Source organism: Mycena indigotica (assembly GCF_014461135.1).
Source record: "Mycena indigotica strain 171206Taipei chromosome Unknown Mind.scaff0001, whole genome shotgun sequence".
Lineage (NCBI taxonomy): Eukaryota > Fungi > Basidiomycota > Agaricomycetes > Agaricales > Mycenaceae > Mycena > Mycena indigotica.
In genome coordinates this window covers 6,341,304-6,408,700 of record NW_023503000.1, presented here as the reverse complement: position 1 = coordinate 6,408,700, position 67,397 = coordinate 6,341,304, and the positions used below count along the sequence as shown (strand labels likewise).

At 52.7% G+C, this 67,397-nt stretch overlaps 10 protein-coding genes across 10 annotated transcripts; 7 read left to right on the top strand and 3 right to left on the bottom strand.

Moving 5' to 3' along the window:
- Positions 1-5,568: 5,568 nt before the first annotated feature.
- MIND_00177600 (Neuraminidase) lies at positions 5,569-6,841 on the bottom strand (the record flags this gene model as incomplete). The annotated part of the gene is made up of 6 exons (XM_037358691.1): positions 5,569-5,575; positions 5,626-5,739; positions 5,791-6,275; positions 6,320-6,642; positions 6,681-6,761; positions 6,814-6,841. The coding sequence occupies 6 exons, from the start codon at positions 6,839-6,841 to the stop codon at positions 5,569-5,571; spliced, it is 1,038 nt and encodes a 345-aa protein (XP_037226601.1).
- A 5,167-nt stretch (positions 6,842-12,008) lies between these two features.
- On the top strand, positions 12,009-13,120 carry MIND_00177400 (uncharacterized protein; the record flags this gene model as incomplete). The annotated part of the gene is made up of 3 exons (XM_037358690.1): positions 12,009-12,048; positions 12,101-12,280; positions 12,333-13,120. The coding sequence occupies 3 exons, from the start codon at positions 12,009-12,011 to the stop codon at positions 13,118-13,120; spliced, it is 1,008 nt and encodes a 335-aa protein (XP_037226600.1).
- A 169-nt stretch (positions 13,121-13,289) lies between these two features.
- Positions 13,290-15,103, bottom strand: MIND_00177300 (F-box domain-containing protein; the record flags this gene model as incomplete). Its single annotated transcript, XM_037358689.1, has 2 exons — positions 14,651-15,103; positions 13,290-14,603 (listed from the first exon to the last, which is right to left on the bottom strand). Exons 1-2 carry the CDS (start codon positions 15,089-15,091, stop codon positions 13,290-13,292), a joined length of 1,755 nt encoding a protein of 584 aa, XP_037226599.1. The 5' UTR covers positions 15,092-15,103.
- A 7,087-nt stretch (positions 15,104-22,190) lies between these two features.
- MIND_00177200 (uncharacterized protein) lies at positions 22,191-23,631 on the top strand (the record flags this gene model as incomplete). Its single annotated transcript, XM_037358688.1, has 4 exons — positions 22,191-22,447; positions 22,504-22,667; positions 22,709-23,137; positions 23,207-23,631. The coding sequence occupies 4 exons, from the start codon at positions 22,191-22,193 to the stop codon at positions 23,629-23,631; spliced, it is 1,275 nt and encodes a 424-aa protein (XP_037226598.1).
- An 11,717-nt stretch (positions 23,632-35,348) lies between these two features.
- On the top strand, positions 35,349-35,628 carry MIND_00177000 (Fe2OG dioxygenase domain-containing protein; the record flags this gene model as incomplete). The annotated part of the gene is made up of 2 exons (XM_037358687.1): positions 35,349-35,482; positions 35,523-35,628. The coding sequence occupies 2 exons, from the start codon at positions 35,349-35,351 to the stop codon at positions 35,626-35,628; spliced, it is 240 nt and encodes a 79-aa protein (XP_037226597.1).
- A 155-nt stretch (positions 35,629-35,783) lies between these two features.
- Positions 35,784-36,401, top strand: MIND_00176900 (Fe2OG dioxygenase domain-containing protein; the record flags this gene model as incomplete). The annotated part of the gene is made up of 1 exon (XM_037358686.1): positions 35,784-36,401. The coding sequence occupies one exon, from the start codon at positions 35,784-35,786 to the stop codon at positions 36,399-36,401; it is 618 nt and encodes a 205-aa protein (XP_037226596.1).
- An 8,965-nt stretch (positions 36,402-45,366) lies between these two features.
- On the bottom strand, positions 45,367-46,536 carry MIND_00176800 (uncharacterized protein; the record flags this gene model as incomplete). The annotated part of the gene is made up of 5 exons (XM_037358685.1): positions 45,367-45,473; positions 45,525-45,656; positions 45,716-46,145; positions 46,192-46,209; positions 46,255-46,536. 5 exons carry the CDS (start codon positions 46,534-46,536, stop codon positions 45,367-45,369), a joined length of 969 nt encoding a protein of 322 aa, XP_037226595.1.
- Positions 46,537-48,090: 1,554 nt separating this feature from the next.
- Positions 48,091-49,251, top strand: MIND_00176700 (uncharacterized protein; the record flags this gene model as incomplete). Its single annotated transcript, XM_037358684.1, has 5 exons — positions 48,091-48,342; positions 48,391-48,429; positions 48,476-48,905; positions 48,955-49,086; positions 49,148-49,251. 5 exons carry the CDS (start codon positions 48,091-48,093, stop codon positions 49,249-49,251), a joined length of 957 nt encoding a protein of 318 aa, XP_037226594.1.
- A 2,003-nt stretch (positions 49,252-51,254) lies between these two features.
- Positions 51,255-53,060, top strand: MIND_00176600 (uncharacterized protein; the record flags this gene model as incomplete). The annotated part of the gene is made up of 1 exon (XM_037358683.1): positions 51,255-53,060. The coding sequence occupies one exon, from the start codon at positions 51,255-51,257 to the stop codon at positions 53,058-53,060; it is 1,806 nt and encodes a 601-aa protein (XP_037226593.1).
- A 1,352-nt stretch (positions 53,061-54,412) lies between these two features.
- Positions 54,413-55,780, top strand: MIND_00176500 (Fe2OG dioxygenase domain-containing protein; the record flags this gene model as incomplete). Its single annotated transcript, XM_037358682.1, has 4 exons — positions 54,413-54,558; positions 54,602-54,855; positions 54,899-55,157; positions 55,192-55,780. Exons 1-4 carry the CDS (start codon positions 54,428-54,430, stop codon positions 55,778-55,780), a joined length of 1,233 nt encoding a protein of 410 aa, XP_037226592.1. The 5' UTR covers positions 54,413-54,427.
- Positions 55,781-67,397: the final 11,617 nt, after the last annotated feature.

Sequence of the window (67,397 nt, the reverse complement as noted above, 5' to 3'; positions counted from 1 at the left end):
CTTGTCCATTTTCGTCGATGGGGAGGACCGAGGAAGCCGACAGTTACCGCTCTATTTTGATACACGATTAATAAACCGTGCCTTCCATAATTTGACGGACATTCAACTCTCAACTGAGCAGGCTAAGATCCTAGCACTGAATCCTAAGTTCGTACCTCGGCCTAAGCCAACACGAACTGAGTCCGCGCTTACGAGTGTAGATGACTTCTGCCGCCGTCTGCGCCTCAGGATTGCAAAAGTGCAGGAGCAAAGCAACTCATTCTCATCGTACTTTGGTGTACAAGATGTAGAAAAGGGTCAGAGCAGCTATGTTCCGATCTTCCACATCCCAGTGCCCGACGCTGAAGGGCCGCCATTAATCGATAAAATCGAGAAGGCATTATCTCGTATGCGTAATCAGATTGAAATCGAAGTACTTTCACGCCAGTCTGTCTACATCCGCCCGAACATTCGGCAGGTAGATTTGGGTAACCTTCTAAAATTGCTATCTGACCGTAGCGTCCACGGCAGTTTCAGCTGATAAAAACCTGGGCCTCTGCCTGGTCACATCAGAATGGTACCACAAAGCAGGACTGAAACTATTGGAGAATGACTCATATGAGCATGCTGAACCGGACCACTATCTGCTCCACAAGGTGCTGAAGAGCATAGTCTCACGTGCGAGACTGTTTGTCACCGAACAACAGTGGATCTGGCTTCGAGCTCCGGTCGTGGAGGGTAGGACTAAAATACCTATCCTCAAGGTCATTCCCAAAATCCATAAGACCCCAATATCTGGTCGACCCATTGTCCCCATGTTTGATACACTTCTTGAAAATGCATCAGCCTGGGTTGATTACCAGATTAAGCCCCTCTTGGACTTGTTTCCGTGGATTCTCCCCGATTCGAAAACTTTCTGTCGGGACATCCTTGATGTCAAACTCCCAAGGGGCCGCGACATATGGCTCGTCTCTGGAGACGTCACAGCGATGTACCCAAACATCCCGACGGAGGACGGCATTCGCCAGATTGCTGCCTTACTTCAGACTGGTCCCATGGAATTCCATGATACCAAGGACGCTGCCAATGTACAGTTTAAATCTCGCAGAGAACTTATAGTTCTCCTGCTTCGAATGATTTTGCAGTACAATTACGTCGCATTTGCGGGAAAAACGTACCGGCAAATTGTCGGTACGGCAATGGGCACTGCTTGCGCACCTACATACACAAACCTGTTCCTTGCCCCGTATGAGTCGCGCGCGCTGGTTGAACTTGGTGATATAATCCTGTTCTACCGTCGTTTCATAGATGATTCATTTGCAATCATTCATGGAACTGAACACGATGTTCGTCGCTACCAGCACCGCTTTGGCAACCTCCACCCAAATATGAAAATGGAGTGGTCTGTGTCAAGATTCAAACTGCCATTTCTGGATATTACGGTACTGATGGAGCTGGACCGCTCAGTCCCAGCATTCAATCCACAATTCCGTATTGTCACAGATGTTTATCAGAAGGCTTTGAATGCGTACTTATACATACCCTGGAATTCATGCCACTCCCTAGACTCAAAGCGAGCCTGGGTGAAAGGTGAACTGATCCGATATGTTCGGATCTGTTCACGTGAACGCGACTTTATGAAAATTCGGACAATATTTCTACAACGTCTGCGTGAGCGTGGATACCCGGGACGTTGGCTCCTTTGTGTATTCGAGGAAATTGATTACAAATCTGAACGCAGTTCAGCTTTGAATGCTGTAAATGCTCTGCATGCCAGCACAGATGAATCAATGTTGCACGTCCTCAAACTCACCCATAACCCAAGTTGGGATGAAATCGACCTCAAACCAATCTGGCACGACTTGCTTGAGACATGGCGCATTTCCGGTACAGGCTACCCGGATTTCCGTTTCATGGCCTCCTTCCAAAAGCCAGTTGCACTGGGTGACCGACTGAACACTCACAATCGTCACACATTGGAGGCATTCCACGAGTCGATAGTGACTGCAGTTTAGATTTGTTTTTTTCACAATCCTCGGAACACACCGCGCGCGGCCCTGAGGGGCCGCGCCTTACTGCGGTGTGTCCCTTCGGATTGTGAAAATGTACACACACAAATTTAGACTGTTGTCCTCTGTTAATTGCAAGTGGTAGAGTGCTGCGCTGTCGAGCCCCACCAGGTTCCAGCAACCTCGGCCTTGAGTTCAACTAATATATTTTGAAAATCCGTCCGGGATTAAACACTAGTTGAATTCGGCTAAGGGCAGTAATCTACTGCTGCTCACAGTGACAACAGAGTGCAAGTAGTCAGATGCTAGGACTACTATCAACACACCCACTGTACTGTGAAAAACAGAGCGGCTGGGCCCTGTGTCGAGTCCGTTGCTATGCACAAGGGATTCCACATGGCCCACTGGCAGGATCTGCACTCCAATCAGGAGATCAGACACCGACCGTGAGATATATAGGGAATTTGCCACCTGACGAGTCTTTTGACGAAACGTTGCGCGCCCCCAACGTCGTGGCCCCCGTCTCCTCGAAAACACTCCCCTAGCACCACCCGGCTCGCTCGCAGTTAGACACGAAGGTATGATTATGTTGCTCGAAAGGTGGATATCGTAGCTAAACGATACGTTTCAGATATAGAGGAAGCTAGATTGAAAAGTGGATCGTACCTTGAAACGTGTTTGTCGACAGCACAAGCGAGGGCGTTGTAACTCTGTCGGCCATCGTGATTTCTTGGGACGAACGCAGGCTATGGAGACCTGTGGGCCCACTGGCCAGCGTGAGCGCGACGACGCTTAGCCAGACCGAGCGATTTCGCTGTCTAAGCCTTCTCCACAACTACCAACGCAGTTTCTTCGTGCTGTTGCGGAGTATCAGTGGATAGGATACCGATGGCGGGAAGGGCTTTTGTACTTGGTCAGCATTCGGCAGATGGGTGGTGAGTACCAAATACACACCTCTCCTCACAGCAAAACGTTAGGCGGAGCAGATCCGGTAAGAAAGACGGGTCCTGAGCCTCTTCTGACAGGAAGATGAGATTGTCGGGGTATCACGACCGAAAATGAAGTCAAAACGATCCTGCGAGAGAGATAATGTTAGTATCGACGACGATGAAAAAGAGTAATTTGTCGCGCGCCTATATCCAAACGCCTCCAGCGCCTGCTGCCTTCCTAGGTCTACGCTAGAAGCACCGAAGATTCCATCCTCGTGTGTGCCCTGCTGGCAGGCTGCTGAGCGTAAAGCTGCGGGTATGATTATTGCTACGCCAGAAGTCAGCTGCAAATACAAGGTCAAAGCACCTGAAAACGCACATTGCTCCATTGCCAACTAAGCTCGTCCCGCTCGTCCCCTCGTTTACTCTGCTCCCAGCGGCGCCTGCTATCTTGGCAGCTCTCTGAAAGTCTCCTTAGTTAACCCCTCAAGTTCGTCCGCTGGGCTGTCGCCACTTAGTCTTCGATTTGGAGCAAGGATGAGAGAAGGTTTTTGCGAGCTGTGGACAGAACGGCTTAGGGAGGTGGATGAACATTGCGGTGACGGTAAGAGAGAAGAAGAGATGTCACCGTGACCGCGATGCCCTCGACCATGGTTCCTCACCAGCAGCACTGATTCCGCCTCTATTTCACCGTGACGGTCTCTGTCTACTCTCAAGCAATCCAGGAACCCACTCGAGACACCGGTGTGTCCTCTATATTGTCTCTTGCGCACAGGCTAAATAAAAATGATTTCCTGAAGATACTGATACTTACTATAGTATCCTCCGCCGGGCGCTCACTGCCCAACGAGTTCCGCGTCGTCCTCTGTTGGTCTTCCGGGTTTCAGAATCGTCAAGAGCGGTGCCCCGTGAGTCGTGGCTGTTGCCCGGGGCCATAGCAAGTCGTCGTTTGAAGCTGAGTGTATTTTACTTTGATTGACGTCACGGTTATGCGACATGCCTTTAGTTCGTATCTTTCCTCGGATTTCAGAGCCCGCGTGTTCTCTTGATTTACCTCCAAAGGCATCCGACTCCGTTGTGGACTTCCTTGTCCTTATGTCTCTCCCTTGAAACAGGCTACTTACCAGTGGAAGTCCGAAACTGGAGTTTATCGACTTTTCTTGAAACACTTTCGTTTCCAGGGTGGGAAATGCAATCACGCGAGTGGCGCTGGTGATCGCCACACTACGCCCACGTCGAGTGTGCTGTTGACCTTTTTGCTGCGCTCTTCCATCCGCGATATCGATTGCAACATGGGTCGCTTTCCCCCGGAGCTTGAGCAGGCCATCCTCAAAATGTGCGCTGAGGATGACTGGAGTTTCATCCCCACACTTCTCCGCGTCGCTCAGCGCACACATATATGGTATGTATAACTGAAATTGCGTCTTGAGCATCGCTGACCTATCTAGGCTCGAACCTCTCCTGTACCAACATGTCTATATCAGTACCGACCTTGAACGAAAGCCCGCGCAAGACGCTTTCTTCCATGTCGCTGTTGCCCGCCCACAATCCTTTCTCGCAAAAAGTGTGCGTGTGGTGGTGCTCGAACTGGCCCATTCTGGAACACCAGCTCAAGACCTTCTGGAGCGCACCTACCATGCGCTGCGGTCCTGCACTCGGATCCAGGAATTTGCCGTGAATGGTACTGACAAAATGGACATTGGCCCAAGATTATTTCCAATCTTGGCCACCATGCCGCTTCGCCGCCTTGGGGCTTTTCTCGAAAATCTCATGCCGCACCCGATCTTCATGAAAGACCATGCACCAGCGTTCTCGGCGCTCACGCACCTCGATGTGTTCGACAGCGAAGGCCACAACAGCCACTCCCGCGACCTCATTCGCATTGTTCCGTTCTTAACGGCGCTGCCCAGCCTGACCCACCTTGCACTTCAGAGCCAGCCACCAGCCCATTCCGTCCAGCAAATCTTGGACGGTTGCGCCTTTCTTCAGGTCCTTGCCTTCATGGAGCCCTCACAGACCTTGAACCCCTACCTCGTCCCTGATCTCCTGGAATATCTCCACGGCTTACCGATCCGTGACCCAAGAATTGTCGTATCCGTCTATGACGAATGGGAAGAGGTCATTTCCAGCTACGAGCCCTCCTTCTGGACGGCAATCGACATTTTTCTTGATTACAGGAAGCAAGGCCGCATCGACAGTGAGTGGTTACTCTCAGACATGAAGCTTAACTTATTAAGCTGCTGACGCATTTTCCAGAGGACCGTATTTACACGGGCGATTTTCATGATGAGAATTCGACAGATCCCACAGCGCAGCTCATTAGACAGCAAATTCTCGATGCAGCCTAGCGGCCAGCGATTCACAAATTGTTGTATCTATACTCGTACCATAACAATCTTTCAGTTTGGAAATGACGAACAACTCACTGCCAGTGGCAACCTGAGTACTGGTGGAATTTATAGTAACTATGCTTTCTCCACAGGCAAGTGGAACGGTAAAAAGTACTCTTCATAAGCAGCATCCGGCGACTCGCTCGGCATCAGCAACAATTCTGGTCTATCTCAACCCGCTGGGAGCTGAAGAAAGGATTGTCACCTAGGTGTACGTGTCTAACAACGTACAAATCAAATCCGCGGGAGAAAAACTCTGTCTCAAGCACTACGATTGCGAGGAATGGGGTTTGCAATTGGCACGCAATCATCGCTAACCCTATACTGATTGACTCAAATGGTACAAGTTTCAGACCATTGCCTGGCGGTTCCGCTTCCATCCAGCGCGATGGACGGAACTCGTGGGCATCCTTACCCAAAATCGGATTCCTTCTGCATGCGGTTTCACGAACTTGAAAGGCAGGAGGAGGATAACATACTCACCGAGGGTACGATGCGAGAGCCAAATGGATATCCTGCCCTTTTTGAATCGACAACTTGAATTGGGTGATGCTGGCGCCAAACTTCGTGATGACCAGCTTCAACAGCAGGAGAACAGAGTCCTCGACAGCAATACGACCGGCGAGCGGAAGGAAGGGGTAGTAACGAAGAATGTCCTGCTTTACTGTCAGCGCCAAGACGGGGGCGAAACAAGAGCACATACGGAGAGAAACGTGCTGAGCGGGGGAAGTGGTCATAATCGATGTCTTCTCCACTCCCGTTTCACCAGCAGCCCTCTCTGCCACAAGGAACTTCAGGGTCTGATAATCCGTGATGCGGTGGTAATCTTCACGAAGACGAAGTCCTGGGAGCCGAAGGCGAAGGCCCTTGCGGCCAAACGCTTCCTCCCCGAATGCTCCTCGTCGGTCATGAACAATGCGACCAGAATTCCCGTAGGCGTGGGAACAATTTGGGGAGCGCCAGGCCAGCTGAAATCGTTGGGTGATATCCACAAAAGCCACTCAGAACACACCAGTATGGCCAGCTCAGGCTGTCGCATGGACCTGTGTTCTCCCCGAAACGTTGTTGCTGCTGACGACCGACTTGACAGCAAACAACGGTGTTGTCCCATTTGTTGTCTCGAATATGCATCAAACCCGCGCCGAGCCGCCTGAGGTGGTGAAATCCGTGCAGCCTCCATCCTGCCCAGTATAGTTCCCCCACCAGCAACCGTCGTCGCAGCAGACCAGGTCGCCCCGTTGTTTGTGGATGACCGCACAGAAATGTCCTGGTCGGAAGCGCTGTTTTCGGCAGCGTAGTAGACTTGGATTGCCCAGTTCTTCGAAACGTGGACTCCTACAAACTAGTTCAGAGTAGGTTTCTGGAGCGAATACCACGCACCCAGAGCCCGTTATTTGCTGCTGTTGGCGTCCTCTGGTCCATTAGCGGCAAGAATTTCCATGTCTTGCGGTTATCTCGGACAAAATGAGCCCAATATATGCTTGAGAAAAAACAAGCAAAACTCACCCGATGGGAAGTATAAGCCCCGCGGCATTCCTTTCGTGGTTTTCAAGTGTCGCGAGCACATCGCCATTGGGCAACTGCTTCATGTTGTCAAAGTCCCCGTCCCCGATCCCCGTCGCCACTGTGCCCACGCCACGAATGTCCTTACCCCGTCGGTAGAGTGGGTGACGGTCAAGATGTGTGTGGACCCGCGGAAGGCCGTGCCTAAAACACTGCCATCGGCCAGCTGTGCGAGCCGAGGATAAGTGCCGCCGCCGTTGGGGTTGATGGAGATACGAGTGGCGCCGGCAGTTAGAGCGAGGAGCGAGACGGTTTGCGTGTGACCTGAGTGCTGTTGCCAATGCGGCGACGATGGGAGGGAAGAGCTTCATAAGGTCAGAGAGCGGTATCGATAGCGAGGGTAGATTAACGGCAAACGCACCTTCAAGCCTAGCTAACTGCATAAAGACCATGGCTCGGTTCTCCGGTTGCGACGACGAGGTTTATCTGGAGGGTTTGCAACCAATGGGAGCGACGATATGGGGAGGGCAGAGCGCTTCTGAGAGCATTTCAAGTAGATGAGTGTTGGGAGGCAAAGATGTGTGATCACGAGTTGATTAGACGATGACCATTACACCACCGAGCGCTTGGACTCAAGCACCAATATATCCTCCCCGAGACATCTATAACTGCGTCATGTGTGTGTTTGCGGCGTGCGTTGAACGTGAACAAGCTCAAAATGAGGTATACCAAAGGTATTACAGCCGCGAAGTCGTACCGACTACATGGGTAAGGGAAAGATTCTGAGCCTGAAAATGCAGGAAAAATAGCTATGAAGAGCGTCTGAGAGTGGAGTAAGCGTGGAGAGAAGCGAATTATAGGTATCAAGGATGGGTGTAAGTATGCGCATATGTATGGAACGATTGAGGCAATGAGGACATGAAAATGTCCGAACGCATAGGTGTCAGTCCATATGCTTCTCCACCGCCAAAAACTTGCATACCCAGATTGAAGGGCCTTCAATTTGCTGAGCCTTCAAGATTCTTTGCGAGGAAACTTGCCCGTGGAGTCTCCAAATCATTTGCAGCGTCAACGTGCCGAAGACGACCGCAGAGGACGAACGCGGGGCCCAATGATGTGCGCTAACGTGCAAAAGCACAAGAGTATATGCACAGGAATGCGAATATACAGGGTTTCGCGTGGTCAAGGCTCGCAGTATGGATGTAAAGTCGATTCAGATGTAAATGTGGGCATTGTCGAAAACGGCGCCAACGAGAGCCTTCTCGTTCATCGCAGAGCCTGGGAAGAGTTCGACGATTTATTTTTCATGTAATGCACCATGACATATGGTCGGTAGAAGCGTAGGAAGTGCAGGGGCAGAGCTGCAAACTCGAATGTGGGCAGCGTGACGGTGACCGATGTGACCTTCGAAGGAGGCGACAAAAAATGTCGCAAGTACTCGTATGAGCAGGCACTGACTCTGAAAACGACCAGAGCAGCGGGGAGTGGTGCTTGCATGATGAGAGAACGTTGTGGAAGGTGTATATAGTATTTGGGAAAGTTGCGAGTGGTGATCGGCGGGAAGAGTCCTCTGTTCGAGGAACACGCCGCATGATAGGCACGAGGGTGTAGAGGAGGTAGAGAATGGTATAATGTGGTGTGCGGGCGGAGAGCAACTCCGTCTGAAGCGGCTTGGATTTGTGCGTCTGGTTATCGCAACCGGTAGCAGAGTCATTCTGCTTTCGCGCAGTCTGGAAGTCGCCAATGCCAGAGCCGCCCAGTGGCAGCAGCAACACAACGTAGGCGGTCCAGCAAGGTTATCGTCCCCGCCCGCAGGCTGGAGCGTGTTTTCGAGTCGTTGTCGTGGGACCTGCGAGCGCTTCCGAGCAGCACGAGGCTCGCAAGTTGATGTTGATACAAGTGGCCTGTTCCCGTCGTCGCGATTGAATGGGGGAGTTGGCAAGCATCTACGGAGAGAAAAGGTTTAAGAAAAGAGAGGAAGACAAAATTGTGCTTTTGCGCACCAAGGAGAGATTCGCCATGCGGCCAGGTCACCCTGAGTTCCTGCCCTTTCAAAGCTTACGTATGTTGGCGGTGGAGACGGTAGTACGTAGCATCATGCAGAAATAGAATCCATTCAGGCTGAGGTGAAGCCAAGTCAGAACTACTTCGTGTGGTGGGCCGTAACACACACCTGGCTGCTCGTGGGCTAGACGGATGACAAGTATAGGTGTAAGGGAGAAGGGAGAGACAGGTGCTTGGGGCGGGGAGGGCGAAGTGGACATCTGTGGTGGTGGAGGAGCGGAAGAAGATATCACGTGTCGATCCGTCTTGCCCACCACTCAAGTGCTAATCGCCGGCCTGCTTTTATTCACACCAATTCTCTACTTGAACGATGAGCTACTACACATTTGCCATATCAACTTACAGACAGTCAACAATAAGTAAACGTATTGATGGTATATTAGTGTCCATTCGGACATCTACGACTAGTATTAATATGAGGTGATAAAGCGCAGACTCGGACCAGGAACTCTACCCCACGAATTCCTTTTAAGCTGCACGATATTCCGGCAGCTCCTCATGTACTTCCTCCATCGTTTGCTGCTCGTCGCCGTCATCCAGTACATGTCATTTGCGAGGCAATGGCGGCAAGCCCGGGCCTGAGCTTGAGTGTGTTGTCTCAGAAATGAGGGTTGGTGGGGGTACTAACTAGGACTCCGAGGAACTGAGGGGATGCAATGGAGCTCTGCGAACAGGTGCACCGAGGTTGTCTGGTCGTTTAGGGTTGCGGGGCTCGGAAGCAGAGTGGGAAGACGCTGGTTGGCTGGCCAAGTGGCTGGAAGGATGATAGCTTGTAAACGCGTCTACCATACCGAGGGCAGGATGTGGGGAGATGAGAGCGGCTGTCTGGAACTGATCTTGTCGCCGTTTCCGCCTCCAGCAGAGAAGCAGAACGACCAATAATCCGAGTACAGCAACTCCAGCAATAATGCCGCCGACCAGACCACCAACGGACGTCTTGCCTACGGGAGATGGGCCAGGAGGAGCGGAGGTGGTGGCCGTTGGCGAAGACGACAAGAGGGAAAAGTTGCTCGCGCTCGGAGACGAGGATGGAACAGGTTCATCGAGCGTAATAGAGCTGAGTAAAGCTTGAATTGCATTGATCTGGGACGATATGTCGAATGTGACGCCGGCGGGCCCGTGCCAGTCTCCGCCGTAGATGTCCCCACCATTTTGCTTTGCGAGGTCGACAACGGCGTTGAACTACGCAGTCTGGTAAGCCCAACTGCTTCGAAAGCTATAGCAACATACCTGGACGGCAAGATACGAAGCAATCGACAGTCTCACGGAAGGATTGGTCGCATTACGCAGGTCCGCGGCTGTCAACCCGCGAGGAATCGACCCGTCGCCAGGCCGAATGATTCCAGTATTGTTTTGCCAGCTTGTCGTTGCAAACGAAGCTGATATGAGTTCATCGAGCCTAAATATATGAATGTAGCCACAGGAGCGACAACGATACTCACATATTGACATAAGACGCATTCTTCGAGACCGAGTATAGGACGGCCAGTCCCTCGATCATGAGACCAGAGTTGTAGGACATGAGACCAGCGTTTATGGCGCAGCTGTCATTGGCACGGGCTGATATGCCATATAAGACAAGTCCTTGGGCATTGGAGAGATGTGAGCGGATAAACGACATAGACTGGACGCCGGCCGCGGACAGGTACAGCGGGTCTGACGTGGCTTCGGCGAGCAAGGCGGAGAGGCTATAGGAAGTTGGTCGTAATAGTGGCGGGAGGAATGGGGACAGACATGAAGAAGCTACTGTCCTCGACGTAAGTACCAATATCGTAAGGGAATGATATAACTGTGAACCTGGAGAATCCCGATATCGTTGTTTTTACTACAGGGTGAGTGACTATCGGGATTCTCCAGGTCCTTGTTCTATGGCGGATTAGACCAAATAGGAAAACCTCCCAAGACAAAGAGCAACCCAGAATGCCCCGCCAGCCATAGTAGCTTGTATTTAATGTTAGCTATAGCTACAAAGTCAGCCAAATCAATCGCTCACCTCCTTGACACGAAGGGCTCAAGTCGAAGCTTTTCGACACCATTTCCCCTGAATTAAGTTCCGCCTGCGTGATGGTATACGGGACTGCTGCCCACCACGACTGGATCGCGTAGTCGAGAAACAGTGGGTCATTATATGTCTTGTAGGCAACGATGGCTCCATGTCCGATTCGGACATGGAGCCAGTCCGAAACTCCTGCAATGATAATGTCGGCCTCAGAAGAGCATAGGAAGGAGTGTGATATACAAGCCAAAGTTGAGCTATGATTGTGGGTTAGCGTCAGCTTCATATTAGCGCAGCTTCAGTCGACGACGCTGGACACAAAGATGTTGAGGTAGTACCGGTATTGTCGGCGTCCCGCTATGCCGGCGTTGACCGCCCAAGACGAGAAACGGATGTGTGACAGGAAAGTGACGGCACTGCTTTCACTTTTCCTCTCCACTTTGTGCTCCATCTACGACACCGCCCACCGTCTTCAATGGCACTCAGACGCAGTTGTCGGAAGCGCACGGGGAGGCGCTGCCCTCCATTGCCGTGCTCATGGTCAAAAGTCTAGACACTGGTCGAAGAAAAACACCATGTCAAATTATCAATATGAAGCTTGAAGACGAGTCAGCAAGTAGTTCGCGACAGGTGCGTGTCTCCGCCTACATTTGCTTCCAAAGTAGCTGAAAATGTTCATAAGTCTCACCCATCTTCTTGTGGTTCCGTCATATTCTCGCCCCCACTCCCCCCGCGAACATCTCTATTCCAAGACGCACTACTACTTATACCGCCCCAAACACTGCTGTCGACGCAGCTTTGCGAGCGAACGACAGAGTCTGTTGAGAACATCCCTCAGGAGTGTGTGTGAATCGATGGTGGGTCGTTCTCTGTCATTTTTCGGCGCTCTTGCTGACGAGCCTTCAGCTTTTCTTCTTCTCGCTTGTACCAGCCCCCACCGCTTTACGTCTAAGAGGCCCAACCGTCAATACCCGACCACACGCTGGCAGATGGTTCCCGCCAATTCTAATACCTCCCACAACTCATCGAAAATATGCTCTCAGAAGTAGTCGGAAACGCATAAGGAGGCTACTGCCTTCCGTCGCAGTGTTTGTGGTCATAAGTCTGGACGCTGGTCGAAGAAAATAACGATGTACTCATGGAGCTTGAAGACGGGTTAGCAAGTAGTTTCGCGATAGGTGCGTCTTTGCAACCACATTCGCTTCCAAAGTCGCTGAAGATGCTTATGAGCCCCACAAACCCTCTTGTGGCACTGTCTTATTCTTGCTCCCACTCCTACCGAAAGTAGCATCCCCATTCTGAGACACGCTATCTGTACCGCCACGAACAACGCCGTCAAAAACGCGCGCACCTTTCCAAACGAATGGCAGAGCCTGTTGGGGAGATGCCTCTGGTGTGTGCGAATCAATGGTTTGTCATTCTCTGTCCTTTTTTAGGGTTTGTTGCTAACGAGCGCATTTAGCTCTTCTTATTCTTCTCTTTAACACCAACTCCACCGCTTTACGTCTGAGGCCCAACCTGCGATACCGACCCACGCATCGACAGATAGTTGCCACCCACCTAATACCCCCCCACAATTCATCGAAAACACGCACCAGTTATCATATCGTCCACATCTATGGGTTTTCGACCTCTCTCATATCATACGCCACACTCGCATCCATTCCATCCAGCCCACCCTCTGTTCTGCTGGAGACGTCATCGTCATTGTTACGTGTCGAGGAGGAGATTTTGCAGCTTATTGTGCCTGTCGTTCGTGATTCTACGAGCCCCGCCTCGCTCTTCCTGGGTCAATGCTCATCTGGCATTGCGGCTTTGGGATGGACTACGACGAGAACCGAATCGTCGACGGCATCCCTGGAATTTTGCACAATTGGGGTCGAAATCGTTCGAGCTGTTGTGGATAGAAGGGAAGAGGGTGGAGTCAGACTTGGAGCCCTTCGGTGCGGTGGGTCTGGATGGGAAAGCACGATGAAGACCGCGACGGACAACGATGCCGATGCCTTGGTACTACGACTACTCGTGAGGTTTACTTCTCTTTTTCTCTTCCTATCTCTTCTATCGATCCACTTCATTAGCTCCCTGCTACGCATATCTTGTATCTTTCTTCTTGGCCCAGAATTGTCTCTGTATTGTTTACAGTCCATCGTTACTTCTACTTCACTTGTTACTTTACTGCACAATGTCCTTAACACCCCCTTACTATTCTTCGTTGTTCAATTTCCTCTAATTTCATCTGTCATCCTATGAGCTCACCAGCCTCCATAGTTGCCGACAACTGGTGTCGATGGGTGCGGACATCACCTACTTCCTAATCTACATTATTTGCACCTTCAATTCAGCTCCCATGTATTTTCTCTACGTATACTGATTCACTCGAATGGACAACTACAAGTTATGTCTTCTTACTACACATTCATTAGTAGTAATAGTTTGTTGCTCTGACAGTAAAGCGCAGTTGCTTCCGCTCTATCCATTCCGTGAATCGCAAAAAGAGCCTGGCATGGAACTGAGAGTTTTCGCGGGCGTCTTTCGGTGGGAACAGCTCCAGAGTGAATACAAGCGGCGGCTCCTGCGCATTCAAGTACTGGATCCTGCTCTCCACGAAGTCACTCAAAACCCGCTCTATTATCCAGAGATCGCCTCCGATGCTTAAGTGCGTGAGGCGGGGAATCAAGATCTGAGAATCGGCGTCCACGGAGCGGTCTGGCACAGTAAGCCTTTGCAGAACAGTCGTTGTAAAGAGTGCGGGAAAGTGAGTGTTTGACGTGTCCACAAGAAGATACTCCAGACTGTGGAGGTGGGCAAGGGCTTCACTGAGCTCTCTGTCACTCATGACAGCTGTTATTTTGAGAGTGGTAAGGCTGGTGGCCCAGCCGGAACGCTCCGCAAGGGCACAGAACGCTGCATGGTTCCAGTTTGCAGTTGGCGGGTTACGGTGGTCGTGGGGTGGGATGCGCACCGTCAAACTTGTCAATTGCGGAAGGGAGAGACAAGATAGTATGCTTCTGGTGGGGAGATGATCATCGATCGTGCCACGGGCCGATGCCCACATCCAAAGTGTAAAGCTGTGGACTCGAAGGATTGTTGTTGGGTTACTTGGGGGAATGTTCTGTGCTATCGGCAGTTCCCAGTTGCCGCGCAGAGGATCGTAGCAGAACTTGAACACCACGCTAGCGTTTTCTGGAAGTTGGTTCAGCGGCGAGGCGAGCAATTCTGTCGCGTAGTCTGCAAGGTCTGCACTATTCAGGTTCACTCGGCATGAAAGAAAAGTAAGTTGACGCCATTGGCTCGGAGGCAGAATAGGCAGATTTCCAATGTGACCGGAAAAGGAGAGCTTTTTCAGATGAAAGGCCGCAGAAAACGCACGAATTGGGGCAGATAACTTCTCCGAGGCATTAAGTGAGCCTATGTCCAGATCCAATACCTCCAACGCGTCCAGTCGATTCAGAGCGCGTTCCAGCAACGGAAGAGCTGTGTGCTCAGTGACATGCAACGCGACACGTCGCCAGCGGTGTGAATGCCGCATGAGGGCTCGAATAATGTGTCCCTGTGGTTCTATTTGACCACGGCAGGAAGCTTGAAAGTCCAGAGGCTGCCCACACCCTCGAGCTAATACACGCTCCAGCAAGGCAAGCGAGGCGTATTTCCAGGATAAGATGTCTGCGTGAACGACGAGCTGATTCCAAAGGCTGCTTGTGCTCCACGTCACGTCTCTCCATCGCAAACAGACCTATGCCCTTGTAAGTAGATCCAGTGTGGAATGGTTGGCAAACTCACCAACGACAAGGAGAAAAGGCTTGGCTTTGCCAGGCGCTCCATCGCAATCGTGAAAGAATTTATTCCTGACAGCATATCCTTCCCATGCTCCTGCGTCAGGACGCAGAGCTCGAAAATTTGACCCAAGATCTCAGCGGGCAATTGGCGGATCGGCGAGTCAACGACCCCGCGACAGAGCTCGATATGCGCGGAGAGCTTGTCTCGCTCTGCAGTTGCTTGTCGCACCAGGCCTTCCAGGTTTGCAATGTGTGTATCGTAGTTGGCAACCTCCTTCTGAGCGTCATCGATTTGAGCGAGGATTTCTAAATGAGTGGATTGGGGAACCGGTTGGCTTGAGCGAAGAAGGGCCACGATTCGCTCTCTTTCGGCGGCAGATGGGGCGGGAGGCGGCTTGAAGGTGCAGATACAAGTAGGATACTGGGTTGACGTTGCTGCATTCATTGTGGTCAAAGCGATGGACGGTCACGCGGTGACAGCACTCTCCTCTTACCTTCACTCAAAGATGCTCGGCGCGGCAGTCAGCACATTGGTCCTCCAGCCTTCAAGTGTAAAGGTGGCGGACATCTGTCTGTAGCACAATGGGACCAAGCCGTGATGCGATAGCGGAAGAGAACTCGAAAATGCGGGCTGCTCTGTCAATGGACCTATGGTCGCTGGTACGTTTCCTCCCGCTTGCTTCCTCGAGACGACTTCTTCATCTTGTCCAGAGCTACTACCCAACGACGTCTTGGCTCCTCCACTGTGGTTGCTGCTCTGCGGGAGCGTCAACTTGAAGTAGCCCACTTGCTAGCAGCGATGGTACCGGTGGATTCAGATGGTGTGTCGTCCCTGGAGAGAGTCTGTCTCTTGCTAACGTTTGAAAGTTTCGCGGGCTGACCGGTCAGCGACCGGTCAGGCCACGATCTTTCGCACACTCCAGTGTTTGGCCCAGGGCTGAAAAGGAGGAAGAACATCGATGGAGAGCACCATCACGGTTCTGGCTCGATGGCAACAAGGGACACAAAAAGGGTCGCAAGTGAATGGATGGAGGACAACTGGCAAATGGTGCGCTCGAGTTGCGGAGGTGTAGCTGGCCGCTGGCAAAGGACTACGAGTACGGGGAAGCACTTGGACAATCTATGGAAGTGTTCCGCTTTTCTCTCATTAAATTCCTCATCTCTTGCTACATATACATCCTGCAACGACTCCGCACTTCTGCAACCGCTCCCTGCTGCTCCCGTTCCTCTGCCTGGCCCTTCGATACATGCCGACGTTGCTGGTTTGGTCCTACCAATATGCCTTTGAATTCTTCGTGACAGTCTTTGGCTGGCCGTAAGGGAATGCTTGCGAAAGCGCTTACCAGTGCTTCAAGTATGACGGCGCTAAAGCCTCGACCACGGAATGTTTGCAAGCACAAATCCAGGCGCCAGTCCTTCATCGTCATCTTCGTCGTAAATAAGTCGCCTCGAGCACCTCATCAAGTCATCTCCGTGAAAGGACTTGTTGACGGACTCGTAAGGGAAAGGCTCAGATGAAGCATAATCAGTAGAGGCAGCCACTTGGAGGCAAAAGTTAAGTCGGTGATGTATGCAGAGTAAGAGTAACGACCGTCATAACGAGAGCAAGCACAATTGATATCGAGATTGAAAGCAAGAAGTACGTCAAGAGCGTATGGAAGATATAGTGGGGGGAATGAGTAAAGGGTGGAGAAATAGTGACAAGGGGCCAAAAACACCCGCAGAGGTCAAAGGCGGTGCCAAAGCGCGTCCAAAAACCTTGACGATCCTCAAGGCATATGCGAGGACACGTAAAGATGCACATTTCCAAGACGCTGTGGCTTGTCGTACGAGTGCAAAGTTGATTTAAGTGCAAATGTGGTTGTTGTCAAAAATGGCATCGACAAGGACCATTTTTGGCGCCTGGCAAGAATTGGGTGACTTGACGAATGTGTGATGCACCATGAGATACACTCGAGATAGGCGTGGGTAGCAAGAGGACAGCCGCAAAGTCGGATGTAGGCAGCGTGACGGTGACGGATGTGACTTGCAAAGGAGGCAGCGAAAAGATTGTCATAGAAGAGGGTGTCTACTCCGCAAGTGGCGGGAGTAGAAAGAGGTGGCGCTTGTGTAGAGGAGCGAGAGGCTGTCGTGGAAGGGGAATACATATTTGGCAGGGTGGGTGGTCATTGGCGAGAATAGGTCTCACTTCTGAGGAATGCAACGCTTCTGGCCCACCGTGTGTCGATGAGAAGAGACGCAAGCTTTTTGCCAGAGTAGGGGAGGGCATAAGATGATATGTGTGTTGGTGGACATGTTGATCTGGCTCCCTGCGTTGCGTCGATGATGCTACCGGGCGGCTATGGCCTTGGCCTTTCCAGCCTGCCTGGAAGCAAAGTAAGTATATGACTGGCTTTGAGAGAACAATACAATGCACATATTTGAACCGCTTCATTCTGAGTTTCTCTCCACCCTAACCGCTTGTGGCTTGTTTCCAGATCGTTCTCGGGGGACACGCAAGCGTTTCAGACAGCGCAAGGTCGTAAGGGGGTGCCTTTTCCCTTTTGTCTTCGTCAAGCAGGGATTCAGAGAGCATCTGTGGAGATAAAAAAATGTGAGCAAAAATGCGAGGGAGGCCGCGCTTTGCGCACCAAGAAGACCAGCAGTTCGCTCCCCAGTAACATCCCACTGAGCTCTTGCCCTCTAAGAGCTTGCGCATATCAGTTGTGGCAGCAGTTGTGCCACGGAGCATTGGGCAGAAACAGTGTCCGCTGATCATGAGGCGAAGCTTAGGGAAGTTAGTAGGTCCTCGCGCAGCGAACTGTAAAACAGACATGGCTGTTCGTGGGCCTAGAGTAGGTATGGGTTAGGGCTTGGTTTATATAGGGGTGTTTGTAAACCGGTTTATAAACGCCCCTGTTTTATATGTTTATAAACAGCCTGGCTGGAAACCCCCTGTTTTATGGTTTTATATTAGTCAGCACCCAAAAAGGAAAGAAGCTAGCAAACCAGACTTACTTTATATACTGCTAGTAGGTTTGATCATATCTTATAGGTCTAGTATAATATATTGTTTCTTATCAAGTAGGATCTCAACCCACTTTCGGCTAATATTGCCATATTGATCATGATTAATCCTAGTAAGTATTGGGAGCTTGGGTGTGTGACTATACTATACTAACCATACAGATTAATTATTATCAAGGTTATCATGATGTTTAAGTGTTCTAAAGGATTCATGACAGGGGTTCTAAAATCTGCTGATAAGTAAATTATACATGTTATATATAACTAATTCATGTTATGCAAACTCACAAGTGATTATTACTCTTATATTAACCAGATGTCGTGTGAATGTATGCACATGTTTGGCACTGGCCTCAGTAATTCATTTGCTCCACATTTCCTTTTTTGGCGTCACTGCTGTTAAAGCCCCAAATTGGGAACAAAAGCTGTAAAATGTGACCAATCCTAATTGGGATACAAAGCTGTACATGATATCTTGCACCCAGCACCATAAAAACCTCATATCTCGGGCTATTTACTATGCTGACACTTAAGTGTACCAACTACTCTCACAAATCAATAACTAAGTATATAATAAAGTTTATTGACTTGCGTTGCAATCTATGTAGATGATAGTAGACCAGGAGGGTTATTTTGCACCTGTGTGCTATTCTGTGATTAGTGGGTCTTTTTTAGATTAGAAATTCACTTGATTTAAGGAGCATTCAAAGCTGGGGCGTAGCCCCAGCCCTGTCTAGTAGTTGATATAACCTTGCTGTTTCAACCCCTAATGTCTATGAATCTCAAAGTTATGAAGCTAAAACACCAAAATTTGCTGCAAAAAATTTCCCAAAATGGTAATTTTGATTTCTCCGGTCATATCAGCTCAGGTGGTTTATAAAACCTAAAAAGCGGTTTATAAACAGGGTTTCAGAGGCTATTTTTATCAAACCGTTTGATAACCTCCAAAATCTTTACAAACCAAGCCCTAGTATGGGTATGGTTGAGAGCGACGGATTCTTGAAGAGCGAAATGGCCATGTGTGGTGGAAGTGTCGAAGAAGAATGGGTGGTGTCATGTGATCGGCACACTTTCGCCAATAACCATTACTTATGACAAACTGTTTCCTCTGTTCGTTCCGCCCGGAGGCTCTCAGCTTGCCTTCTGCCTCTCAAATCGAGCACCTCCACTACATTACTCGTTCAAACCTTCCTACTCCCATGGATATTTCCGCCAAACTCGATGCTGTTTCTGCGACTATTGCCACCTATGACGCTCACCTTGCCCGACTAGAGGAACTGGTCTGCACAGTCACTGAAGAACGAGCGCGGGCTCTCCTCTATGCATCTCAGTGCCGGAGTCTCCTCTCGTCGCATATCCGCCAGCTCCCGGCCGAGATTCTGGCATCCATCTTCGAATTGACTGTGCAGGCGTCGCGTGCCGATATGTACCGCACCGTGGAGGAAATCAGGGACTCTACCGCGGCATTACGGAACCTGGTCAATCCCAACCTCCATTCTCTCATGCAGGTGAGCTCAGGTTTACGACTCGGAGCAGCAGGTGTCGTTGTTGATCCCCTTGTCAAGGTTTGCTCCCACTGGCGGGAGGTGGCATTGTCGACGCAAAGCCTTTGGAGCCAGCTTATACTTGACGGACCATTCTTGACTCGCTCACTAGTATCCTCGCAAAAAGCCTTCCATTTGACCAACACAGTTTTGGCCAGAGGTGGTCAATGTCTGCTGGTACTGCAGTTCAGGGCCATGCTTGCCAGTTGGACAGAATACAGTGAAGATAGAAGTATTTCTCGCGCACTAGAACTCGTTGTGGAGCACTCGGGTCGATGGAAAAATGTCACGCTGGACTTTGACAACAAGACGGTTTCGCTGCTTGCTCCAGTTCACCACCATCTGGACCATTTAGAATCTCTGGAACTTCATATCATTCAGTCGCCGTCTCCTTCCCACACCATCGACTGTTTCGCAAATGCTTCACGCTTAGAGAGTCTGATGTTCTCTGGGACTGCGAAGGACTTGTCGATGTTCACGCTGCCGTGGCACCAATTGCAACGTTTTGCGTTCACCACTAACATCATGATACCGTTTACGCCGACCGACTTATGTTTTGTCCCCTTGTACAACCTTCCGTCTGGCAGCACATTGTTCCTCAACCTGTTCCTCGGACCAAATGAAAACCTGACAGCGGTGACGCCCCAACAGGTGTTGAGCCGGTCGCTTAAGCTTCAGTTCCGGGCAGCAGTCAGCAACGCACAAGCGGCCACTCATAGTTTGGGGCACATTTTGGCTTCGCTCGTGTTTCCCAAGGTCACGACATTGATCCTGGGAACGTCAACTGAAACGACCCATTTTTGCTGGAACCAAATAGAATTCTGCGCCTTCATTGACCGCTCAGATATGGGACAATGCCTGACTTGTCTCATTGTCAACATACCTTTCAGGACGACTGAGCTCTGCGATATTCTTGTTCGGCTGGAATCGTTAGAGGATCTGTGTCTCACAGACTTATACACCGGAGAGAGTCCGCCGCCCCTCGTGACGGACGAGCTGCTGCACCGGCTTACCGTCTCTGCACACTCGGATCCGGACCGGATGCTGGTCCCCAAGCTCGGCTTACTCGAGATCTCCGGCCGCTTCACATTCACGGACCACGCCTTGGAGGAATTCGCACACAGCAGGATGTTGCATGCGAAGGCACTGCCCCTGCCAAATGTCTTCACTCTTGGTCTATATCCCAACAAAGGAGTCGAATGCCCAGTAGGTAAACAGCTCGAGGTCCAATTTCGACAGTGGGAGGAAGAACGTCGGTTTCGCGTTACCATAGAAGAGTGTGGCTGACTCTATAAGTGTCGCTGGTGCAAGAGGCTTCAACGACCTTCACGTTCCAGGTTACCATCATAGGACTACCCGAACCTTGTCTTTAGCCGTCTCATGATCGCAACCTGTAATGGTACTAGTAAGCAGTGTTATTTGGCACATATCCGAACGAAGACTACTCGAAATTGAGACATTCGCTTGCAGAGGGCGAAAGAATTTGAATCGTGTCTGTTTCAATTCTTGGAATAGTGTGTACAACGGCAGCAAGGTATAGCAGGGGAGCTATGATTATAGTTGTGGATGACCAAAGCGGGAGTGGAGAAGTAAAATGTCATTGGAAACTGTGGCGAAATATCGGAGGAGAAAGTGCATGGTGGATATGAATGTGGTCAGAAATAGTGGGCAAGAAAAGGCGAAGCGGCATCCATATGTATCGGGCGGAAGGAAGAATAAGTGGAACGCACAATAAAGTTAAGTACGACCAAGTGCCGCAAACTATCCACCAGAGCTCCAAACGACATGAAGATCGGCTCCACCACCCGGCTTTCGCTCCGAGCCCCAAGATGTCGGCAGTGATTGGCTTTCCGCTAATAGGCCTTGCTGGACCGCAGACGAGGACGTGCACAAGAGGACGATGGCGCTTGGTGGAGCCGCGAACGACGTGCCGCATTTCCTCCTCGACACGCAGCCGTTCTAACCGCGGATGGGAAAAGGAGGAGCTGGGATGGATGGTGTTGCAGTAGACGGAATGGTAGAAGTTGATGGTGTCGATGGTGCCGGCTATATAACATTTTGCGAAGGTTTCGGGTCTTCAAAAGGCCACAGGCGGCGCGACAATGGGTTACGCAATGATTGGTTGTCGGTCAGGTTTTCGAGTAGATACATGTGGCGTCGTTGGTGTGGAAGCAAGACTCTTTCAGCGAAAAAGGCTGGTTAGCATTTCACAAGAGATTCATCGACAAAGCCACACACCCGCTGATGCAGATTCCAAATGCCAGCTCGTGCTCCTTCATCCTCTACACATACGCTACTCGGAGCAATTGCGTTGGTTTTCAGAGCCAAGCAGGTTCTGCGAAGAACGAATCGACGTTGTCTGCGCAGCCACACAGACCAGTGTCGTGGTAGAGGTAGTCTTTTGCCGTCTGCTATTCAGAATAGCTTAAGCTGTAGCCCTCTCAGTCGCATTGGAGGGAAAACATATAGGAAGAGACGCACCTATTGCGAGACTGCGAGTCTATACTTGACTCGACATTGATGGTTTTGTCGCTGACCACACAGACGGAAGGTAACGGCTCGCAAGTGCGGCGGATGACGATTGTAGAGCAATAGGTGCTGTTGAGACCGCCGACTGGAGGCGTGATGGAGATGGGAGTGGAGGACAAGAGAGAAAGAGGACATGTCACACGTTCGCTTGTTATTTTTGACCTCAATGATTCCGCCCACCTCAGAGCCTTCAATCTCTCTAATATCCCGGATGAGAGGCGCCAGTCTCCTTCTGCAAGCATCCTGCGTACTCATGCCGGTAGCGGAAGTCGAGAATAAGACTCCGACTCCCGCGCTGGGCCCAGTGGGCCGCGCGACACTTCGACATGCAAACAACATGATGTCGAATTCTCTCAGTTCTTCGGCTGTCCTCGCATTGTCTGCAAATCTTCCAATAAGCACTACATCCCTATCTTCCTCTCTGCCATCACATCTCTCTCTCTAATCAAACTGGTCAGTTTAAAAATGGCTCTCGTTCTGAAAGCAGAGGCTCTCGCCGTGGCATCAACAGTCTTCCGCACCACCTGGTGTTCTGATTCTGCACAGGATTTCCGATGCCTAACGCTGTGGAGCATGAATGTTTCCGCGATGCTCTTCCTCCTCTCCCTCAAGTCCCTCCGCTCAGGCAGCTACTTGGCGACTCTTGACACGGCCTGTACTGACATAAATTCATGTCGCACACTCTTTAACATCATCTGGGGCTGTTTCATCACTGTCTTTCTGTGTGTATGGGCGTCTGTTCACCCTAACGTCCCTCCCCAACGCCCGGCGCGGCCAGGACGCGGAGACAAGCTCTGGAACTGTGGATTCGCTGGTACCTCGTGGATGCAAACGGGCCGATATTGCAACGAATGAAGCTGATGGCAGTGGGCCTCCTCGCACCAGAGCTCATCATCGGTTTTGCAACCCGCCAATATACAATGGCGCGCCTTTTTGCCCAAAGTATGTAGGCCTGGCCCTGATTGGAGCATCTAACAATACAGAGTATGACATCTCTTTGACCCATGGATTCTTTATCGTCATGGGCGGCTTCATCGACATCGCTGGCCATCCAATTGCCACCGACAAGCAACTGTCCAAACCTGGGGTTGTCCACGCCATCCGAGCTGTTCCCGAAACGGCCCTTGAGGATAAGAGCAAGGGAGACATCTTTTCGAAGGGAATCGCACTCTGCCAAGGGCTGTGGTTCATATTGCAGTGCGTCGCCCGCCGGGCACAACATCTCCCGCTCACCGAGCTCGAAATTGCAACGCTCGCATTTGCGGCCCTCAACGCCGTCACATGGCTGCTCTGGCTCGCAAAGCCGCTCGACGTGCGCGAACCCCTGCAGATCGCACTACACACGACCGACCCTCCCGCACTTCCGGTCCATCAGGGGCAAACACTGGTGCCAGCGACACCTGGGCCGTCTGGTGTTCAACTTCTACGACTTTGAGCCCGGGAATGCGAGACACGTGCCGACCTTCTGGGGGGACACACAGAGACCGCCAACCATACCAGCTTCCGAAATGACCTCCTCCACACGACATCAGCGCAATATCTCTTCGGCGCGGTCTTTGGCGGCCTGCACTGTCTTGCCTGGGCCGCGTTCTTCCCGTCCGCTGCGGAGCAATGGCTGTGGCGCGTGTCTGCCGTGCTGGTCACCACCCTTCCTGTCACTTTGATCTGGTTCTTGTGGACGGTCCCGGTGCGGTATATATCCCAAGACATCGATGACTTCGAGTCGGACTCCAGCTCGCTGGCGCCGTATGTGACAACATTGCGGGCAGTGCTTGTGAGGCTGGATATAGCGGCATACTGCGTGGCCAGGATCATTCTGATTGTCTTACCCTTGTCGACGCTGCGCTCATTGCCCCCAGAGGCGTTCATCGATGTTAATTGGAGCGCATATATTCCACATCTGTAAAATAACTTCAAAAGGAGAGCTTGTCTTTCACGTAAGTATATGAGTTGCAACTGAGGCATCTTCGCGCTCTGTGTTTTGTGCGCCGGCGGCGAACTCTCAGTGCTCGCGTGAGCTCGGTAGTGCTCATTTCTATCCTCAACCTGCATGCTACTCCAGGTCACCAAATAGATCCAAGTCTGAAGTTGGAAAGACATCACTCACATTTCTACCTACAATACTCCACAGTCAATATCGATTCTATCGAAGCCTGCCTTTAGTAGTCGCTCCTATCAGCCCCTTCTCAAATGCCTTCGGTATATATTCACAGAGCTTCGCCTCCAGCTTGAGGAATGCAGCACGCTTCGGCGGATCGTAGGATGGGTTATGCCGTCGATAGTACTTAAGAATATCAAGATGCCACTCGACGATGCGGATGGCGGGGTGGCGGTCCAGTGCATTGTCAAGAAGCTGGAGTGTTGCAGCACTGGAAATGAAGGGATAGTCATCGTTGACGCCTGGGAGATGCTGGAAAGTGAGTTGGACATGAACTAGTGACGGCGCGCCACCTCGAGAGAGCAGCGCGACGAGGCCCGGAGGCGGATCGAATGAGTCGATGTTGAGGATTAGCACCCGCAGACGCGAGAGCTTGGCGGGGAAAATAAGCTGTTGTTCAAGAAGCGATGCTGGGTCTAAACAACAGAAATGTGTGAACTGGAAGAAATGGGAGAGGAAAGATGCTGACTGGAGGCAAGATTGAGATATATGTGCTCGAGCGTTGCGGCAGAGGAGAAACATGCGGAGAGCTCTACCTGGCTGTTAACCCAGTCGAGCTCCAGCACACGCAATTGCTGGATGTACTCCAGAAACTGCGAGTCCGTCAAAATGGTTGTGGAAAATTCAGGACTCTGTGCAATGCTCAGATTTGTGAGTGGCTTCTCACACTCTGGAGAAACAGCTGTTCCAGACGTGTCTGAATGGGCAACTTTGATATAAGCAAACGTGGATGATGTGGCAACCGAGAGAACGCGATGGAGCAGGCCGTGTGTGAGAAGAACATTGTGGAGGGCAAAGCACCGCAGCTGTCCATGGGCTTGTAGGATACTCAGCAGCGAGATGAGAAGGCTTGATTTCAAGCTTAACAATGGTGGTTCATAGCGCAGGCTGTAGATAGTAGCGTCGCGAACGCGGGTGAGCCGCCTGAAGACAGACTCAACAACGGGGTGGTTCTCCTCCAAGTCCGCCGCATTGTATCTAAGCATGATGTGGAGGCTGGTTACATAAGACGCGAAGCGTGGGTTTGCTTCGAAGAGGCCAGCTGCGTGGTCGTAGGAGCCGGTCTCGATGTGAAGAGCCGAGAAGAGTTGCTTTTGCGCGGGGTATCGGAATGAAGTCGAGACCAGGGAGCATGCGGAGAGTGTACGCCTGTCCTCGTTGGAGATGTTGGCAAGAATAGGCTCATAGAGCTCTGGCGGAAGTCGGGTGGGCATGTCGCAGGCAAGAGCGGAAGCAGTCGAAATCGAGGATACAATAAAAATGGGGGTCAACGGGATTCAGGCGTCGGGCAACTAGTTACTTGAGAGTAGAAAAGGATGTTGTAATGCACGATTATGTAGTCCTGGTGGCGAGGAACAACGAGCGAAATGGCGCTGTCACAGCGACGACGATGCATCAGACTTTCCTTCTCTCTTACCTTCACCGCTATGTCCATCCATCTCTTTCGGCCGTTGCAGTGCACATCCCGCGGCATACCCATCTCATTCCAACTCAAAATCGAAGCCGAAGGGACAACGGCTAACCGGGCGAAGACCGTGTTTGGCTGAGGAGGCAAAACTGGGGCAGTTGTGTGTATGTCCCGCCCTTCTCCCTTTCACTGACCTGAGTTACAGCGCAGTGCGACGATGACATGTGTGCCACTGCAACGACTGGACGAGAGGCAGGTCCCTGGTATGATACTGTAAGTGAAGTTGGGCGGCAAGGTGCGTTTTGCTCACCTTGGCTTGTATTCGGGGTTGACCTCTGGTGTAGCAATCAGCACCGAGAGCTCTGCACTCCGCCGACCTTGCAGCGAAGCCTTCCGACTGCAACGACAACGAAATCCAAGCAAGCACGAAGTCAGTCTGCAGTAACGATGCCGCGATGAAGTGTTGGGTATTTCGGGGAAGGGCAGCAGACTACAAACGGCTTTGGCGACAGGTGCGCGAAAACTGGCTCTTCTCACTCACCGTCGTCGCTAACAATCTTTCCCAGCAAGCTATTTTCGACCTTCAGGTCGCAATACCACGACATTCTCATTCTCTAGCAACAAGATTGGGTGCTTCTGGGAACGGTAGCGGACGACGAAAGTGTTTGACGATAGGTGCGCGAAAAACTCGCTCTTTTCCCTCAGTGTCATTGCTGACAGTCTCCCCCGCAAGCTCTTTATTTCAGGTCGCAATACCGCGATATTATCGTTCTCCAGCAACACTTTCTGTCAGAAAGCGTCGGGACTCGTCATCCTTCTCGTATTGCATGCATATTGCTTCTTGTCAAGTGCGTATTCGACCTCTGACCGCCTACTTTTATGTATTGATCAAGTACTTAAGTCCTCCCCGCCATTAATAGCATATCCACTCCTGATACTTGTTTTATCTCCGCGACGGCACGAAGAAGATGCGTTGGTGGTTGTGAAGCAGGCCCGACGGCCCTTCGACAGCGAAATTGCGCGGTTAGGTTAAGCGTAGCATCATCACGCTTGCGCTCGTCCAGCCGACACAGACGTCTCCTTGCCCTGCACCTGGTCAAGGGAATCGCAATGACCGACCGGAATACGACTACCCATCTCATCTTTGCGCGACAAGCACGCTGGAAGGTACGGTCTCCTTTTCACTTCACCTTCCATGTCTGAAGCGCCCGTTTAGCCACCTGAACAACAATATCCCCTCCCAAGCAACATATACATACTTCCCTGCTTCGTTCTCAGCTCTTCCGCTCTTCTGTCGACGTCTGCACCATCCGCCCAAGCCCATCGAAATTTTGTCCACATATGGAAAGTCACGTGCACGCCCGCTCGCCGAAAAACGTCCACATATCTTACCCAACGCGGCAGCTAGCGCTCTGCGGAGTGTATCTCGTTCTGCCCCATACCTGTCCCCTCCTACCTATCTCTTTATTCCCTACCATTCGACGGGGAATGCCGCCATTGAACGCGTTTTCTCCGACCGCCATATGGGAGGCATGGGCGACTTTTCTTTGTTGAAGGGCTACATACGCGTCGGCGGAGGTTATTTGGGGCGATATTCAAGGGATAGGGGAGCTTGAGAAAGCGTTTTAAGCGGGAGTTGTGAAGCATTTGACGAAGGACAGCATATGCGGACTGCTGAATTGCGCATCCGAGTCGGACGAGCTCCCAAGCAAGACAACAATATCTCCCGACACACGAAGGCTGGGCTTCTCCCCACCCGTCCTTCCTTTCCAATCGACTCTCCTCGACAGTTAGCCCTTGTTTGCGTGGATCTTGGGTCGTCATTGCACTTCTGAATGGACACATAAACTACGATATATATCTATGTACCTGCTGCAGAATTCGAATGTAGTTCTCTTTCGTGGTTTCCAGTAGTTTTCAAAGAATCTATTATGTTACAAGTGTGGAATGTACGCTCCAGTCGACGTCTGCAAACGTGGTTGGAGGTAGAGAACGTAACATGGCAAAGGGCAAGATAAGTAGGATAACTCGAGCCGCCGCCAAGTACAGTGTACTTAATTGTTGCTGTTATACCGAGCCTTGTTTGGGGAACGGAGACGACAGGCTGCAGAGATAGTGATGACCAACGCAGAGATGCGCCAGAGCAACTTGCATTTCGACGGGGGAAGGGAATGCCGCATGCGATAGATGGCGCAAAACAGAAGGCCACAGATTGACTGGCTAATGTCGGCGAGGGACCACGAGAACATGCTGGAGGACTGGAGAACGGGGTAGTCGGTGAAACGCGCGCACCAGAATGTGGTGATGGAGGCGTTGTCGAGGACCCGAACGGGTCATAGCGTCATACTCGCCACTGTGGTGAAGACTCCGGCCGCGGTTGTGCTAGCCGGGAGGAGTAGTGTACTAGGGTAGTAGTCGGGGAGGCGGATCTCGTCGTTTAACCATGCTTGATCATCATGGGAGCAGCTGAGCTTTCGTGACGATTGGGTGGCCTTCTTCAAGTTCGTCAATGAAGCCACCCATGACGACGAGAAATCAGTGGCTTAGCGACATGTTAGTATACTCATGAGCACTGTAACGTTAACGCGGAGAAGGCGGAACTGCAAACCTTCTGAGAGCGACCACGCCACCAAGAGCCGCTTACCTCGCCGCAGCGCCACTGGCAGTCCAATGATCAGCTCTGGCAACGAGGGCCACGGTCATCAGCTTTGCGCGAAGTAGCAGCGACAAGTTCCGTCATTTCGCCCAGACAGAAAGCCAGATGTAGAGGAAGATCGTGGCGAGGCGGCCCCCAGAGGATATCAAAGAGGCGGCTGCATTCAGGTTCATGCAAGGGAGAGCGATAGCGGAGCAAGGGAAGGGCAAGAAGAGCCAGCATTAGTACTAGTTCCTGACACACTGCAATGGCGTTCCTGGCCCTCGAGCATGGCGGGCTTCACTTGAATGTCAGAGAGAAAGTAGTCGTCTCAAATCAAGGATCAAAATCCTGTGACGCGTTTTCTTCCGCACCACGACCTTTAGGCCATCCACTTCGTCCACCACGCATTCTTCCGACAATGCAGGTCGTAGAGCAAAAAGTAAAGGAGAGCTATATGGGCGTGGGGGCGAACGAAAGGTGCGTTATCGGGCTCTACATCTACATTTGGCGCTGACATCTGGAAGAGGCGACGACAAAGTCACGGTCCCAGTGGCGTTGCGAGGATGGAACTTCAGTGGTCTTTGAGGAAAGATAAAGGACGACGAGCGGGTTCGGGTATAGGTGCGTGAAATGTCACTCTCTCCCAAGGTTGTCGGTGACAATTCTCCCTCGCAGGCTCTTTTCGACTCGATTTCTACTTGGAGGAGCGCCATTCTCAGCAAGATCTTCTTCCCACGAAGGCTCAGTAGCTGCTATGCTTGTCTCTGCCACGTATATTGCTGGCTGTTGAGAGAGCGGGCACTGTCAGTGCGTATTTTAACCGTCCACCTTGCAGCCATTAAGTACCTATATCCTCTCCGCCAGCAATCATAATGGTATGTTCCCTCACAAACATTTGTCGAGAATCGACGTCGGCGGGCTCCGCAGGACAGTTAATACTTGGCCATTTAGGTGCGTAAAAGTGTGTTCTCGTCTTCTACACGTTCCATAACCGTCTTTCACCGCAGACTCCTCCTCCAACGGGTATAACTGCGGAAAACCACCCGTCTCACCAACTCGAAACCTCAGAATCACCTGCCGCCGGCCTATGATGACGGTGCAACAACAACTGCAGAAACAAGCACCGCCAGCTCAGATTACAAATGGAGAGGAGTGAAAATTTGTCAGAGACGGGCTGCGTTGTAGGTCTTTTTTCTCGATCTAGACTAGCATCCGCTCATTTCTGTCTTTTACCCTATGAAGGGGCCCGTCAAATCCGCGGAGGTGATACTTGGGGGTGGATCAAGTGGGGAGGAGGAGCAAGGTCGCCGTGCCACATGCTGCACATTCTTGGTAACTTGCTGCAGAGTCGTATCTATGTCGACGTGTTGAATGCACGCTTCTTACACATGAAGCACTCGTTCTGTATTTGGACTGAAGCCAAAAACGTGAGGTTGCGCAATTGAGACCGCGGTAGTACCAAGTTGGCTTCTGTGGTAAGTCGCAATTGCTTGTTCGCATATTACTTACGACCTTTTCTTTTGGCAGATGCTTGGTACATCTGCTTCCTGCAGGCGCTAAAAAGCCTGGAAGAATCGAGGCCACGAGTTCACTGCCTCCATGTACTATGTCGATCATGAACCCGTTTTCTGGGAGATTTTCTCAAGATACTGGTCCAATTCAGGATGTCGCGTGCAAGCCTCACCCCACTAGGCGCCCCGGAGCGGGCATATATACATCCTACAGACACACGCCCGCTCACCCACTACCATGCTCCTCTTACTCGCACTTGGTGGTCCCTCTCTTCAGCTTGCCTCAAGTCAGTCCTCCGAGTCGATGACGCCTTGCTCATGCGAGAGCCCACATGACTCCAGGACTCTCTTCGACATCGCATGGGGCTGCTTTGCGACGTTGTTCGCATGCGTATGGGTGTCTGTACATCCCAATGTTCCTCCTCCCCCCGCCAGATAAGCCGGAGGGTGGTGCATGGAAAATTGTCAAATGGCATCTTCAATGCATTTCTGGGCCGTTGAATCGCCGTCTAACACTGATGGCGGTGGCAGTCATTGCTCCTGAGCTTATATTTGGCCTTGCTGTAAGACAGCTAGTTATGGCACGTCACTTTGCCAAGAGTGCGTGAACCATTTACCGCTCTGTTAAAACATTCTAATTAATTTTAACAGAGCACGAGATTTCAATCACCCATGGCTTTTTCATCGGTATGGGAGGCTTTGTGGATGCAAAGAAGCATCCAGTCGTTACCGACAAACAGATCGACTCAAATTCTGCGGTGCGGGTTGAAATTCAAAGCACTCCGCTGTTCAGCATTCAAGCAAAAAGCAAGGGCGACTTATTTTCCAAAGGAATCGCATTTTTTCAGACACTTTGGTTTATTCTGCAGTGCATCGGGCGACGTGCTCAGCATCTTCCCATTACCCAACTTGAAGTGTCAACGCTTGCTTTTGCCGTGCTCATGGCATTTATTTGGCTTATTTGGTTGAAGAAACCCCTTGATGTCCAAGAACCGATCCAGCTCAAAACTACAATCTTGACTCTCGAACAACCGTTCGCTGCGGGTCCAGACCTTCCAGAAGCCGGCACAGACTTTATCGAGAGTTTGGATCGTGTGCGCTCCCGCTTTCCAGGTACCATTGGCACTCAAGACTCGACTGGGGACGCTGAAGCGGCCGACCTGGAAGCATCTGCCGTACAAACTTCACTACCAGTGGTTGTTGAACAGGCTCCAGCCCTCCTGCCAGTGGAAGCTAGAAAAATCCCCAGTCGTGCGGCGGCATCTAGCTCATCCAAGCCGAGCCCCGGTGAAATGATCCTCCATCACCTGGGCAACATTCTTGTTGGGGGGCTCAGCTCTTCTGTAGCCAATCTAAACTCGGCAACTTCTGTTCCCGCGTTTTGGTGCGGAGTCAGCGAAGATTTTCCAGATCTTCTCGTTTTATTTTCCCTCGTTCTCGAGCTAGTCTGTGGATCTGTTTTCGGTGCCATACACTGTATCGTATGGTTTGCGGAATTTCCTAGCACCGTGGAGATGTGGATTTGGCGCAGCTCTGCAGCTTCAATCAGTGCAGTAGCGGCGATTTTCATTTTTCCCTTTCTCGTCTACTTCATGGTTCTAACACTCGTACAGCTCTCTTGGCTCGTCATCTCCCTTCTGTGGCAGCACCTTTCACGCAGTGACACTAGAAAAAAGTTACCAGAGGATTGGGATGACGTTGTGGGACCGGTGCTAGGGGTATTGTTCATATTCGTCTGGGTTCTCTATGGGGTCATTTATTGTCTGGCACGAGCGTTAATTCTGACGCTCATGCTGACAACCCTACGCTCCTCCCCGCAGACACATTCATCAATGTTAACTGGAATGTATATATTCCTCACTTGTAATGCTACTTACTACTACTGTAGTAATTAGACCATACGTTCATTAATTTTGAATTTTTTCATGCCTAAGAGGGCCGAAAAATTTTCTTTTGATTTTAGATGAATTTTAATGCTATGTTTTTTTGGCCCAATTACGCATTACTGTAATAATTTATTCAATTCGGCGGCGAAAAAACTGCGTGACATCGGCGCTGCCTGGTAATCTGTGTGACCGCCAAAAAAATTCGGCATATTCAGCGGCCCGGAGGGCCGCCGGAGAAATTTTGATCCTCTGATGGCCTGTCAGGGGAACCCCCCTTTCGGCCCCTCGGAGACACCTCCGATTCCGGTCCGACTCCGGTTAGCTCCCTAGCAGGCGGACCCTTAGAGTTTCTTCTCTTTGGATCCTCCCCTGCTAGGTCAGCTTCATTTGTATTTGCTTACCAATGTAACAATGTTCACGCTTTGGATCCTCCCCTGCTAGACCTTGATCTCAGGCCTCCAGGGTTGCCCTTACATGGCCCTCTGACATTCGGCATCTGAATAATAAGTTGTGACACGCCGAAATATTTCGGCGCCGGAGGTCCGGTGTGACGCGTGACCGCCGAATTGAATAAATTGATATAGTATGTGAACTTATGGTCTAATTACTACAGTAAGTAGTACATCCTTAGTTAAACTAGGATTACTATATTACCTACTCATCATTAAGTATAGGCAGGATGGCGCAGGAGGGCGTGCATATGAAGCATCCAAGTATGGGCGAGCATTAGGGCTGTTAGGGATGTCCGCCGGAGCGTGCTGCGTCGTAATCCGCTGTCAGTCAATGAACTTCAGAGGAATCATGCATCGCCCTAAGTTATCACAACCGCCGCTACCACATGTGCTTGGGACACCGCCACTGGCAAGCGTGTGCAATGCATATTGGTATCTCCTGAGAACATTTCAATCCCAATTTCTGAACGAAACTTGGGGGAATTCAAGTTGACGTACCTGTCTTTCTACTAGTGTACTGTCAGATTTTATTCAATTCGAATGGCCCGGGGGGCTGTGACACATTGATGTCCGAAAACATTCGTATGATGTTCCCCATTTGGCAATTTGGCGCGCCGAAGGCGCTGGAATTGTGAGAAATTACCATTTTGGGAAGCCAAAATCCACTTTTTGCTGTGACATACGAAAAAATTTCGTATAACATCGGTCGTGTGACATGTGACATACGAATTGAATAAAATCTTACAGTATCGCTCTGAGTCGTCTCGCTGTGAGACAAGGGTTTGAAGCAAAATGGAAGAGAGGAATGATCTCTGGGTTGCCGTGCTTGAAACGATATTGACGCGACACTGGGGCGGCGTCAGACCCTTGTTCGGCCCTTGTTAATCCTACCCATCAAGTCAGTCTCCTGTATTTTCTCAGCACCAATACGGCATACGCACCACCGCAAGACATAAATCCTCCACCGGCTGACTTTGAGTGGGACACTTGAAGACATTGCGCCGTTGTGGTGGGTGACGGTGACGCCGTTTCCGTGTAGTAGATACTGTAGAAAAAGACCAATAAACGCCAAAGAGATGAACTTGAAGCAGAGATACTGGGGAGATAATTAGCGTTACAAATGGAGACAACGCAGCACGATGAGTGCCTCCTCAAGCTATGAATGCGAGCTCTATCTGCCATGTTTTGGTGCCCACAGAATCCAGAGTCGGTGAGCCAAGCAGAGTATTAGTGACGCGCGCATGTGAGGAGGTAGAAGCCACGGTATTAGTCCATCATGGGCCCCTGGCCCACTTGAGCAATATTGGCTGACGAAAGGTGGGAGGGGAAGGAAGCAGTCGCAGGCGTCACCCGTAGCTGTAAGATCTAGGCAGCCCTTCTAGTAGCTGCTAGAACCCCCATTGCCTAGAAGGCTAGATCCTGCTAGTCTAGCTACTGCTAGCAGAACTAGGCTAGATAGTGCTTACAAAGTCATCAAAAATCAGTATTGATACATCAAATTAATTGATATGACTAAGATATTACTATATATGGAAGTTTAACTCCTTTTCTTCAGGCCGATGACCCGGTATATAGTGAGGAAGGCCTGTATCAATTACTATCCTAATTGGGACAAAAATGATGTGGTATCATAGAGCCATCAAAATCAGTGATGGCTATCAAAATTGGTTCCACAATCAAAATAATACTCAGATAGCATCACTCCCATCACTAATATAATGCTAGATAAGGAATAATAATATTAATAAATAATAGTCACACATGTCACAATAAGTCACGGTGGGCTCTAGTAAGATTTTACCACTACGGCTCCAGGCGTTGCGGAAGACAGAGATCGGCCCGAGCACGTGATCTCACCCATCTTCTTCTCCACTTCCACACGACAACCATGGCCGACTCCTTCGCCTGCAATGACTGTAGCTGCGCCTGGGGGTCTGCCCGCGATAGGCAGCGCCTAACATAGTGTGCTATTGGGGGAGGCAGGAGGATGGGAGATCGGGAGCGCTGGTGGGAGGCACTGGGAGCAGAAGGTGTGTCTCCATTTCCTCGTAAACGAGGTCTCGAAGCTCACAAGTAGCTAGTACCTCCGCCCTAGCTTTTGGGAGCATATGCGACTGCGCCTGGCTGCCCGCTTTCCTATTTCGACCTCACGCCATGATTGTCGATCCCTCTCCCTGGCCACTGTGCGGAGCTACACCAGGTGTGGAGACGACGGTGTTTCGAGCCCGCTGCTGCCAGAGCGGACGATTTTGGACGAGTTACGCGCTCGCGGTCATATGGGAACTCGTGTGAGTTGTCTTTCTATATATTCCTGTTGACAACCCGGTTTTGACCTGCTCCTCCAAAGTCCTGCTTCCCACCGCCCCATTTTCTTGCTCCTTCATCATCTTCGTCGTCGCCGCAGGCTTATTGCGCACTTCTAACGGACCCGCCATATCCTCCCAGCCTGGCTCGCCCAACAATTCGGCATGATACAATGGACACTACAACGACTTCCGCGTTGTCGTATCTGCATGCAGCAGAACCTTCTCGGCATGCAAGTAATGCTCGCCATCAAGGTTGGCGACCTTCCCAACTTGTCTCCTTGTTTGCGGAGTCCGGACGATTCCTGTTTGCTATTGCCTACTACACAAGACCAGCCCGCCCTTGAATTCGGTCGTGATTTCCTTCTGCTTGCCACTCGTCACCCTTCGAAGACCACATATCTCGCTCCACCCAGCGTATCCAGCGTGGTACATCTCCACACTCCTATGTACACCACCATCTCCTTCTGTCGATTCGAGGAGCAAAGCCGCCGCTTTCATTGTCGGGAGCAAATAGCATGTCTTACTGCACAAATCTTCATCCATCGCTGCGACATCATATCCGCTGACTGCGCCTGTAGTCTTGGGGCTGAATACTCGTATCCGACCGATGTCGACTGACTTTGACAGTGGGCAATTTGGGTCCAGCTTGTGGACCATTGTAGCTTCTTCTTCAAGTGTGCCTATACACCCTGACTATGACTCCCTGCTCCCCTCCGATCCCTCCCCCGTCCTCCCCGCTCACGCCTGCACCCTGGACAAGCAATCAGCGTCGACTTCCCAAAATGGCAAGTCACGTGCTTCTCCGCCGACCAAAAGACGGCGACATATCTCGCACGATGCGGCACTGGCAGCTGGCGCTCTATCGAGTGTATCTCGTTGTGCGCCATACTCTTCCGCTCCTACCTAATTCTTTCCCCACCATTCAAGGGGCAAGGTCGCTGTCGAGCGCCTTTTGTCTTGCAGCCATGTGGGAGTGGTGCGTTTTCTCCTCCTCCTCGTTCTCTCGGCATCCGTGCTGACACACTTGTTATTTCCAGTGTCGATCTGGCGACTTTCGAAGGCTGCGGGGGCGGGAGAGGTCGTTCGGGACACATAGGCGCAGGTCGGCAAGCGCTGGACATAGTAGTTGGCAGTCTAGCATCTGTAGACAAATTTCGGCGTCTTGGGGAAGGCGGGAAATGGGTTGGTAAGCGACACGTGTTACGGGCACGTGTCAATGACTCGACACGAAAAGGGGCAGTCCCTATTTTCCTCAACGACGACAATGGCGGAAGCGCACCTCTCGGCGCTGCGCGACGTGATGAAGCAGTCTACGCCATGGATATGCGGTGTGCTTGATGTCCGGCGCGAGGACTTGATGCTGTTCTACAAGCACGCTGGCGATGAACGGTGGGCTTTGTGCGTTGCTGCTGCTCCAACAATGACCATTTTTTTGAAGACTCGCGATGCTCAACTTTGGAGAGGCAACGGAGGCACAGCTGCAGGACCTCGCTGCTGCGTGTCGGCTTGTGACATTTGGGCGGGGGACGGAAGACGGTGCTTGACGAGGGCTACCGCAAGGCAGGGAAACTCGACTGCAGCGACTTTGCGGCCTCACTCGATATCGGGACACTTAATATCCTTGATGAAATCACGCCGGATTTGCTCGAGGGACACGGGGACGCAGTTATCACGGCGGAGCTGTATAAGCTGAACGTGTATGGTGAGTTCAATGCTTGAAAAGTTCTGCCTTTTTATTGAATGTCCTCTGGGCCCTGGCTCTTTCTTCAAGTCTCACAAGGACACGCCCCGTGGAAGAAGCATGGTCGGCTCGCTCGTCATTGTTCTTCCCACAGAGCACCGAGGCGGACAACTTAACTTATCACACGGCAAAAACTCGTTCACCTTTGACTCTGCGGTGCGAGTGGCCGGTGGAAGCGGGTCAATCGCATACGTCGCCTTCTTCAGCGACGTCACTCATGCTGTTGAGCCCGTTGTCTCCGGCCATCACGTCACACTCACCTACAATCTGCTCATCTCGCCAAAATCGTCCTCGCTGCATCTGAACACAAGACAGCCGCTGTTTGAGGTCGAGGTCGCCTGCCAGAGTGCATTGGCTGCGCTGCTTGCCGACCCCGCTTTCCTGCCCGATGGCGGTCTTCTCAGCTTTGGGCTCGAGCACGAGTACCCTGTCCCGCGCACGATTTCCGACCCAACCACCCTCGGCCATGTGCTCTATATGCTCAAGGGGGCGGATGCAGCGTGCGGCAGCCCGGGCCGGGCTCAAGACGACGCTCAAGCTCGTGTATATCACGCCGGGCGACATGGACTACGATAGTGGTGAGGGCGTGCGCATGGCGCTCGACAGCGTGCTCGATTTGGCGGAGGGTCTGGTTGGCGGAGGACAGCGAGGTCGATGACGAGCTGAGACGTGCGGGGCAGCCGATTGTGCGCACAACCGCGGCGGGGCGCCAGGCGTGGACTAAGCTGTACGATGACGAGCAGCTGGTGTCGGTGTGTTAGGTGACGGAACCGCAAGAAGAGAGGAATAGGGCCGAGTCGTCGTATATTGCAATGGGGAACGAGCCAGTGATGGACTATGTGTATGGGCGGGCGGTACTTTTGGTGGAGATACCGCATGCAGAGCATCCGCAGCGGGCATAGACTCGGTCGGACCAGATATTAGTTGCTATGTTAGCGCAATTGCGTTTATAATGATCCATTTTGTACGGTGTTAGTGAATCAGATTAGGATGCAGGATTAAAATACCTAGACATTTACATCCTGTTTTTAATACCTGGGGCATTTAAAAACCAATTTCAAAACAGGGATGTATTAAATTGCCTAAAAAGGCAATTTTGGGCTCTCAAACTACATCACCAATTACTGATATTGTATAACCCTCATTGGTACCTCTGAATATTTAAATTTGTATGTTATCCTTTCATAGATAATATATTTTCCCCTTTTGAAAATCTGTCAGGGGAAGCCCCCTTTCGGCCCCTCGGAGATCCGTCTGATTCCAGTCTGACTCTGGTGACGAGATGTTAGCGGAGTTGATCGCCCGCTACATGGACACAGCTGCCCTGTCGGAGACAGCAGCGGAGTCAATGGCCAGAGAGGATTTTGTCCTCCGCGACGAGTGACTGGTGTGCCCTCGTTCGCGTCCATAAATCGTTTTGCCTCCTTGTATGATGAATGCAGTTCTGTGCCCTACAATGAGCCCGAAACAAAAAAAACACACCCTCTCCTGCCCCCGCCTCGACTCCGTCTCTGACTCCGCCCGTGACTCCGGTCATCGTCCTTTGCCGCCCCCGTCACTCACCTTGGCAAACAAGACCTCATCTTGAGTTACTCCTCGCTGTGGGCTGCTCCACTTGCCGCGAGGAAGAACACGCTGAATGGACCAAGCTGCGGCGACTCCGGTTACTTCAGAAGCGACTCCGCTCCGCCCCGTTCCCCTCGATCTACGCCATGGACCTGTCGGGCCCGACGACAGAGACAATTCCGATTCTGGACTTGACTCCGGCCTGCCAGATTTGACACCGTACTCGTACTCGGACTCGGACGACGATGACGACCAACTTGAAGATGGTGACCGCATCTTCTACACCTCGTTCCATCCCTCAGAGGAGATATGTGCTGGCAGTACCGTCTCGCAACGCCTGGGCGAAGCCTTTGCTAGGAACTCTACCCCTCTGCCCTCTGACATCCCGGACTGGGCTAAGCCGTTCCAGGACGTCTTCAACAAGGAGCCCTTCAACACGCTACCGGGGCGGAGAGCTTGGGACCACGCCATTGAACTCGTCCCCGACCCTAAGCCCACCAACTGCAAGGTATACCCCCATCTCGCCCCTCGAGCAACGTGAGCTTGACGTGTTCATCCAGGAAAGGCTGTCAATGGGCCGGATTTGTCCCTCCAATTCTCCGATGGCATCTCCGGTCTTCTTTGTCAAACAGAAGGATGGCGGACTCCGCTTTGTCCAGGACTACCAGGCTCTCAACACAATGACCATCAAAACCGGTATCCCCTCCCGTTGATCAATGACCTCATCAACCGGCTCAAAGGCACTCATTACTTCACCCAACTCAACATTTATTGGAGTTTCAACAACGTCCGAATCAAAGAAGGTGATGAGTGGAAAGCAGCTTTCTGGACTAACCGAGGCCTGTTTGAGCCCTTGGTGATGTATTTCGGCCTGACAAACTCTCCCGTGATGTTTCAAACAATGATGAAGGACATTTTCCAGGACCTCATCCTCTCCGGAGACGTCATGATCTACCTTGACGACATCCTGATCACCCATTCCGACCTCCGGAAACACCGGCAGATTGTTCAGAAGGTCTTACGGCGACTCCGAGAGCACAAGTTGTACCTTCGAGCGGACAAGTGCAACTTTGAAAAATCGTCAATCGAGTACCTCGGAGTTATCATCTCCCACAACCACATTGAAATGGACCCCGTCAAGGTCGCATGCGTCTCCACTTGGCCGACTCTGGAAAACAAGAAGGACATTCAGCAGTTCCTTGGGTTCGCTAGTTTCTACCGCAGGTTCATTCAGGACTTTTCCGCCCTCGCGCGTCCTCTCTTCGCGCTCACCAAGAAGGACCAGTGTTAAGTGCCGTGCAAGAACCGAAAGGAAGTAACGGAAAGTCCGAAGCAGAACCGAGTGGCTATCACAACACTATATCGGAGTGAGCGACTACACGTCTTGCAGGCCGAAAGCAAGTCTGAACAAATACGTGAACTCCTGCGGATACGTTCGGAGAAGCCGAAGGCGATAAGGCTTAGCACGCGGGGAGGAGTCAGACGAGAGCGGAGAGCGAGGCAAGAAACGTTAATAACGAAACTGAAGTACAGGACTGTAGAGTACGAGTATTTATACTAAGTGGTAAGCATAAGGCATATGACCTCGCAGGGAGATCCGATGTGGTCCGCAGGATCTCCCTGTGGGTTAAGTACAAAGGCATAGTAAGTAAGGGGAACGAGAAGACATACACGAGGCAAAGGAAAGAAGGCGAACACCTAAAGGATATAAGTAAACAAACGCAAGTCCAAATGGGTAAAGATCCGAGTTGATGGTCGGAGGGTCCAAACAGGTCCGAGGGAGTCTGCGCGCAGATTAACTGTTTGAAGGGAAACACTCGGATACCTTCATTGCGTAAAAACCCTGTTGTGCTCCTAGGATAACCTCGGAGCGTCCGAAGATGCACGGGATATAACAACCAGCAATGGACTTGGGGCGATGTGGAGGCCTCCGCGTTCCAAGCAATCAAGGACGCAGTCACCTCGGAACCGGTTCTGGCGATTCCGGATGACAGCTTAAATGATGTCCAGCACAACTACGAAATCCACGACAAGGAGATCCTTGCGATCATCCGCGCACTCAAGGAGTATAGACATTTCCTCGAGGGCGCCACCCTGTCGAGATTTGGACTGACCATAAGAATTTGGAGTACTTCAGGAAGACGCAGCACCTCAACGGGAGACAGGCCCGGTGGTCCCTGTACCTCTCCCGGTTTGACTTCACGCTGCACCACAAGCCTGGCTGCGACATGGGTCGACCTGACGCCCTCTCCCGGAGACCCGACCACGGAGTCGATTCCGACAACTCCGATGTCGTCCTTCTGCGGCCTGAACTCTTCCACTTCCGTTTCCGGTCCCGGCTCTGAACTCCTCCGCAACATCCGTGATGCCCTCTCCGGTGAGCCTGACTTGGAGGAGCCCGTCGCACTAACGGCCCGGCAACTTCTTAAGGTTCAAGGTCAAGCTCGAGGCCCCCGCTCATCATGTTCCGATGAGTCGGACTTCTCCGGTGGTCTTCTCCATTTCCACTGGAAGATTGTGGTACCCAAGGACAAGGACCTTTGGAGACCCATCATCGAGCTCTGCCATGACACTCGAGTCGCCGGACATACCAGTCGCTTTAAGACCTTGGAGTTGGTCTCCCGGAACTACTGGTGGCCCCAGATGTCTCGCCATATTGGCCGGTATGTTGCGACCTGTGACCTGTGCTGTCGCACCAAGGCACTACGGAGATTGCCCTACGGAGAGCTCCACCCATAGGTTGAAAGCTGCACCCGATGGAAACGCCCCTGGAACGCTGGCATACTGTTTCCGTCAACTTCATCGTCGAACTCCCCGAGGCCCATGGGTATGACGCAATCATGGTCGTCATCAACACCCTCGGAAAGCACGCCCACTTCTTGGAGTGTCATACGACCATTGACACGGTAGGAGCAGCCCGTTTCTACTATCAGAATGTCTGGCGACACTACGGGACCCCGGAGAAGTACGTTTCTGACCGTGGGTCGCAGTTTATCGCGCACTTCATCCAAGAGCTCTGGCGTCTAATCAGCATCAAGGCTGCCACGTCCACCGCGTACCATCCCCAGATGGACGGTGTCAGACTGCGGGTCGGGCCGTGCAAGGACCTCTCCTAAGAACGCGTGCCCGGAACAGAACAGACGGATAGTCGGGCCCGCAGGTACAGCGGGCGGGGTAGATCGAAACCGAAAGGGCCCGTGAACTCGGTCCCTTGCCGTGGTCGGTGGTCGAAGGTTCGAATCGGGTCGTGTCGGGCCCGATAAGTCGATAACGTCTCCTTGCACGGAGTAAGGTAGTTCTTCAGACGATCTAAGCGATAGGGTACAGGGTACACTATCGCTCCGTATATACGCGGGCCTGCAAAGGGGGGTGATCGGACACCCTGGCCTCTCCTTCTCCTCCTCGCTCGCGTTCCTGGCCGCAGAGGGGACGATCGTACATCCCTTGTGGGCCAGGCGCTACTCCTAACCTCCTAGCACTCCTCCCCAGTCCCCTTGTGTCGAGTTGGGCTCGGCAACGGCTCGACGCGTCGTTCTCGGTCACGTGCTTCCCACGTGTGCATTCCTCCTACTGGGGCGCATGTTCCCCGTCGTCACGTGCTGCGTGCTACGGGCCCGCGATGGCCCGACACCAGCGCCGGAGCGGACGGGCCAGGTCTTATCCGTGACAGACGGTCAGACAGAGCGCGTCAGTCAGGAGTTGGAGCAGTACCTGCGGATCTCACCAACTATCAGCAGGACGACCACCCGGAATCCGGATGACTGGGACGAGCTGATTCCGGCCGCGGAGTTCGCCTACAATAACGTTCACTCCTCCATGCAGCAAGTCCCCTTTATGATGGACACAGGACGACTACCACGCATGGGCTTCCAACCTGGAGTCTGCTCCGCTATGGAGTCTGTGAACGAGTTCCGCGACCGGATTGCCGCCGGTTGTCAGGGGAACCCCCCTTTCAGCCCCTTGGAGACACGTTTGACTCTGGTCCGATTCCGGTTCCGACTCCGGTCCAGCCCTCCATCTCGCCCGCACAATCACCGATCCGTCAACGCCCTCCCGATGGTCACCCTGGGACCTCACCTGCGACGCCGCCCAAGCCTTCTGTGCCTGACAGCGGCAGCTACGGACAAGCAGTATATAGTCAGCTACCTAGCAGGTGGACCCTCAGAGTTTCTTCTCTTTGGATCCTCCCCTGCTAGGTCAGCTTCATTTGTATTCGCTTACCAATGTTCACGCTTTGAATCCTCCCCTGCTAGGACCTTGATCTCAGGCCTCCGGGGTTGCCCTTACACTGGTGTTGCCGAGGCCAAGGCCGCGCTCACTAAGGCCAAAGAGGAGTACAAGCGCTACTACGACCGGAGATGCACTCCGTCTCCGGAGTTCAAGGTTGGCGACCATCTTTGGCTGGATGCCTCTGACATCAGGATGACTCGCCCCTCGGAAAAGTTCTCCCACCACCGCCTTGGACCTTTCAAGATAGTCGCAGAGATCAGCAAAGGGGCCTACAAGCTCAATCTCCCTCCGCGCTACTCGAAGCTCTACCCGGGAGCTTGATCTCAGGTCTCCAGGGTTGCCCTTACAAATACTATGAGGACAAGAATAGAAGTAATACTAGTTAGTATACAAGCTGGTTTTGTGTGAGCTGGAAACAAACAGAAACCCTTTGTTTCTGTGTAACCGGAGCGCCGGAGTCGCCGCAACTCGGTCCGTTTGACACGCTCCTCCTTGCGGCAGGTCGAGCAATTGCGGGGACACCGTGTCATCTTGACCTCCTTGGTTTCCCAATTGATCTCTGGGTTGTGTTTCCGCAACCAGGAGTACCCCAGGATGAGGTCTTGCTTGCCAAGATGGGTGACGGCCAGTTGAACTCGTTCGGCATGGCCTCTGTAGCGCAAGTCCGTGATCTGTCTCATGGAGCCGGCATCATTAGGGGTGCTGTCGACATTGAAGACCGGGATCGGCTGATCAAGAGTGCGGACCAGAATGCCATTCCGAGCGACATAGTTTGTGTCAATGAAGTCGGAGGTGGCACCACAGTCGACAAGCCCAGAGAGCGAGAGCTTCAACGCACTGGTGGTGGACTCTAGCTCCAACGGGAGGTGGAGGGAGTTTGCCCCAGGGGCAGCGGCATCTCCGGCAGGGCAGCTGTGTCCATGTAGCGGGCGATCAACTCCGCTAACATCTCGTCACCGAGTTGTTGGATCACCTCGTCGAGGATGTCCATCGAGCGGACATCGGCGGGGAGGGGGCAATCCCGGGCGAGATGGTTTGGGTCGCCGCACCTGAAGCAGGCGCGACGAGGGGCACCCCGAGCCCTGGTGCGATTCAACTCCATAGGGACGGGAGCTGGAGGCGCCGGAGCGGGGGCGCAGGCCGCAGGTGGCACGACCGGAGCCACCGGGCGGAAGGGGGCCGGAGCCGGGATGCGGTTGACCAGAAACGGAGTCCGAATCAAACCGCCAGGCGTCTTGGGGGCGGCTGACTTGATCAGCTTGGCCCGGACCAGGGCCTCGTATTGACGGAAGGCCCGGGTGCGCCAGCTAAGGTAGTTCCGGAGGTCCGGGGGGGTCGTTCGAGGACGTGATTCCGTTGTTGATCAAGGGATCAAGTCCATGGCGGAACTTGGTAACCTTGACCAACGCGTCTTCGAATCCGGCGAGGTCCATCAGTCGAAGTCGTCAGTGTACTGGTAGACATCCTTTGTGCCCATGTGATAGGCGGAAGTCTCCAGCTTGGAGAGAGCGTGATCTTGCTCGTTCTCCTCGACGAACCGGAGTCGAAACTCGGAAACGAACGAGCCCCAGGACGGAAACGGAAACGGGGCTTTGCTTCCGTGGCGCTCCGCCCATTGCTGAGCGGGTCCTTCTGCCATAAACGACATGGCATAGCGGACGGCCTTTTCCTAGCTCGCCTCTCCGTTGACCACAAAGGCCTCAGGGGCAAGGCGGGCGTAGGTGCGGACCGCGTAGAGGAACGCGCGGCCGCGTTTCCGGTCGCCGTTGAAGGTGAACGGGGGGTTTGGTCGCAAGACCAATTTTGAGGCGAGGTTGATGTCACCAGAAAGGGCTTCGGAGTCGCCCTGGACCAGAGTCGGAGTCGGAATCGACGTCTCCGGCGATGGTGTTTGGGGTCCGCCAGCATTATTAGCGGCGGCAGCGGCAGCGGAAGCCTGGTTGGTGAGTAAAGCAAGGGCCTCGGTTAGGCTATGGATTTTCGCCTCAAGTGAGTCCAGCCGGGCGTCTGCGGTAGGAGTGACTCCGGACGGCATGACGGGTGCGGGGACCACAGGAGTAGAGGAGGAGGGAACAAGTGGCAGGGGCGGTGACGAGGGCGGAACGGACTTGTACTCCGAGCCTGAGTCAGCGCCGAACCTGGCAATCTTGTCCGGTTGATCCCGTAGAGAGTTTCTTCTGCTGTAAGGGCAACCCCGGAGGCCTGAGATCAAGGTCCTAGCAGGGGAGGATTCAAAGCGTGAACATTGGTAAGCGAATACAAATGAAGCTGACCTAGCAGGGGAGGATCCAAAGAGAAGAAACTCTGAGGGTCCACCTGCTAGGTAGCTGACTATATACTGCTTGTCCGTAGCTGCCGCTGTCAGGCACAGAAGGCTTGGGCGGCGTCGCAGGCAAGGTCCCAGGGCGACCGTCGGGAGGGCGTTGACGGATCGGTGATTGTGCGGGCGAGATGGAGGGCCGGATCAGAGTCGGAACCGGAATCGGACCGGAATCGGGCGCGTCTCCGGGCCGAAAGGGAGGTTCCCCTGACAATGATAATAGATAATATAATAATAACCAGCACTACTTACTACTAGGAATGGTATATGGTGGTTACTTTGAGCAAAAAATAAATCTGGCCACTCTGCTCCACCCCTTCCAGCCACTCCAATCTCTGGGCCTTCAGGGTTGCCTTTATATTTATTAGAGGTGATCAAGGCACTTAAAGGAGCTTACCACTCCATGCATGTGTAGCCAAATAAAATCCCTTCAATCATCTAATTTCCATACTCTTGGACTGGTTATCTAACTTATTAAGCACTAGGCAATGGCACGGGTAAGGTATACCCGCACGGGTACACGGGTTTTACCCGCGCGGGTACGGGTATAGATCGGAAAATCCTTACCCGCCGACCCATGGGTGCATAACCCATGGGTAGATCAGATGAAATCAGAGGATGTCTTGAATATGGTTGAGGATGAGGATGTACCAGAGGGTGAGGATGAGCCTGAGTTAGCGGATGGATGGGATAAAATTGAGTTGAACTAGGAAATATATCAGTCTTTTGGGGTTCAGAATGGACAATACCCATGAGTAAAACCCATACCCATACTCATGACTACTCATACCCATACCCATGGGTATGGGTATGGTGGCTGTGCAGGTACGAGTATGAGTAAGGCTCTGGATACCCAGGGGTTTACTCATGCCATTGCCTATTAAGCACTAGGACTTGCTTTATCATCCAGGTCATCTTGAGCAGAGTGGACAGTCAGCTCCAAAGTAGACCTAGACCTGACTATTGTTTTGTTTGTGCAACTACACTTCTCCAAAAAAAGGCAATCCCTACTGGTAATAAATGCGACACACATCTGATGATGCATTTTTTTTTGAATGTAAATATTTTATACAGGTAGTGCATATAATTATGTACTATTCTTGTCAGTTACAGCCAAATCCGTCGAGAAATGCTTACGCAACGCCCTATGGTACTGTTCAAACAGTTAATCAAGTTGTCTGCAATATAGAAGGCTTGTGCTCGATTAAAACAGGCTTGCAAAATTGAATGTCAAAGGCAAGAGTCGCCAGAACGACCCAACTCTCCACATCAACGGCGGTTGATCCTGGCAAATTTCAAGATTTGGTCCAAAATGTTTGCGAGACAGTAAATGTCTTGCGATTTATTTTTTTGCTTCAAGTAACCGCCATAGGAATAGTGCCTGCTCTCTCTAACCTAAAATTCTAGAATCTAGACTCTAAAGGATTATGCATCAAAGACATCATCCCAGACTTGCACCTGTACATAATCTCTCCATGTCCTTACCCTACGCCCTAGACAATTTCCAAGCTGAACGGCGTCTTCAGTGTAGTCTAAAAAGACGCATCAGCATATTCGGCGTTTGCACAAGAAGAAAAGCCTACACCCAAACTCTCCAATGGCAGCGAATAGCTCGTCGAAGGCCACGGCCAGATGAACTGGCATACCAGCGGCGGTCATCCCAGCTACAAAGGCCGCGGATGTGATTTGATTGAAGACAACCTTCTTGCCTGTCGCTGAGAAACACAAAAGGTGAGGAAACCAAACGGAAAGGAAGCTAGTTATCTCCACTCACCCTCAGAAAGCTGTCGGACCTGGTCCTCGCTGCTCAGCATCTCTGCAAACACCGCCCACGTCTGCCTATCAGGGAAGACGGTCGCTTCGATTGCCCTGCGCACAAAGAGCCCATAGTCATGGTGGACATCGATGAGTGGTATTGGCGCCGACGGTGCGATGGGGAGGCTCACTGCCCAGACATCTGGCGCGACCTTCCGCGGGCGCATTATCGTACGCATATTGCTCGCATAGCCTCCTGCTTGGAGGACAACGAAGGGGACGCCCGATGCCCGGCCGTATTCCGACACGCGAACCTTGCTTTCGAAATGGCAAACTTGTGTGTACTTGCCGTGCGACAGAGAGGCCATGCTGGGAAGACCTGACCAGACGATGCCCTTGACTCCGGCAGCCTTCGCTGCGTCGATCATGAGTTCGCCTTCCGCCGTTTCCTGTGAAAGTGTCAACAGTTGTCTGCCGCAAAAGATTACAACTCACCCGACCCGGATCGAAGTGCTCCGCCCAATTGGTGAGCAACTAGCAAGACATATGTAAGTACACTTTGCCAGAGGAAAAAGTAGCTGTTAGTACAAAGACATAGGCAGCGCCTTCAAAGGCCGCAAAGACCGCCTCCTTGTTGTTAGCTGTCAAAGACAGGCCGACGACTTGGACGCCACGCTCGGAGAGCACGATAGCGGAGGGTTTGGCGGTGTTGCGAGTGAATGTGCGAATGCGGTATGACTTGTCGGATTCCGAAAGGGCAAGCACAACACTGCCGCCTTGAGTCCCGGTCCCACCCACGACCACAACAAGTGGAGAGTTGGTGTCTTTCACGATGGTCATTGGCGGAAAGGTAAGCTGAGCGATAACACATACCCGTCTTCTTATATTTCGGCGTTCATCGCCCCGTAACAGCGCAATGGAGCTTCCACATGAGGAGCGCGAGCCCAAACTGATAGTTGTCGAAGACGATTGTCGTGGGGTTTATATCGGATATGGTGATGGAATCCTCTCCGGCGCCGCAGGTTGTTCCCTCGTTCGGAGGGCACGAGCCAAAAAGGGTGGGGGTATCCCGTTATAGAGCGGATGCCAATTGAATACCGGCGCAAAGTCACAGAGCCGGTATACAGAAGGAATGTCGAGTTTGCGCGGTACATAAGTCGTATTGTGCAATTGAGGTGGGTCTATTCATTCGGAGCTCATTCCCGAAGTCGTCCTCGCAGCAACCGGACCCGAGTTGTGCCGTGGTTCGTTGGGAAAGACAGGCAGAGAAGAGAAAGTATGACCACGATATTGACGCCAAGTTGGCATAGCGATGATCTAGCGGTTCGAGATGGAGAAGGGCACACCAAAAATAGACCAGTGAAGCACATACCGAGAGTCGTATGCCACTGGCATAAAAATAGCCCAGCAAAATCACCGAGGGATTCCATTCAGTGAGAATGCGCCATCTGGTTCTTCGTTTTTGCCATGAGGATTGTGCGTGAAACGATGCGACCGATATGAGCGTCGCTGCAGACCACACGGGAGAACCACATCGTTGGTTTCATGCAAGAGGAAGAGCCCAAGACGACGGACTCGGATTTGGAACAAGGAATTTGACTTAGATAAAATCGACTGGGAAGATGGGCGTGGAACACGTTGATAAGAAATAGAGATGAGCTGACGGTAGAGCGTTGGGGGCGAGTGTTATCGGTTGTGCAAGCCTAAGACCAGGTCATTCAGCTTGCATGTCGGAGAAGACAGAAAACAGGCACGCACCTGCGGTAGACCAGCGCTCCAGGTTCTTTCTCTTCTCCCTCGGTTGGGCGTTGCTAACTCAGAGGCGATTGAGAGTGTGGGAGGGAAAGCCTCGGATAACTTGGTGGGAGAAGGCAAATGATTCTCCGACCATTGCGTGAGGAGGTTACTCAGAGTCTTGATTCGAAGAACTAACCAAAATGCAAGTATTCCACTCTGAAGCAAGGCAGACGGGGCTCGCTATCCGTTGTGCGAGCTGTAAGCATCGTTGGTGGTCAGAAAAAGAAATGATGCGCCGTGCCAATTCCCGATCACACCGTCCTTTGCTACCACGACGAGTCGACAACTCAGCCCACTTATCGCTACCTGCGGACATCTCTCAACCATGTTCCGGTTACCCGTCTCTCATCCAGTCTCATCGGGCATTACACAGCGGGCGGAGAGTGACGCGTCATCATCATCGGCTTTGGCCTCGATTTGAAAACGAATCCTACGTATACCCTCCGGCACGACGACTCATTGCACACTACGAGGAGGGTGGAAGGCGCGGGCGCCACCAGCGGCGCCGTCAACGCGTGTACTCGTGGTTAGTAGTCTGACGTTTTGCTTATAAAAAGCCAGCTTACTGAGCCTTACAGAGCCACCGATATCCTGACTATGACCATCACCAAGGACCCTACTGCTCCTCTTGTCGCTGTTGTAGGCGCTACTGGGACCCAAGGCGGCAGCGTCGTCCTCGCCCTCACTGAATCCGAGCGACCATATCGAATTCGCGCATTCACCCGCGATGTCTCGAAACCCGCAGCGAAAGCATTGGCGGAGAAGGGCCTCGAGGTGGTCGCGGTGACGTTGTCGGTGGAGAATAGAGGAGCCGTATTCAAGGCGTTTGAAGGGGCGGACTATGCTTTCGTGTGTGCTACTTTCTCTCAGTCAGATTCGTCCTTATGCGTCCCGTAGCTTGTCACCAACTGGGCGGAACACGGAGACCCACCACGGGTGAGTCATTACGGTCCTTGATTCATTGCCTCAACTCTCTCTCAAGGAAACCATCGAAGGCAAGCTTATGATCGACGCTGCAAAAGCCGCAGGTCTCAAGGGCATCGTCTGGTCCGGGCTGCCTAGCATCGACGCTCTGTCCGGCGGCAAATACAAGAACGTGGGCCACTTCGAAAGCAAAGCACGCGTCTCCGACTACGGCCGCGCTTCTGGGGTCCCTTTTGTCGACATCCAGGCGGGCGGGTACGCGAGCAACATGCGCACCTTCATGCGGCCAGTCAAAGTCTCCGAGGACACTTGGGCCGTCAACCTTCCCCTGCCCCCGACGACGCGGATGCCTATTATTGACGCTGAGCAAGACTACGGCTTGTTTGTCCGCAAGGCACTCGAGCTGCCGGTCTTCCCCGACAAGCAGACGTGGGCGACGTTTGGCGAGCTTATTGGCTTTGCAGACCAGACAAAGCAGCTTTCAGAGGGTGATCTTTTCGCAAGGTGGCTCTGTCTCGCTGGCTGATCGTTCCCAAGCGACTGGAAAGAAAGTCGTCTTCAACCAGATATCGTCCGCGGTCTTCGGCGAGGGAGTCAAGAGCGCTGGTACTCCGCCACATATTGCGCTGGCCATTGAAGAGGTCTTCACATCTGTCGGCGAGTTTGGATGTACGATCTTCCTCTTCCTTCTCTTTTCCGCATTGATGAATACTAACTTCTTGCTCGATAGACTTTTCGGAAGGGACTGTGCTCTCGCAGGAGGGGCTCGCTCGCCAACCGCGCACGTGGAAGCAGTACGTGCGGGCGCAAGATTGGAGCGATGTGCTCGTTTGAGTGTGATGTACAAGTCCTTCTTAGCTACCGTCGGCTTTCCAGCTACACACGATAGATATATGTGGCTTGTCCAATACTACGAGTGGAAATGGAAGCAAAACTGTTCACTTTAATTCAAGGTCAACAGTGCCATTGCCAGCGAGTCATTCGCGAAGCTGGAAAAGCGACCAGAGACCCTCCCACAACTGAACGGCACAGAAAACTGAATATATATTTGCGGCTTGCCTCTATTCGGCCAACCTTGAAGAAAGCAAGGTGTTTACAGTGAGCCACGATCTTCTATCATTTCCGACGACATCGCCGTCCACATTCTGACCGCACGGTCAGTCTTGTTAATAAGCTTGGCAACGAGGCACTTACCTTGTCGAGCAACGAGCACAAGTTGGCATCTCGGCTTCTCCCTCGAGGCTTGAGCACCCTGAAGATCAAAGTCAGCGAAAGGACTGGAGCGAAGGGGAGAGTGCAGACTTGGACAGGAAACTCAAATAAACTGCTGAGTTTACTTGCTATAAATGGTAAGCATGCGTGAAGCAGAACAAAAGACACGTACTTGTAGCTTGACGAACTCGGCGCTGGCACGAGCTGCTAATACACCAGATAAGCGCGGTTTCTTAACCTGGAGCGGTACCTGTTTACTGTTTATTCGCTTGACAACATCACCGGCTTGAAGACTGCTTCGGAATTGTCTTGGACGACAGCTCCTGCAGCTGCACTACTTTGAAGGTGAGTCAGCGTGGTCAACCAACATGACGCGACGAACTACCTTGACAGCCTCAATATACCAACAACAGCGCGTTCTTTGCGCGCAGCACACCTGCGGCCATCCAGCAAGGCCAACGCCGACACGAATCACGACCAAACAGCACCTAGCGCCCGACAAGCCGAACGGAGGCGGGACAACAGCGAGATCTCGTCGTCGTCAAGCGCTGTGTTGACTGAGGTGAGTGCGGGTAGCTCCGGATTAGTGCTCTTCAAGTTCACCGTCGACAACAGGGAGCTAATGAGGGAGAAGGTGCACGTGAGTGCGAGATACTACTAGTACTATATGATAGCACTCACCTAACACGATACAGCCATGGGGTGTCGACTGGCGGCAACGCCTCTGAGCCTGTAAACAACTGTGAGTAAGACCAGTGAAAATGGCGACCCGTCAGCACGCACGGACGCTTTCGCTTCGCTGATGCGCCAACAGCAGCAGCGCCTATCCGGGCATCACCGCCGACCCGGAGCTTCAGCGCAAGACAGGTCTGAGTGGCTGCGACAGCGAGCGCGCAAGGACCAGCGGGCACGTGTCACTTATCAACTCTCTCCGCTTTCCCGCTCGACGCTCGTTTCCCCCACTCGGACCCACCCGCTGGCCCGGAGCACACGAGCGCGGCCGGCTCAAGACGCGCCGAATGCGCGGCTGCGAATGATACTGCCACAGGCATCGCTTGCTTGCGGGGCCATCGCTCAACGGCAAGGCGCTGAAATCTGTCTATAGGGTGCTGGAATGCTGACTACTCTGTCTAGCGGCTTGCCGGCCTGCACCTATGTGTCCCGACCGACCCCTCTTGCCCCCGCAGCCTCCAAAGTCGCCAAATCGACACTGTGAATACCGAGTGTGTGCGCGGATCCCGAGAACGAGGAGAACAATGCGTGTGGAGGGGAGGAGAGTGTACGTTTGTCGTCCGCCCATAGCGCCTCTCGGACTGACTCTTTCTAGCGCTGGTAGTATTGGATATCATCGAGATGGAATGCAATTCCGCTTGTTTGTTCACGCCGTTCGACGCGTTTTCCTTCCCTGAGTGACAAGTCCCGTGAGTGCCAGTGTGACTCCACTTTTCCTCTCACCGCCAACCATACACAAGCAAGCTTGCTGACTCGCCCTCGGGCTGGCCTACAACATTCCTCGAACTTTTTTAATCGTGCGGCCGTATAGCCACGATACGTAAGCCTGGCGCTTGCTGCCTCAAGGCCGCTCAGAGTGGCCCCACAAGACCTCCACAGCCTTGTCATGACTAATGGCTTCTACAGACTTGCTTCCTCCCGTCATGCCAGTCCGACCAGTATTGGACATCCTTCCCCGCGAGCTCTGGGAGACGCTATTCGACCTCCTCTCAGAAGACCTGCTCTTGAAACTGGCCCGCGTGTGTCGGTTCTTCAATGCACGTTGCCTCGATAGATTTCTTTACGGGTCGCTCAGCTATATAGGCACAGCAACGCGGGTCTCTATCGACTCGTGCGGCCTTCTTGCCCTCCCGCTCTGCGTTCTCTGGCAAGAGTTCCCCATCGAAGTCCTCATCTGCGAAGAGCTCGACGCCTCCGACTTGCCCAGGCTGCTGTCATGTTTAGACAGCGTCATCCTCCGCTCGCCCAAACTGCACACCCTCTATCTTAACTTCAACACCAACCTACTCGCGGACTCTTCTCCTTATAACCCCCACAAGCTCATCCTGCCTTATGAAACCCGCGCACTCGTCCTTCCCCGGCTCTGTCAAACGCTTTCGCTCTTCGCCCATCGTAACGACAGCAACCATAGGCAGGATGCAGTCTTTGCGTTCACCGAGACAGCGATGTTCTCTTGCTCTGCGGGTGATTTGGCGGACTGGGAGCTCCACAAGTGGCGGTTTAATCATCACGATGATGCTCATCAGGCTCATCGTGGTTCGCGTCGTCGTGGGCCAAAAAAGGGCCAGCCCGAGGTCGAAGAGGGCAAAGAACCGCCCTGGAACGCGGTCACGAGCACGCGTTTGTTTGACGGTCGGACGGAGAATCTCCCTGTCCTCCGCAGTCTGCTTTCTGCCAACGCACGTCTCATCAAGTCATCGCATACCAAGGGTGGGGGCTGGAAGAGCAGCCTCGTGGTACTCAACCAAAGGAAGGATGAACCTCCCGATTACGATCCTGGGCGGTTTTTTGAGCTCTTCAATAACTTTGAGCTCTCCCGGAGCATGATACACATGGCGTCCGAAGAATGTCTCAAGGCTGTGATGAATCATGCCCGTATTCGCTGGGCCGAAACGCTGTCTCTCGATCCAAGTATTGGCCTTGGGGTGGGGCAATTGCGCCGCTTTCTCGCAAACCATCACCGCCTGAAGTGCATTCGAGTCAGACATGGTTACAGCAGGAGCCCCAAGCGCCAACAGCAGCCCCCGATCCTTGACGCGCCCCTCCGTCATCCTTCGCTAGAAAGGTTGAAGTTGCGGGGCATTCCGGCCTTCCCTGACATCCACTGCAGCTCGCTGATCAAAGGGCTGATCAATAGCCCAAACCTGGCTCTCGTCACCCTCTCCCTGTACAAGTCGGTCTCCAAAAAATGGATGGGCTCCCACACAGACAACATCATCAGCGCATTGAGTGGCATTGCGCGCCGACACCGGTGGCTCCCTTCCATCACACTCGAGCTCACCATCGATTGGTCATATGGGTTCTTCACCCGGATTTGTCGCTGGGAAGACGACCCCCGCGCACTCGACATTGCTGCAAAGCTACACAGTGTAGAGAGAATGCGCGTGGAGGTGAGCTCCGTCGGGGCCGGTCGCAGGCTGTTGCGGTGGTGTAGCCTTCTGCCGCGTCTCCAGTCCTTCGTGTTCAAGCTGGATGTGTACGAGCTCTGGGAAGGGCCGGAACATAAGCGAAGAGAGGCGAACGAGGCGTTCCGGGCCGAGGCAATGGCAGCCTTCCAGCCACGGGTGCGTGTGAGTGGCGTTTGGCTGGCCATCAAAGCCAACGCCAGCCCATCAGGCGTGCACGCCATTCTGTCGGCTTGGCACGCCAGACATTTTGGCGTTGGCTTGTATGGCTTTTGGGTCAAATACTGTAAATAAGTGTCATTTAACATCCTATCGCGGCTTTCAGGTCACCGGCGACTCACCGCTGGCAGCGAGCGGCCATGTCAGGGGTTTCGGCCTGGGGTTTCGGCCGGCCGTCTGTCCTCACGAAGACCTGCTGACTGTAGCAAGACTCTGCGGCGTGCACCGTGACCAGTAGTCAACGCCTGGACTAAAATCGACAGTCGCGTCGGTCAGGATGCAGGAAGCACACGACGGGCACAGCGACCACTGCACACTGGCACCAGCTTGCGTGCAACTCGACTGGAGTCCGGTCAACAGGCTCCAATGCGGCCGGCTGGCGCCACTCAGAGGTGGAGGGTCCCCGGTTATGGGTGTCACGGGTACGATGACCTGCCTGACGATGCGCCCTGGAGCGACGGAGCACCACCAAATGAACTCCGGAGGAGCTCCGCGGGCCGGGCCGGCGGCCGCCGAGTCCAACTGGGCTGGCCGGCCTTCCCCGATATTGCACAATACGGGGCGTAACTCTGCACATGACCCACGCGCGTTTCACCTCAGCACGCCACGAGCCTGGTATTAATATTCGCCACTTCCCGGCGCTCCGGGGGCGCCGGCCGGCGCGTCGGACCCAGAGCGTGAGTACTTGTGAGTCTCGCGCGTATTGTATACCTCGACTTCCGTGTATGACACAAGATGTCTCAGAATGGCTTCTGAGACGCCCTATGCCTTCACAGTGCATACGGTGAAGCATATGGTGGCCTCGCCGGTGGATGCCGGGAAGGCCGGAGCACACCGGTCGATGACACCGGAATCGTAGTAAGCAGCTATATAGGAAATCCCTACAGCCAGTGGGACGCACCGAGGAACACCGTGAACGGCGACGAACAACAGAGAGAACCCTTCGGGAGTGTCCCACGCCATCGCACGCCACGCCACCACCATCAGTGGCGTGCACGCCGGCGTTTGGCGGGCGCACGCCATTCGGCCACGCCACTATGCGAGCTCTGCGGGTGCTCACAATCTCGTATGAGACGAAGCGATTCTCGTTCTAGCTTGCCGCTCAGTTGGTGTCACTTGCTTTATCCGAAATTTCCCTCATTTGGCTGTCTAGATATGAGAGGACTCGGACTACGGTACTTAACGAAATTATTTCGAACTATCAGTGGACTATATGGTTATCTTAGGATTTTCAAGTTACAGTACTTTTACATGACTGACCTTTTCTTTGCACGACGTGATTAAAGATTTTTCCAGGGAATGAGATTCCCGGGCCGGGTATCAACCCAGTGTCTATCATCGTTGCACCCGGGGCGCTCTGCGTGACCAGTCCCGTGGAGTGTGACCAGTCCCGTGGAGTGTGACTCCACGCATCTGACTCGACTCCTTGTCTCTCTACCGCGATGACGACTTCACTTGCTCAGGCGCACCTCTCTGTCCTGCGCACCGCGCTGCAACAACCATGCCCACCGTGGACGTCTGGCATCATCGATGTCCGCCGTGAAGATTTGACGCTGTTCTATGGGGACAAACGGTGGGGCTTTCCTTCCCCTATTCGTCATTCATGGTTTTACTAGACTGGCGAAACTGAACTTCACAGACGCAACAGAGGAACAGCTGCAGGACCTGGCTGGTGCATGTCAACCAGCAACGTTCGGGCTGGGGACGGAGGACGTGCTTGACGAGGGGTACCGCAAGGCGGGGAAGCTCGACTGCAGTGACTTTGCTGCGGCGCTCGATATCGGTAGCCTGGAGATTCTGGATGCGGTTGTGCCGGACTTGTGGGAGGGTGCAGCCATAAGAGCGGAGTTGTACAAGCTGAATGTCTATGGTGAGTCGAGGCCATCCAAGTAGCTGGGGTTAAACGGTCCAAGGCCCTGGCTCGTTTTTCAAATCACACAAGGACACACCCCGCAGCGGAAATATGGTGGGCTCGCTCGTTCTTGTCCTCCCCACGCAGCACCAAGGCGGGCAACTCAGCCTCTCCCACGGCCCGCATTCCTCCGCATTCGACTCTGCGACACTCCTTGCTGGTAAACACAGCTCAATCGCATACGTCGCTCTCTTCAGCGATGTTACCCATGCGGTGGAACCCGTCGTCTCCGGCTTCCGGGTCACGCTCACATACAATCTGTTTGTTTCCGGGTCGAAATCCTTGCCCCCCAAGGCAGCCATCCGAGGCTGAAGTCGTCTGCCAGCGTGCATTGACAGCACTGCTTGCTGACGCTGCTTTCCTGCCTCGAGGCGGTCTCCTTGGTTTTGGGCTCGAGCACGAGTACCCCGTTCCACGCACTGTCTCGGATCCAAATACCCTTTCCCAAGTCCGTCGTGTGCTCAAAGGGGCCGATGCACGTATTGAGCGGGCGGCATCCCGCGCCGGGCTGAAGACAGAGCTTAAGCTGGCGTATACCACCAAAGGCGACGAGTACTACGACAGCGGCAAAGGCGTGCGGATTGCGCTGGACAGTGTTGTCGACCTCCGCGACATCGACTCTGCTGGGAGTGGGGAAATTGACGAAGTGATCAGGCGGGCAGGACAGGCGGTAGTGCGTACGACCGCAGGAGGGAAGCAGGCGTGGACAAAGCTGTACGAGGAGGAGCAGCTGGTGTCGGTGTGTTGGGTCACGGAGCCAGAAGAGGAGAAGAATAGGGCCGAGTCTGCATATATTGCCATGGGGAACGAGCCAGTGCTGGAGTATGCCTATGGGCGGGCAGTGCTTTTGGTAGAGATACCACGTGTGGAAGGGCGAGTGTAGATTAAATGAGGAGACCGAGTTATATCAATAATTGCGTTATAATCGTGTCATATGAGATGGATTTTTATCTCTCTCTGAACAGTTCTTTAAGTCGGAGAAATGACAGTGGAATTTTGTCCTACTTAGTCTCAGGCTAGCACTTGGAAGAAAGTGCTTAATGCCCATTGCGACATACTTGATATAGAATTATGTGCTTGAAGAGATTTTTAGTCTGCGCAGTAGCATCGGCCAAGCCTACAGGATACAGACACTAACTTATGAGCACATCACCCCAATCTTGAGCCTCCACATATTGCTTCTGGAAACTGGGTGGTCTAGCCCAGAAACACTGAGGAACACACAGAAACACAACAGAATCCTGCTATATTCTGGAACAACAATGGAGGACAGAGGTGAGTGACTGAAGAGGCAGTGCTAATGTGACGGAGGAATGTAGGTAAGGCTCCCAGGCTTACAGCTTCCACATACGCGGGTGGTGAGCGAGCCCCTGCTGGAAGAGCCCAGTGCCTTCTGAAAAGTCTATCGAGCAAGAAGTGAGTATTCATCAAAGCGGAAAGGAAGGAGGATCTTACGTCCAAGCTCCCCAACAGATGTGAAGACCTCTTCAATGGCCAGCGCAATATGTGGCGGAGTACCAGCGCTCTGGACCGCGGACAGTATCTGGTTGAAGACAACATTCTTGCCAGTCGCTGGAGAATGATCAGCCATCGAGACAGAACCACCTGGCGAAAACATCACCCTCTGGAAGCTGTCTCGTCTGGTCTTCAAAGCTAATAAGCTCGCCAAACGTCGCCCATGTCTGCTTGTCGGGAAAGACGGGGAGCTAGCTCCAGTGCCTTGCGGGGTCAGCACAAGGTACAACGAGAACGGCTGACGCACCACAAGCGAACCCAGACTCTCCCAAGCCCGCCAAACTCCACCGCCCAACGTCCTAGCCTTGGTGCCAAACGCCTTCCGCAGCCGTCAGCTTGCTGTCAAACGTGGTCAGCACGATGCAGAACGGCAGGTAGGTAGGACACACCACCCTCCGTCATTGCCCAATGCCAAGCTAGACGGCAATGCGCCAATGGGCAAGAACGGCAGCCCTGTGTGACGCACTTCTGCATTACGCGGCTCGGCAGCACCACCATGCATAGCGCGGGCGAAGAGCAAAGGCAGGCGGCCGTTCAGCTGCAAAACCAAGTCAGTTCGACACAACACAACGCTCAACACAACTCACATTGGCATTCGGCACGGTCTCCGCGACACTGCTTGCCGGCAAGAACAGTGCAATTGCAGACGTTGCTGGGGCATTCGGCGCTGACAGTGGACACGACTAGCCTGTAAACGACAGTGAGTAAGACCAGTAAACAGGAGAACCCGTCAGCACGCACGCCGACTCAACGCCTCAGCGCAAGACAGGCCGCGCAGGCTGCGACAGCAACGGCGGCGAGCGCGCAAGTGTAAGGGCAACCCCGGAGGCCTGAGATCAAGGTCCTAGCAGGGGAGGATCCAAAGAGTGAATAGAAGTAAGCAAATACAAGTGAGGCTGACCTAGCAGGGGAGGATCCAAAGAGAAGAAACTCTAAGGGTCCGCCTGCTAGGTAGCGGAACTATATACTGCGCTCTTGACGCGCCAAGGTTGATCGTTGCTCCGTGCAGTATGCCTGCGCCATGTCGCAGGCCAGGTCCCAGGGGGATCGCCAGGCGGGGGCGGCGATGCGCCTGACGGAGGCGGTGATGCGATCACCGGAGTCGGAGCCGGAGTCGGACCGGAATCGGAATCGTCTCCGAGGGGCCGAAAGGGAGGTTCCCCTGACATCACCCCCCCCCTTTGAATGCGGTGTCCCGATGCATAGACCGGAATGGAATCGAGTCGAAGGTTGCAGAGGCGATGTGCCGTGGTTTGCCAGGGTACTTACGATAGAACTCCGCGATTTTCTCCGGGGCGAAGACGCGGTCGAAGCGGACCCACTGGTCGTGCGACGCGTCGTAGCCTTTCCATCTGACGAAGTAATTCAGCCGTTTATACCTCACCCTTGCGTCCAGGATTTCCTCTACTTCCCACTCCGGGACTCCGTCCTCGAGGTCCGGAGGGGGCTGGTTGTAGCCAGGGCGTCCGTCGAAGGGGTCGTCTTGGGCGAGCTCGAGCCTGACGACGGGGAAGACCGGGTGGAGCTTCGAGTAGCGCGGAGGGAGGTCGAGCTTGTAGGCACCTTTGCTGATCTCCGCGACTATCTTGAATGGTCCGAGGCGGCGGTGGGAGAACTTCTCCGAGGGGCGAGTCGTCCTGATGTCAGAGGCATCCAGCCAAACACGGTCGCCAACCTTAAACTCCGGAGACGGAGTGCGTCTCCGGTCATAGTAGCGCTTGTACTCCTCTTTGGCCTTAGTGAGCGCGGCCTTGGCTTCGGCAACACCAGTGGCAATCCGGTCGCGGAACTCGTTCACGGACTCCATAGCGGAACGGACTCCGGGTTCGAAGCCCATGCGCGGGAGTCGTCCCGTGTCCGTCATGAAGGGGACTTGTTGCGTGGAGGAGTGAACGTGGTTGTTGTAGGCGAACTCCGCGGCCGGAATCAGCTCATCCCAGTCGTCCTGCTGATAGTTGGTAAAGATCCGCAGGTACTGCTCCAGCTCCTGGTTGACGCGCTCTGTTTGACCGTCTGTCTGCGGGTGGTACGCAGTGGACGTGGCAGGCTTGATGCCGATTAGACGCCAGAGTTCTCGGGTGAAGTCCGCGATGAACTGCGAGCCGCGGTCGGAGACGTACTTCTCCGGAGTCCCGTGATGGCGCCAGACATTCCGGTAGTAGAGGCGAGCCGCCCCTACTGCGTCGACCGTGGTGTGACACTCCGAGAAGTGGGCACGCTTCCCAAGGGTGTCGACGACGACCATGATCGCGTCGTACCCATGGGCCTCCGGAAGCTCGATGATGAAGTCGACGGAGACGGTATGCCAACGCTCTGGGGGCGTTTCCGTCGGGTGCAGCTCTCCGTGGGGCAGTCTCTGGAGTGCTTTGGTGCGACAGCACAAGTCACAGGTCGCGACGTACCGGCCAATATGGCGAGACATCTGAGGCCACCAGTAGTTCCGGGAGACCAACTCCAAGGTCTTGAAGCGACCCGCGTGTCCGGCAACTCGAGTGTCGTGGCAGAGCTCGATGATGCGTCTCCGGAGGTCCTTATCCTTAGGTACGACAATCTTCCCACGAAAGTGAAGAAGACCACCGGAGACAGCCCACTCGTCGGAGCGCGAGGAGCGGGGGCCTCGAGCTTGACCTTGGACCTTTAGGAGTTGCCGGGCCGCTAGTGCGACGGGCTCCTCCAGGTCAGGTTCACCGGAGAGGGCATCGCGGATGTCGCGAAGGAGTTCAGAACCAGGGCCGGAAACGGAAACGCCTTCGAGAGCGCGGACATGGAAGAGTTCGGGCCGCAGAAGGACGACGTCGGAGTTGTCGGAATCGATTCCGTGGTCTGGTCTCCGAGAGAGGGCGTCAGGTCGGCCCATGTCGCGGCCGGGGCTTGTGGTGCAGCGTGAAGTCGAACCGGGAGAGGTAGAGGGACCAGCGGGCCTGTCTCCGGTTGAGGTGCTGCGTCTTCCTGAAGTACTCCAGATTCTTATGGTCAGTCCAAATCTCGACGGGATGCGCGGCGCCCTCGAGGAAGTGTCTATACTCCTCGAGTGCGCGGATGATCGCGAGCATCTCCTTGTCGTGGATTTCGTAGTTGCGCTGGACATCATTTAAGCTTTTGGAATAGAATGCTACAGGGTGCCACTTCCCGTCCGGGGCGGATTGTGAAAGAACCGCCCCGTCGCATAATCAGAGCTGTCCGCCTCAAGTCGGAAAGGCCGTGCGTCGTCCGGAATCGCCAGGACCGGTTCGAGGTGACTGCGTCCTTGATCGCTTGGAACGCGGGAGGCCTCCGCGTCGCCCCAAGTCCACTGCTGGTCCTTCTTGGTGAGCACGAAGAGAGGGCGCGCGAGGGTCGAGAAGTCCCGAATGAACCTGCGGTAGAAATTAGCGAACCCAAGGAACTGCTGAATGTCCTTCTTGTTTTCCGGAGTCGGCCAAGCGGAGACGCCTGCGACTTTGACGGGGTCCATTTCGACGTGGTTGTGGGAGATGATGACTCCGAGGTACTCGATTGACGATTTTTCAAAGTCGCACTTCTCCGCTCGGAGGTACAACTTGTGCTCTCGGAGTCGCCGCAAGACCTCCTGAACGATCTGCCGGTGTTTCCGGAGGTCGGAATGGGCGATCAGGATGTCGTCAAGGTAGATCATGACGTCTCCGGAGAGGATGAGGTCCTGGAAAATGTCATTCATCATCGTTTGGAACGTCGCGGGAGAGTTTGTCAGGCCGAAATACATCACCAAGGGCTCGAACAGGCCTCGGTTAGTCCGGAAAGCCGCTTTCCACTCGTCACCTTCCTTGATCCGGACGTTGTTGAAGCCCCAACGGACGTCGAGTTTGGTGAAGTAACGAGCGCCTTTGAGCCGGTTGATGAGGTCGTTGATCAGCGGAAGGGCGTACCGGTTTTTGACAGTCATCGCATTGAGAGCACGGTAGTCCTGGACGAAGCGGAGTCCGCCGTCCTTCTTCTTGACGAAGAAGACCGGAGACGCCATCGGAGACTTGGAGGGGCGAATCCGGCCCGTCGAAAGCCCTTCCTCGATGAACGCGTCGAGCTCGCGTTGCTCGAGGGGCGAGATGGGGTACACCTTGCAGTTGGTGGGCTTAGCATCGGGGACGAGTTCAATGGCATGGTCCCAGGCTCTCCGCTCCGGTAGCGTGTCGAAGGACTCCTTGTTGAAGACGTCCCTGAAACTCCTTAGCCCAGTCCGGGATCTCGGAGGGCGCAGGGGCGGAGTTCCTGGCGAAGGCTTCGGCCAGGTGCTGTGAGACAGTACTGCCAGCGCGTATCTCCTCTGAGGGGCGGAACGAGGTGTAGAAGATGCGGTCACCATCTTCAAGCTGACCATCGTCTTCATCATCGTCGGAGTCCGGCATCAGATCAGGCAGGGCGGAGTCGTCGTAGCTCAGTCCGTTCAACGCGTTCTTCCTCGCGGCAAGTGGAGCAACCGCGGGGGCACCGTGTCATCTTGACCTCCTTGGTTTCCCAATTGATTTCCGGGTTATGCTTCCGCAGCCAGGAGTACCCCAGAATAAGGTCTTGTTTACCAAGATGAGTGACGGCGAAGTTGAACACGCTCGGAATGGCCTTTGTAGCGTAAGACCAAGTCCGCGATCTGGTTGATGGAGCCGGCGTCGTTCGGAGTGCCATCAACGTTAAAGACCGGAATCGGTTGCGCCAGGGTGCGGACCGGAATGCCATTCCGAGCGACATAGTTCGTGTCGATAAAGTCGGAGGTGGCACCACAGTCAACCAGGCCAGAGAGCAAGAGCTTAAGCGCGCTGGTAGTGGACTCTAGCTCCAACGGGAGGTGGAGGGAGTTCACCCCAGGGGAAGCAGCGACAGTGTACTGCTTGGGCAGTTTCTTTTCCCAGGCAGTGAGGCGGCGAAGGACGATGACCGGAGTCGCGGGCGAAGTCGGAGACGGAGTCGAAACGGGGCGGGGGGGAGGGTATGTCTTTCGTTTCAGGCTCGTTGTAGGGCAAAGGAATTGATTCGTCATACAAACAAGCGAAACGATTTACGGACGCGAACGAGGGCACACCAGTCACTCGTCGCGGGGACAAAATCCTCTCCGGCCATCGACTCCGCGACTGTTTCCGGCAGCGCAGCTGTGTCCGAGTAGCGGGCGATCAACTCCGCTAACATCTCGTCACCGAGTTGTTGGATCACCTCGTCGAGGATGTCCATTGAGCGGACGTCCGCGGGGAGGGGGCAATCCCGGGCGAGATGGTTTGGGTCGCCGCACCTGAAGCAGGCGCGACGAGGGGCACCCTGAGCCCTAGTGCGATCCAACTCCATGGGGACGGGAGCTGGAGGCGCCGGAGCGGGGGGCGCGGGCCACGGGTGGCACGACCGGAGCCACCGGGCGGAAAGGGGCCGGAGCCGGGATGCGGTTGACCGGAAACGGAGTCCGAATCAAACCGCCAGGCGTCTTGGGGGCGGCTGACTTGATCAGCTTGGCCCGGACCAGGGCCTCGTATTGACGGAAGGCCCGGGTGCGCCAGCTAAGGTAGTCCCGGAGGTCCGGGGGGTCGTTCGAGGACGTGATTCCGTTGTTGATCTGGGGGTCAAGTCCGTGGCGGAACTTGGTCACCTTGACCAACACGTCTTCAATCCAGCGAGGTCCATCAGGTCCTCGAGTCGTCGGTGTACTGGTAGACATCCTTTGTGCCCATGTGATAGGCGGAAGTCTCCAGTTTGGAGAGAGCATGATCTTGCTCATTCTCCTCGACGAACCGGAGTCGGAACTCGAAACGAACGAGCCCCAGGACGGAAACGGAAACGGGGCTTTGCTTCCGTGGTGCTCCGCCCATTGCTGAGCGGGTCCTTCTGCCATAAACGACATGGCATAGCGGACGGCCTTTTCCTCGCCGCCTCTCCGTTGACCACGAAGGCCTCAGGGGCAAGGCGGGCGTAGGTGCGGACCGCATAGAGAAACGCGCGGCCGCGTTTCCGATCGCCGTTGAAGGTGAACGGAGGGTTTGGTCGCAAGACCAATTTTGAGGCGAGGTTGATGTCGCCAAAGAGGGCCTCGAATCGCCCTGAACCGGAGTCGGAGTCGGAATCGACGTCTCCGGGAGTGGTGTTGTTTGGGGTCCGCCAGCAGTATTAGCGGCGGCAGCGGCAGCGGAAGCCTGGGTGGTGAGAAGAGTAAGGGCCTCAGTTAGGCGGTCGATTTTCGCCTCGAGTGCATCCAGCCGAGTGTCAGCGTCAGGAGTAGCTCCGGAAGGCATGACAGGTGCGAGGATGACAGGAGTGACAGAGGAGGAGGGGACAAGTGGTAGGGGGGGTGACGAGGGGCGGAACGGACTCGTATTCCGAGCCTGAGTCAGCGCCCGAACCTAGCAATCTTGTCCGGTTGATCCCGTAGAGAGTTTCTTCTGCTGTAAGGGCAACCCCGGAGGCCTGAGATCAAGGTCCTAGCAGGGGAGGATCCAAAGAGTGAATAGAAGTAAGCAAATACAAGTGAGGCTGACCTAGCAGGGGAGGATCCAAAGAGAAGAAACTCTAAGGGTCCGCCTGCTAGGTAGCGGAACTATATACTGCGCTCTTGACGCGCCAAGGTTGATCGTTGCTCCGTGCAGTATGCCTGCGCCATGTCGCAGGCCAGGTCCCAGGGGGATCGCCAGGCGGGGGCGGCGATGCGCCTGACGGAGGCGGTGATGCGATCACCGGAGTCGGAGCCGGAGTCGGACCGGAATCGGAATCGTCTCCGAGGGGCCGAAAGGGAGGTTCCCCTGACAGCAAGGTGAAGTGTGAGTAAGCAGCGACCGGCCGGGCGGGCCCGTGACCCGGCGGCACGTGTCGCTTATCCAACTCTCCCACCTCCACCTCCGTTCGCTTCCCCGCCCCGCCCGCTCGCTGCCCTGGGCCACATGACTGTCTCCCGCTTCGAAACGCGCCGACTTTGCTGCCGCAAACGGCCCCGCAACCGGCCGCGCTCGCTTGCCCACCTCAGGCTACCCCTACCTGGTACCTCTTAGGCTTAATCGAACCCACGGAACCCTGGGCCTAAGAGGTACCAAATCCATGGTATCACCCATGGGGGTGGTACTATCCACAAATTGTGGATGGTACCATGGGTGTCACACAACCCATGACCATGGTTCCATCCATACAGCCTTGGGTGCATCCATGGCCGTGTGGATGGTACCATGGTGCTTTGCCTGATTTGGGTGGCGGGGTGAATGGCTTGTAGCTCACTCAGAACTGGCTCAAAAAATAAGCGCTTTGGTGCAGCCGGTAGGTCTCCTCCTGGGCTCTTTGATCCAATCACCTAGTGACGGGGAAGTTGCTGGTTTGACTGGAGGATGGCTTTTGCATATTTTGGGAAAAATACCCTTGCAATAATTTTTGCCTTGGCTTTTGGGTTGTCTGCTTAGCATTAGAAAAATGAGATGTTTTTGCTCTTCAAAACAGGCCAAGTCTCATGAGATTTGCTGGGCAGACTATGGAGTTTTGAATATTTTTTTCATTTTTCTGGCTTTTGATTAGTTGGCAGTTCAGGCATGATAGATGGGCAGTGGGCAGCCTAAAGTACATGGAAAGTGATGTACAGTATGTGTGGAGTATGAACTACATGCCCCCCCACCCAGTTGGCCATGCTCCTACCCCTTGGACTTTGCAGGGTATTGGGCACTGGGAGCCGATCGGCCATCACTGATGGCATCAAGCCGACCGGCATGTTCGATTTGGATGCATCCATGGTGCCAGGCAGATGGGGCTATGGATGCATCCATCGCTAGGCTTGATACCATGCATGGATGCATCCATAGGTAGTTTTGAAATTATTTGTGGTACCATCCATCTCACATAGATGGTACCATAGTCATGGTTAATACCATATATGGATGCAACCACAGTCATATATGGATGCAACCACAGTCATATGTGGATGCAGCCATAGGCAACTTGGATCAAACTGTGGGTACATCCATATGGACATGGTTGCATCCACATATGGATGGTACCATAGCACATGGTTGCATCCATGATATGTTCCAAATTGGGACATGGATGTATCCATGGGACATGGTGGCATCCACACTTCCTGTATGGATACATCCATGGACCAGTGGTACTATCCAAGGCCCATATGGTCCTCTATGTCCCTGGTAATACCAAGTGACCTTGGTATGATCCGATACAATCAAGTTCTGTCAAAGAACATCAGTTAATATATTAGTTATAGCATAACAAAACAAATATAATATGCAAACATACTATATATGAAAGAAAATTAAAGTTCTTATAAGGGATTATTTCAAGATGACAAAATGTCACCAGGTCCTGCTATTACATCAAAGTTGGGTATTCCAAGTACTAGGATAACTTTTATTAAGTGACCTTGAGAGGTAGCTTTATTGTTATATCAGCACTAATGAGGTGTCATCTCACTAATTGGAGAACTCATAACCACAAGTACCTTAATAACAGTATTTCTATCTTTTGACAATGCAATGTCTATAAGGGCAACCCTGGAGGCCCGAAATCAGGGTCCTAGCAGGGGAGGACCCAAAGAGTGAATAGTGGTAGGCAAATACAAAGGAAGCTGACCTAGCAGGGAGGATCCAAAGAGAAGAAACCCTAAGGGTCTGTCTGCCTGCTAGGTAGCTGAACTATATACTACGCTCTTAACACACCAAGTGTGATCATTGCTCTGAGCAGTATGCCTGTGACATGTCATAAGGTCCCAGGGGAATCTCCAGGGAAGGGCAGTGATGTGCCTGATGGAGGCGGTGATGTGATCACTGGAGTCAGAATCAGATTGGAATCGGAATTGGCGGACCGAAGGGGAGGTTCCCCTAACAAGGTAATTATTATTCATACCAGGATTTCCACCTAAAAATAGGTGCTTATATAGGATTGATTCATAATAAACAGTGGACAAAAAAAAAACATATATTAAAATACTGGACAAAAAAGATGTAGATTTCAATGACTCATAAAAATAGCAATCAAACTCTAGGAAAGTAGACTTGATCTTTAAAAAATTGGGGAATACTTATATTAAGTTATCATATTGGACTCAACTTAAAGCTGATATGAGCTAACAATTTTTTAAATGGACTAAATATGCCACAAGATATAAGACCATATATATTAAAAATCAGAGACAGCACCAAAGTGTACCTGATATATCAGAAATCAGTGATAAAATGCAATTAAGTCATAATAATGTGATATTATGTTTTGACAACTAATTGGGTTCAAATAAGGTGCACTTATTGTCTGATTTCAGTTGTCTTGACTCTTTTGTCATAATGGATATTTATCATAGGTTTATTAACCATATGTAAGTTTGGCTATCATACCTAGTATTTTAATATCAATCTGTCAATAACTCACTCATAGATAGGGAGTTCTCACTAAAGTTAAAGTTGGAAGTACATACAGAGAGTTGCTTCTATTAGGACACATCTCACAGTTTACATCTCTCATACCATATCTTTCAGCTATGTAATCTCTAGTGATTCCCCTCTAGACCTATGAATACTATGACTCATGATATATGCAGTCTAGCTGTAATCTGCTAGTTGATTATAGATCAGAAGGGATCAAGTCCAGTTAACTCAGTATACACACACACCCACATACTTGAATTGATTTCTGGGATGAACTGGGGAATAGTAAAAGACAGATTGAGTGTGAAGTGGTTTATATGAATGATAAGGTTGATAGACTGAGTAACAGACCTTCAGAGGAGCTCTAAATTTCTAGTAGCACTCTCTCTCTCCTGTAATCGATTCAACACCTAAAATGTATTATAAAGGTAGCTGAATAGGGTGAAAGAGCAGTTTTAAGTGTGATTCCACTCTTGAACCTAGGAATCTCTCTTAGTACGATTATCAGTATTATCCATCTATTCAATAATAAGTTCACCATAGTAAAGGTAGCTGGGCAGAGGATGAAAGAGAGATCTTAGCTATTACAACTAGTTATTGTTTAATTTTAAGTAAAATGCAAGAGTTGAATATGGGAATCTCTTGTAGTACAGTGTTATCCTATCTAAGAATGAAGAATGGCTTTTGTAAGTTTTAGCAGTCTAAGTAGATATTAACTATTTGGGTATTCTTTATCTGGTAGCCAGTAGTGTTCTTGTCCTTGTAGTAGAGCTCAATCCTAGCTAGTAAGGTCATTAATCTATAGGGCTATGGTACATTCCACATTCATAGTTCTCAGATATCTGTAAAATACTGTGTCTTTTAGTATTCAAGCATGCTTGGCAGTGACTAAATTGAGATAATAGCGACAAATGATATAGCTGAATGGGATAAATGATGGCAAGCTGGTATGCCTCTTAAATGATAATCTCTTTCCTAGTATCATCCATCAGGGCTAGCTGAAGATCATATCTTACATTCTCAATTGAAAAATAGACATGCTAAAGCTTTACACCATTGTCATAAGCTGGATTCCAGCCTTCTACACAAATGGACCCAACTTGTCACCAGCCTTAGCCGGCTATCAAGTGATATTGATGGTGATCCAGGTTCAGTACAGGTTGACAAATCTGGCTTTTCAGCAGCCACAAATAGGAAATAAAGCACAAAATATATTGGATAGATAGAAATGCATGATTCTAAGAACAGAAGTAGTGAAGAAGAGGAGTAGAGGGAAGAGGGAAGAGGGAAGAGGGAAGAGGGAAGAGGGAAGAGGGAAGAGGGAAGAGGGAAGAGGGAAGAGGGAAGAGGGAAGAGGGAAGAGGGAAGAGGGTGACAGCGCGAGATAAGCGCGAGATAAGCGCTGTCATAAAAAAAGCTTATCAATCATCTGATTGACATCCAGTGCGGAATTTTCCAGGAGGTCCTCAGGCCTCTGGATCGTGCATCTGGCATTCTCATGGCCAACAGCTACTGCCAGGTGGGTGTCATGTAAGCCAGTGCCAGCTGGAAACAACAGCTGTGCATCAGCTACAGGCCCATTAGTGGTGTACTTAGTTTCATATATACTGCATATCTGACATTACCTACTGATTGATAAATTATTATAGAATT